The sequence below is a fragment of the Lathyrus oleraceus genome, chromosome 7 (genome assembly GCF_024323335.1).
Source record: "Lathyrus oleraceus cultivar Zhongwan6 chromosome 7, CAAS_Psat_ZW6_1.0, whole genome shotgun sequence".
NCBI lineage: Eukaryota > Viridiplantae > Streptophyta > Magnoliopsida > Fabales > Fabaceae > Lathyrus > Lathyrus oleraceus.
In genome coordinates, this window is record NC_066585.1 from 525663588 (window position 1) to 525735676 (window position 72089).

General features: G+C 36.0%; 2 protein-coding genes across 3 annotated transcripts; both read left to right on the forward strand.

The window, feature by feature from the left end:
• The first annotated feature begins 4498 nt into the window (after positions 1–4498).
• On the forward strand, positions 4499–8587 carry LOC127108485 (RHOMBOID-like protein 1). Its single transcript, XM_051045959.1, has 6 exons — positions 4499–4981; positions 6452–6615; positions 7091–7254; positions 7341–7600; positions 7827–7953; positions 8150–8587. The coding sequence occupies exons 1-6, from the start codon at positions 4686–4688 to the stop codon at positions 8270–8272; spliced, it is 1134 nt and encodes a 377-aa protein (XP_050901916.1). The 5' UTR covers positions 4499–4685; the 3' UTR covers positions 8273–8587.
• An 11558-nt stretch (positions 8588–20145) lies between these two features.
• LOC127108486 (ribonuclease II, chloroplastic/mitochondrial) lies at positions 20146–52282 on the forward strand. Of its 2 annotated transcripts, XR_007796050.1 has the most exons (15): positions 20146–20508; positions 28019–28175; positions 28309–28422; positions 28510–28587; positions 28658–28789; positions 30191–30412; positions 31043–31225; positions 31620–31682; positions 31788–31894; positions 31975–32124; positions 35100–35259; positions 42885–43280; positions 43905–44129; positions 51359–51664; positions 51734–52282. XR_007796050.1 is itself a non-coding variant. In XM_051045961.1 (14 exons), the coding sequence occupies exons 1-14, from the start codon at positions 20258–20260 to the stop codon at positions 51482–51484; spliced, it is 2364 nt and encodes a 787-aa protein (XP_050901918.1). In that variant the 5' UTR covers positions 20146–20257; the 3' UTR covers positions 51485–52282. The 2 variants fall into 2 exon arrangements, 1 of the variants encoding a protein (XP_050901918.1); XM_051045961.1 differs by having other exon boundaries at positions 51359–52282.
• Positions 52283–72089: the final 19807 nt, after the last annotated feature.

The window sequence follows — 72089 nt, forward strand, 5'->3', positions numbered from 1 at the left end:
ATAGTCATCAGTTGGACCCTTATTCTTCTTTAGTTTGTTCATCTTGGAGACTGAAGTTCTCCCCACCAAAGAAGCTCCTACAGATGAACCAATTTGTGACTTTGAACCTTCAGACTTAGTGAGCTTATCATTCTTGTGTTTCCTTCCCTTAGCATTCATAACTGCCTTGCCACACTCTTTGGAAGAGCTCTCCTTGGAATTCTTAGATGACTTGCTCATATTATCAGATTATTAAAAGAGAGATGAAAATGAATGTGACTTTGCTGGTAATGGAAGATAGCTTGTATAGAGAGTTTAGGTTAAAGAAAAATCAATGTTGATTATTGTGCACCAAGAATATAGGAGAGAGATGTGACTTTGGTCTTCAAACATATCTTCCCATCTTTGACTGCTTTATTTCTATCAATTGCTTCGTGATAAGAAATTGTTTTGACCATCTTAGGTATTGAAGAGTTGTTTTCCAACAATTATAGCCAGTTTTCAATCACTTTCTCGAAATATTTTTTAAAATAATTTTTGAAAAGGGGGGAAATCAAATATGATTTTAAATAATTTGTATCCATATTTGATAAAATACCAAACATTTTTATATCTGTGTATTTTCTTATCAGATTTTTCTTCAGAGTCTTTTCTATTTTCTTAATCTATTTTTGTTGATGACAAAAAGGGGAGTAGATATAGAAGTATTTAAGCACCTGAAATCTGACAGTTATTATTCTTGCTTAAATTCTGAAGAATTATCATTGTGCTTTGAATTTTTAAGTTTAATTAACTTGGATAGAACGTAGGGGGAACTTACAAACCTCACCCTATAAACTATTAGACTTAGGGGGAGCTTATAAACCTCAAACCCTGAAGTCATATTGTTAATTAAATCATCAACCATTGTTCTTAAATGCGTATGTTTGTCATCATCAAAAAGGGGAGATTGTTGGAACAAAATTGGTTTGTCCGATATCCCTTATGTTTTGATGATAACAAAGTATTTAAAGAACAATTAGGTATACTAATATTTGTTCAAATCTATGGGGTCATAGACTAAAATTTCATGAATAATCCAAGTATTAGTTATAAATATGAACATCTAAAGAGAAGCTTCAAGACCAAAATCTGATGGATCAGAAGCTGAAGACCAGACTATAAAGAAGTTAACTTGTGAAGAGGTCAACGTCTGAAGGTCAGAGTCTGAAAAAGGCATCCTCTAAAGACCAGACTTTGAAGAAGCCTACTTATGATGATCAGAACTTGAGTAAGTCAAAGCGCAAAGACCAATATGACTCTGATGGGTCACTATCAACCTCTGAGTCTACTTTGTCACGTGAAAACCTAAGCTATATTTTCTTCATAGAATTAGTTGAGATGCAATAGACAATTCCTCTTGCAGCAAATAAATTTCAAACAAGCTTTCAACGTCAATAACCATTTTAAGAAAAGATGTCAACATCTTTATTCAAGCTTTTCAATGACTCTATTGTGTTTGATCTTCAATGATATATTTCCTTCTATATTTAAGGAGCTGAAGACTTGAAGAAAAATATATAAGTTGACACAAAAAGAGAAGTTACTCTGTCAAAAACAAAAGCACAAGCTAAACTTAGGATTTATTATCCTTGTATATCTTAGAAATTCCTAAGTCTTAAAAGAGTTTATTTGCATTGCATTCTTTCTATACCTCTGATTGTATATCAAGTGTATTACCCCAACTACCATTTATCTGTTAGGTAGATTGTTAGAAGTCTCCTGCTAAGTGTTTGAGCATTTGGAGTCTCTTACTTGTGTGCTTGAGCATTGTAAGTCTCTTGCTTGGTGCTTGAGCATAAAAGTCGCTTACTTTAGTGTTTGAGCATTGAAAGTCTCTTGCTTGTGGGCTTGAGCAAATTGTAATCTTGTGTGATTATAGTGAAAATCTCTTGTAAGTACAAGGAGTCTAGATTACTTTCATGTTGTGAGAGGAACTAAGATAACTTTGTGTGTTGTTATTCTTTCTTGCAATTCATATTTGATGTCTACCTCTGATTGATTCAGATACTATACTTTGTGTTTAGAATCTGACCAAGAGTTTAAAAAGAAAGAAATAGTCAACACAGTTTAACTCATCCCCCTTCCTGTATTTTTTCTCACCTTCAAAGAATACTATCATTACCATTTTGAGCTCAAGTATCATTTTATCATATTGCCGACACTTTTTTTAAAAAAGTTGTTGAGAGGGAGAGAAAATGTTTTATATTTTCATTTTATAAGTATAATATTAGATTTTATCAATAATACCTCTAATTTTTCTGTATATTTATTTTTCTTCCATTTAATAGATATGCAAAGTAGTTTTATATTATCATTCAACATATTTCCTTGTATTACTTTGTAATTTGGAATAATAAATTATTTAATAAATATATTATTTATTACCGAGTATAATAGATTATAGATATCATCCATTAAATTAAATGTTTGTAATAAATTATTCTAATTAGTTTATAAAAATGTATGTTGTTAATTTTTATAATAAATTATGTTTAGAAAGTCGATATATGTGTTGTTTATTAGCTAAAATAATGCGTTTAAACATTCTATATGTGTATAAGTATCAAGTCTTATGACTAAGAGTTACCTTAAAAAAGAATGTGTTAAGATTTTATTTTTTTATTAAACTTTAACAGTTTGATAGTATAGGTTTAATATTTACATAGGAGAGACTAAGGGTCTTTTTGTTTTAGCTTTTGAAAATGAATTTTATAATTTTTTTTATAAATATTATAATTTATTTTTTAAAATTGAAAATTAAATTTTTACATTTTATAACATAAGATTCTTCCTCTCCTTCCACTTTCTTTCATTTTCCCTCAATCTCCTTCAATTTTGTGTTCTTTATCCATGTTTGAATACATTCACAAGAGAAATGTTGATTTAATTTTTTTCCAGCAGTGCAGCCTCCGACAAAGATTCGACTTTGGAATATAGAATCGTTCGAACGTCTTAATCGGACGTTGAACTGTTAGTTAGATGGAGAAATTGCAGAGGATGAAAGGATTAGAAAAATTCAATGATTTGAGTCCGCGTTCAATCAAAATGGAGAAGTGTGTGTATGGATGGATATTAAGACTGACAAAGACGTTCACATGATGATGTATAATATGTTCAAAATTGTTTTGATGGTTGTAGTCGCTTAGTTATAGTAATGATATTTTATTTGTTGTAGTCTATTGTTTATGTGTTGAATATGTTGTATTTGTTTGTGATGATATTTCCTCACAAAGTTATCATATGAAATAAATGTTGTTTTTAATATAAAGCAAAAGAGGTACAATTAAAATATTCTTGTTGTGCTTGTTCCAACACTGGGACAATTAGTACCATTGTGACGGGGTTGACGACATGAACTACATAATCGAACCATTTTGTTCGTCGTATCCATTTTGCTTCGAATACGGGTGCTGCTTGGACGACCATTTTTCTTTCTTTGCATTACTTCATTGTGTCAGAGAATGTCCCCTTGATATTCAGGCCAGTAATCCTCTTTTGCTACCACTAAAAAGCTAATTTTGTAAACATTGGAAAAACTTATGATTTTGTAAACGTTGGATAGTAAGTAGGACGGATCCCTTCGAACCTTTGAACATGCCGCAATGACATAGGAGCAGGCATACGAAAGACTGGAACTTTTCGCAATCGCACCAACCTCTATCTAGTTTCACTCTATATTGTCTCATCGACATGTCTTCATTGTGATCCATGGACTCAACAACACTGTACCAAACACGTCAGAAAATCGTGGGAGACTTCAAAGACAGACTAACGCACCTGAATGTGGAACAGGGAGGCGTTTCAATCAGACATGTCATTGAATTTCTTGTCAATTTTATGTAATTTTTTATTATAATATAATTTTTATCTTCAGTATTTTATTTAATTAATTATAAATTTAACATTTAAAATTAAAAAAAAAAGTGAATGGAGCATGCAGTACATGCATTGACGCATACACTATGTAATATATGCATGCGTCACATGCATTGATGCATACACTATATAATGTATGCATGCGTCAATGCATGTGGCACCAAGGCATGCATGCGTCAATGCATGTGGCGCCTACATGCATTAGTTTTGCATGCATTCGTCATGGTTCTGGGCGTCTCTTATGCACCTTAGTTGGATGCACCAGTAGAAAAAAGTAGTTATTTTGATATATTTTTTTAAAATTTAATTATTTTAGAATTTTATTTAAAAATATTAATTATTTAAAAAAAATCTTTTATATTTATCTTTTAAAATAAAATAAAAAACTCAAACCTCAATTCAAATCAATAAAAAAGAGTATTTTTATCAAATAAAAAAAATTCAAATCAATAAAAAAATATTATTTTCTATCAAGGCGATTTAGACATGTATTCACGTATACGAAATTCTCTAAAATAAAAACTAATTCATTAAAAAGATTTAATAAAATAAATATTAGTGTAATAATAATAAAAAAGGGTTAAAAAATTGTAATAAAAAAATGAGTGTCCCAATGGTGCAAGTAAAGTTGGTAATCTAAAAAACCAAACTTCTTTTGACTCCTTCATCTTCTTCTTCTTCTTCTGACTTCATCTCCCAATTTTCAATTTCCAAACCCATTCATCAAATCAAATTCAACCCACAAGAAAAAACCACAATTTCCTCTTCCTCTACACCCCCTCTTCTCCATGGCACCTCCATTACAGATCCTTTCAAGGAACAACAGCAACAACAACGTGGTTCACCCAATTTCAATACCAGTTCAAAACCAACACTACAATGGTGTTAGGGAGGTTAAGCATTATAAGAAATGGTTTCCTTGGTTGATACCGTTCTTTGTGGTTGCTAACGTCGTCGTTTTTGTTGTCACTATGTATGTTAATAATTGTCCTAGTAATTCGGTTTCTTGTATTGCTCGGTTCCTCCGTCGGTTCTCGTTTCAGCCTCTTAAAGAAAATCCCCTACTTGGTCCTTCTTCGTTGACGTTAGTTTTCTTTTTTGTTTGATTTTTATGTTTTATGTTTTATGTTTTTATCATATTGGAATTCATGAAAATTTACCTTTTCTTTTGTTAGGATTAATAGTGAATTGGGTAATTGTAAAATGGATTATTCTCATAGGAAGATTAGCAACCGTTAAGCGGTAGTAGAAACTTCATATATGTAACATGGTACCAGAAATACGACAGTGACACGTCGACACCATCAATAGTTTGAAAAAACGAAAGATAACCACAAAGGGTCAATGTCGTTTTCGGACACGGACACACCTTAATAAGAGGTGATGGTGCTACATAGAGCTCGACAATAAAGAGAGGGGGTTAGTTTCTGTAAGCATGGTAGACTATTGTTTGATTTCTCAGCATGGTTTTGAGTTGTTGTATAGTAGTTTGGTTGAATATTTATGCCTTGATATGTGGTAACCGTCTTGTGTGTTGAGAATCTTTAGGTGTAGCATAGATTGCGGGTGACTGTTGATTAGTTTAACACGTATGTGGCTCCTCAATTGAGCTGCACTCAAGGGTTGGGGCACAGCATAGACTGCGGGTGACTGTTGATCAGGTTAACACGTATGTGGCTCCTCGATTTAGATACACTCAAGGGTTGGGTCTCTAGGTCCAAACGTATAGTAGTTTGGTTGAATACTTATGCCTGGAAATGTGGTAACCGTCTCGTGTGTTGAGAATCTTTAGGTGCAGCGTAGATTGCGTGTGACTGTTGATCAGGTTAACACGTATGTGGCTACTCGATTGAGCTGCACAGAAAGGTTGGGTCTCTAGGTCCAGTCCAGAATAGGTTTTAATTCCCATTTGCAAGGGCAAGAAAGACCCAACCCAACCCTGTGTGAGTCATTTGGGTTCAAGTTTGACCATGAACCACGGTAAAATAGGGACAAAGTGACTCATTTTGGAGCATGATATCGAGAAAGGGAGATGTTAGAGTTAACCTTTTAGTTCTGTGATATTTGTTATTTAGTATGAAGTGTTGCTAAATAAAGGCTATAGCCGCATATAGCACTATAGCGTAGCGGAATGTTAACAAACCACTATATGTAATATACTGCTGGTCCGTGTTAGAATTACTTCCTATGTAGTTCTTATTCCATAAACTAAAATATTAGACGGACTAGTTGGAGCGTAGGTCAACGTTATTGAGACGAAAAAGCAAAACAATGTTGAACAGAAAATTAAGGATTAAGTCTGGCATAGACCAATATTATGGAGACTAAACCAAAACAGCTTGTGATGGAAGCTAACTTTCCTATATTTTAAGGATTAAGAGCGGTGAGGTTATTTTTTCAAGGATTATAGTGGAGGTGTATATGTGGAAGAAAAAGTTATTCAAACCTTATGGATATTTTTCTTAAGAATGGATTTTAATATCTGATAGAAATTTTGAATTTTGAATTGATTTTTATTGTGATTAAACACCTGAAGATTGGTTATGTTTCTTAGGCTACAGAAGATGGGGGCTCTTGATGTGAACAAAGTGGTTCACATGCACCAGGGTTGGCGTCTCATCACTTGTATGTGGCTACATGGTGGAGTTTTCCATCTATTGGCAAATATGTTGGGTATTCTATTCATTGGAATTCGGCTTGAGCAAGAATTTGGGTTTGGTATGTGTGACATATTCTGCATTACTCTTTTGTAGGACTGTTAAATATATTTTTTGATTCTAAGTAAGCTTTTAGTCCCTATTAGTACACCAAACTTTGGTCTTAGTCTATATATAAATTTGACCTTTTCTTTTTGTTCCTTATGTGCGAAAAATGAGCAATTCTGATTCCTGCTATTATCATGGATCCGTTAAATGCCGACCTTTCAATTGGATTTCTAACTCATAGTTGAGACATGTCAGGATTTAACAAATCTATGGATGATAACGCGACCAAAATTGCTTGGAATCTTCATAGGAATTAGAAAAATTTTAACACTAAAAGAGATCCGATTTGAAGTATAATATGAGCTTTACTGTTAATTATTGGTAAAAAGATCAAAATGACACCAAAGTTTACTCCTTTAACTTTATCTTTGGAGATGTATGATTTTCTTAAGATTCTCATTACTAACTTATTTATGAATTTGCTACAGTGCTTATTGGACTGCTATTTGTCATATCTGGATTTGGAGGCAGTTTGCTTAGTGCTCTTTTCATTCAGTTAAACATTTCTGTCGGTGCTTCTGGTGCGCTCTTTGGGTTGCTAGGAGGAATGCTATCAGAGCTCATCACTAATTGGTCTATGTATGATAATAAGGTGCATATTAAAGTTTCTTAATTTGCTCTGTGATTGTGCACTTAAAAGAAAACTACTGATAATCAAAATTTTGTTTTCATGTTCAGTTTGCAGCATTTTTCACACTTGTGATCATCATTGTTATCAATCTTGCAATCGGAATTCTCCCGCACGTGGACAACTTTGCTCATATTGGAGGCTTTCTTACAGGATTTCTTCTCGGCTTTGTGTTTCTGATACGTCCTCAGTTTGGATGGGTTAACCAACGATATGCTCGTGTAGACTATTCTCCAACACGTGCTAAGCCTAAATTCAAGAAATATCAGTGCATATTATGGGTCATCTCCTTGATCATTTTAATTGTTGGGTAAGATCTGAACCTCGAGGTATCATTTTCTTGATATCAAGTTGCTCTCGCTTAAGTATATATGTAAGGGGATACTTGAGCACGATAAACCCTGTTCACAAACTAACATGAGTCTTGATCTTCCCAATCTCCTTGAGAATGAAAAATCTTGATCTAACGCATGAAATTCTGTTCTCTGCATGAGTAAATTAGAACTTCTGTCTGTTAATTTGTCTCGATATCACAGGCTTTCTGTTGGACTGGTTGCACTGCTCCGAGGCGTTGATGCAAATGATCACTGCTCCTGGTGCCATTATTTGTCCTGTGTTCCAACTTCAAAATGGAGCTGTCATACAGAGGCAGCTTATTGTTTGGTAAGCATTTTACCTGAAAGTGTCCTCATCTTTTGTTATAGAAATAGCTTATACACAAGCATTCATATGATAAACACTTATGCTATAACTTATAAGTGCTTAATTAATCTTCTTATCCAAACATAACCTATACAATGTGGCTGTAGTTTTTTTTTTGGTCTGTATATTCATTTTGTTGAAATACCATAAAATGCAGTCAAACCAGCTTGGCAACCAGCTGAATGTAACATGCTCGAGCAATGGTAAATCCAGTACGTACCTGATACCAGATCCAACCAGTTCGCAGATCCAACAATTGTGTACTCAAATTTGTAATTGAGTTTTGACCAAAAGGGATTATGACAATTATAAGGAGATTATCAGATGTTGATATTAGGGTTTCTGGCTCACATGAAGCACTATAGTGCTATGATGTTGTTTATACCTTTTGCTTTATTCATAATGCTGGATTAAAAAAAGATTAATTTTACCTTAGCAGATTTGTTTATTTTGTGTAAATAATACTTTGGCTGATACCTATTTTGTGACAGGATCAGAACTACACTCACAGATTGTTTGTATCATAAAAGAGATTTTAAGAAACTGTGTTCTAATTGTTTTGATATGAATACAGATGACTAGGTTTTGATTCCAATGTGAAGTTATCCGACTTGAATATGTAGAACACTGAATGACAATGTCGAGATTGTTTGATTGAACATTTTTTTTATGGTTATTTGAGTTTGAATGTAAGTTTTTAGGTGGTATTTGTCATTCCAGCTAAAAACAATACTACTATTTTTTGGTGAAGATTTTCTTTCATTTTAATCTTGTTTACACCGGCCAACGTAATTCTCTACTGTGTCATCGACACTAGTTTAGTAAGTGCTAGAAGATATTATACCATTGTCCAAAAATAAAATGGGTACATCTTTTGTTTTAAAAACCCGACCGACCGAATTTGTTGGTTAAATTGGAGGGGTTATCAGTTTGGAGGGGTTATCAACCATGGTGAAAAGTGGTTTAAAAATAAATAAAAAATAAAAACGTAGGTGCTAGGATTCAAACGTATGATCAGGTGCCACTTTTCACCACTGTTGTGAAATGTTTTTTCGTAAATACCGAAAAAAAATTATTATCGCAATTAACATGAAGACCGTTGTAAAATGAGTGTTACGAAATGTCTATTTTGTAGTAGTGTTAGTTGCATTTCATGTTCTCGTGGTCAGCTCTCTATGAAGGGTCTCTATTGTGTACACTCATTTGCTTGTGCTGACCCAAAATCTATATGATCTTTCCCAATTTGGTATCAGTTCATCCTCTTTAGCACTCTGTCAATCAATGTTAACTTTACGAAGGACAAGATACCAGAGGTTCAAATCATTGGGCTTAACTTTTTGTTGTATATGGTTATTGTGGCTTGTTGGACGGTGGCATCGACGAGGGCAACAAAACATCTCTTTGCATCTAGGAACCAACTCTTTCGGGATCGCTTATGAGTTTTCCTCTCCATGAAGGGGATGCATCATTCTTTAGAAAGTTGTCCAACTTCTACAAAGATAACGACTTCATTGTCATATGTTAGCCTGGAAATGAGTTTCTCGATTGTATAATCTGTTTTGGTCTGACATGTTTATAGGATATGTTATAGTTCTTCTGCCCAGATTCTCTTTGAACCTTCAAGTCTTTTTCGCACTCCTCTTAGTAGGACCATATTGGCAGCAGTCGCTTCACCTGTAATTTGAGGGTGCCCCACTGACCTGAAGTGATGCTTGACTCCCAAGTCATGAAAGAGCTTTTACAAAAAAAAAAATTGTGAACTTGGTTCCATTGTTTATGATCATAAATTATGGAATTATGTACCAGGATAGTATACTCTTTTTGAAGAACTTTTGAATATTGGCGGTTGTGATTTTTGCTAAGGATTCAACCTCAATCCACAACAACTATAAGGAACTTAAATTGAATTGGAAAAAGTAGGAAAGGTCCCAATATATCCATGTCCCATTGGGAAAACGACCATGTAGCAGTTAGACTGTTGAGTTAAGCGGGAGGTGTTATGTGAATGTCTATGTGTTTCTGGAACCTTTCAATCTTCATCATATATTATTTGGTGTCATGGACCATGGAAGACTAATAATATCATATACTCTAAGAATTTTCTTAGCCAATGCATGTCTTCCAAAATGTTAGCTGAATATACCCTTATGGACTTTGGCGATGGTGTATGTGGCTTATTCATGCTCTAAACATTTTAGAAGGGAGGGGGAGACCTATCACATATATAATTTCCCTGTATAATAGAGTATAAACATGCTTTTCTTTTAACAAGACCGACCTCTATGGGGTATGATGCTAGGATGGAGTGCTTAATGTAAATCATGATCGAAGTGATCCATGATAGTTCAGATGTTCATGTTAGCACGTCAGTTACAAAGACTGGTATGGAGAGGCTTGGCCTTTTGAGTGTCTCCATGATGTAATAGTGACTGATATAAGCAAATATTGTGTTTGTTAACTTTAATAACATGTGTACCCTTGTGTTCTACTATCTTGGTACATGTGTGATATCGTATGCATTGAATGAAATGCGCTTTTGCTCTACCATAAACATATAATTTTGTAACGATGGATCTCTGGCTTGTGGATCTCCTTGACCTATGGGACCACTAGTTGAGAAATTAGCTTGTGAATCTCTTTGCCTTGTGGATCTCCTTCCCCCATTTCTGGTACCACTCTAGCCATACAAGCCTCATACTCAACTTAGTTGTTGGTGGTGGAGAAATCACAACGTAGAAAGAATTTTTCTACAAGCCCTTTATCGCTCTTGAGGATGAGGTTAACCCTGCTTGTTTTGTTGTTTGATGAATCATCGATTAAAATGGTCCATTTCGTGTAAGGTTTGACTGTGCCCAGGTCGCCCGATGATTATGTTGTATGAGGATGGAGCATCTATGATGAGATATCCAACTTTTACCATTTTGGCATTCTCATTCAATCTAAACATTTTCTTGAGAGTAATATAACGTTTCATTTGTACTTGTTCATGAGAAAAATCGACTAAGGAACCTCTGAATGACTAGAGATTATCTTTATCTAATTTCAATCGCTTAAAGGCATCCTTATACATAATGTTAGTTGAACTTCCCAAATATATTATTACCCATTTGATTTCCTAGTTTAAAAGTTGCACCTTTATCATCATTAGGTCATTTTCATGAGAGAGGACCCCACAACTCTTTATCTTTTGTGGGCTCGGGGATTCTAGTTTGCCTCACCCTGAGACCTATACTAGCCTCCTACTTATTGGGAGCTTCCTGTAACACACTTTTTCAAGTGGATTTCTTAAATAAGCCACTCAGTATCCCTTTTGAGATGGTGGTAGTCGTCATTATGATGACAATTCACCTTGTGGTGTTTTCACCACCTATTGTGCTCGGGTCCCATGATCTTCGACTTGGAATCCCATAAAGTCATGATGTCGTGGGTGTGGAGAACTTCATGCCATATATACTCTCGATGAGTGTTAATAAATGTGAGGTTATCCACGGGTCTCCCATTGTGTTTAAGAGTCACCTTGTCCACAACGGACGAAGTGTAGTGGCTCCTACGTTGTGTTTGCGACGAATCTGACCCGCCAACGACACACTTTTTGACACCCATGGCTTAATTTTATGCATTGCTCTCCCTCATTAAAAATAACAGTTAACTTGAATCATAATTTCACCCATGGAGATGTCAGCTTTTGTGCGAGAAACTCGTTGAAGTGTTCGACCTTCAAACCATTATAGGAAGCTCATAGGAGCACCTCATGATTTGGATATATATTACCTTTACAGTTGTAACACCCTAATCTCGAAACTTAAATAACAAGCATTACACGCTGATTAAAGTGTTACCAACTTCAAAACATCTTAACTTTTTTCAAGTAGCATCGAAAAATCAAATTAAAAAACTCAACCAAATTATGTTTGTTCTCAACTTCAAAATAACGTCATAAAAACTCCTAAAAACATTAATTCAAATTCAAAAATTAAAACAAACGTCACAACCCTGAAGTTACATGATCAGAGCATAACCACTAACTAAAAAACGAAACTAAATGGAAATAACTTCAAAGTCTATCTTCCACTGACATCAGTAACTTCTAATCTTGATTATCTGTAAGATGTTCATGATGGACAATATCAAAGCAAAGAGGGTGAGAATTCACATCAATAAATTAAAGACATCTGCAAGGTAAAATTCAAACATCAACAAGTTTAACAACCATCACACAACATTATTCTCACACCCAATTCATTAACATACACAACAATTACATATTCATCATTTGATTATGTAACGAGACTCTCAATTTCAACTAGACTCATATGCATGTGGTACCATACTATCATCAATTGGTTCACTCAAGAACCGGGTTCAGCATGCTCGAACCCCGAATCCATCCTGCCCGGGTTCAGGACGAGTCACCAATCCACCTGCTCGGATTGTAACTTTTCTCTTTCATCAACAACAATGACATAATGAATGTATGTCACAACATGTCAATGCAGCAACAACATAATGTTTAAAGTCCCCTCTTGACAATAAACAAAATATGAATTGACCCGACGATAATAGTTCCCCTTTCGGACTATCATCCCATAACAACATAATCACAATCCAACAACATAAATCATGCGCATACAACGTGATATCATCATCAATTCACAACAAGTAATACAACATCATCACCGATTATGCACATATCCTGTAACACCCAGAATATTGTTAGATTAATTTAAATATTATTTTAATATGATTATTTGAAGGTAAAATGAATTATTAAATAATATTGGGAATTATTATTATTATTATAGATGTTATTTATTTTAATAATAATTAAATAAATAAAATAAATGGAATATGAAGAGTGGAAGGGTAAAAGTGGAAATGGATAAAAGAGGCCAAGGTGAGAACTCAGAGTGTTTTCACGTATTTTTGCCTCAGAGTCAGAGAAAGGGAGAAACGCTGAAGAGAAAGAGAAGGAAGAGGAAAAGGCCAAAGATTGCTCAGAACTTCCTTCAATCCAAAGAGGTAAGGGGTCTGAACCTTATTAAACGATAATATGCGAGCAAATTCATGATATATGTTGGATTGTTGATGGATTTTGGGGATTTTAGGGAGATTGGGAAAGTTTGGGGTTTTGATGGAAATTCTCCGATCTGTGAGTTTTGTTGAGTTATATGCTTAGAAGCCCGCGCGTCCACTGTTTCCGCACTTAAAATCTTATTTATGCACATAACAGCCAAATGACGTTCGCCATTAGCCTAATGGCGTTCGCCATTTGGGCTTTTTTTCCAGAATAAGAGCGTTTAACGCTAATGGCGTTCGCCATTAGCCTAATGGCGTTCGCCATATCAGTTTGACGGACAGTTTTCCAGAATAAGAGCGTTTAACGCTAATGGCGTTCGCCATTAGCCTAATGGCGTTCGCCATATCAGTTTGACGGACAGCTTTCGCGTTTTAAACTCCCAGATGTGATATCGTTGTAATGTTGTTGTTGTTTTGTTGAGTTGTATGTCATGCTATTAATGATGATGATAACATGACTATATGATGCTGTTGTTGCTATGTTGATTATGATGTATGTTTGGTGTGCATGCATTCATGAAAGGCCGATGCCTAGTGATGAACGGACTGAGTTCCAATGATGTTGTTGACTCCGGGCTTGTGGAGAGGCTTGGTTCCTTGCGGGGAACTCGGATTCTATGGTGATGAATCTGGGAGTGGTGATCCTGTAGTTGGTCACAAAATGGGTATACCGAGTCGTGTTGAGTCATGCATGGGTGTGTGCATTGCATTTGATATGTTGTTTTGTTGATGTTCATGAGTATGTTGATTATGATGATTATGATGAGCTGTGTTGGCATATGTGAAATATATTTATGTTTATATTTCTGTCGTTATATTATTATTTAATAATGTAATTCTCACCCCTTCTGCATGTGTTTATGTTCATCTATGATGAGCAATGTGCAGATAAAGAGGAGTAGCTATTGTTGAGGTTTGAAGAATAAGTGTAGAGTTATTCTACGGAGTCGAGTCAAATGCTCTGGTCATGTGACACCGGGGTTATGGGATTCGATAGATAATTGGTTATTATTTACGTTGTTTATGATGACTAATATGTTGAGATGCTTTGTTGAGATAATGTTGAAACATTATTATGAATTGTTATATGATGAATGATAATATTTGTGTTGTTGTCCGCTGCGAAGTTTTAATAAAATAAATAATATGTTTTATGTTGTGATGCGATAAGTGTTATGTTGTAAGAAATGTAAACTCTTCTACATGTTGTACTCTGATAATTTATTTAAATATGTCGTTTGGGTAGAAGGGTGTTACATATCCAACATTCATCACATACTTCATAAATTCGATTAAAATCATGCTTAGCCATTAAATCATACCAACATCATTTAAACAGTACTTAACAGTGTATTAATAGTACTCAAAACATCCATGAAACTTGAAAATTTGAAATATGCCATTTATCATCATCAAAATAAGTATTTACGCCTACTTAAGGCTCATGGCGGGTTACCTGTCACGGGCATGGCGCCTGCCATAGACATCACAAAATAAACACGTCACCTGCACAACGACCGACTCCAAAATTGAGTTTGGGCTTCATGACGATGTCATGGCGATGACGCCCGCCATCGACCTGCAAAATGCAGAATTACATTTTCTACTACGGAGTTCACACAAGAACTCCAATTTTCCGTTCCAGGTACTCAAATCGATCAGAAAACAATAGAGAATCAACATATTAATATCAAACAACCTATATCTATCAATTAGCAAGCATAATCTTCCACTATTTACCACTTTTATCATGATTCCAAAACTTTAAAACTAACCAATGGTGAAGACATATTAACATATCAAAACAAAAATTACTCCACACATTTGTACACGAATTTCATCATGAAAAACAAATTATAACACCAATTGATTGTCAAATTTTAGATTCACATATAAACACAACAAAACATGCATAATCATACAAAACATATTAAAGGTTAATGACTCCTCAATTCTACCATTGAGCATATGCCAATTATTGAATCCATTCTCCCCTTACCTCAATTTTTAGGAAGCAATCTAAACCTAAATTGGTTTGAATGTTCTCCTCTCACTTAAAATTCAAAGTTTTCCCTTTGCTTCTAGCCTCTTTTCCAAAGTTTCTACGTACTGATAAAAAAATTCCTAAACTTAGGTTATGTTCCTAATTTATATCATAAGGGTTAATCTAGTTGAAATTACCAACTCACCTCTCACATACTAACATCATCTCTCCTTCCTCCCTTTTATTTCTCATAATTCATTATTTGACCCCAAACCTTCTACTTTCCCATTTTAATTAAATAACTCAATTAAAATACTATTATATAATTATTAAAATAGACTCTAATAATTCTACCCCACATTTACCAATCTCTAATCACTCTCCACACTCCCACTTCAAGGTCACACACCCCTAACACCAATATTAATTCAATTATCGCACATACTAATTAACTTAAAATTAAATTAAATCACGAATAAACACATAAAGTAACAACTCAAAATTTGAGGTGTTATAATAATCACCTTATTGAACTAGGCGAAATATTCTCTCAAGAACTCAGAGTACCTCTGACGAACATTGGATAAACTGGTCGTTGAAACCTTATGGCGCTTACTCGCTGAAAACTGATGGATCATTTCCTTGAGAGGTCTTGATAACTTGTCATGAACAAATGCAAGAAGGTCATGAACCACCTGGGAGTCACCTTCTTGAAGTGACAAATAAGATGTTGCGTTTCAAAGAGTAAGAAACTCCAATTATTTCCATATGAGTATTTATGGCAATGATATTTTCTTCGGGGTCATCTATTTCATCAAACTTCCCCAATGATGGCGGTTTGAAGTTTTCTGGTATGGGGCATCCTAGATCTCCTCAGAAAGAGGATGAGGATACATGACCTCCTTGTCTTTGGGCAGGTTGTCATCACAACGCCATTCTTGGAGGATCAATATGTTATTCCCCAATAGCAGCTTGCATATCTTCTAAGAAATTATTGTCACTGTTGGCTGTTATGGTGCCTTGTCGTGTCACCATGGTGAGAGAGAGGGCTAAGGAGATTGAGTGTTAAGTGAAGGTGTGACCTTATCAGTTTTACCAAAGCCTCACGGTGGCATCAATTTTACTTACAAGAAATACAATAAAGGGAACCTTGCTCACGTGAGGAGTGCAATATGATTTTAGGTAAGCTAAATTTGTAAAAAATTAATATCCTTATAACTCCAAGAGTTGATATATTTATAGGTTTAGGTCGTGGGACTATAGCATGTGAGTAGAAAGACTAATTCTTCCCATTAATTGGGATGAACAATTTCTTCCTTGGGGAATTAAAAAACACCGACCCTTTCAAGAGCATGTGGCTTGACACATATTAATGTAGTTGTCTCTTGATGGATACAAATTTGGGCTAAGTGACCATGCCCTAGGAGTGATGAGTCGGATCAGGCGACCCATGACCCGTCAGGTCTCACCTTCCTGAATCGTCATATGACCCTTTGTGATGCTTTTCAAGATAATTGAGTTGTGGAATTTCATCTTCTAGTACAATATCAAAGTAAAATGAGATTAAGATCACAATGATGTCGAATTAGTGTTCAATTATATCTTATATGAGACATATACGTCAATCTAAATCGTAAAACCCTTAATCTAATCTTAAGACATTAAAGGTTAAAATATGTTTTTGGTCCTCATAAATATTTCCGTTTTCACTTTTAGTCCCTCAAATAAATTTCCTTCAAAGAATGGTCCTCATAATATTTTCCGTCCACACTTTTGGTCCCTCTTAACTGATTCCATCTCAACTGATTGACTATAGCATGTGAGTAGAAAGACTAATTCTTCCCATTAATTGGGATGAACAATTTCTTCCTTGGGGAATTAAAAAACACCGACCCTTTCAAGAGCATGTGGCTTGACACATATTAATGTAGTTGTCTCTTGATGGATACAAATTTGGGCTAAGTGACCATGCCCTTGGAGTGATGAGTCGGATCAGGCGACCCATGACCCGTCAGGTCTCACCTTCCTGAATCGTCATATGACCCTTTGTGATGCTTTTCAAGATAATTGAGTTATGGAATTTCATATTCTAGTACAATATCAAAGTAAAATGAGATTAAGATCACAATGATGTCGAATTGGTGTTCAATTATATCTTATATGAGACATATACATCAATCTAAATCGCAAAACCCTTAATCCAATCTTAAGACATTAAATATTAAATATGTTTTTGGTCCTCATAAATATTTCCATTTTCACTTTTAGTCCCTCAAATAATTTTCCTTCAAAGAATGGTCCTCATAATATTTTTCGTCCACACTTTTGTTCCCTTTTGTCAACGTCCGTTAACAAAAGCTGATGTGACACGCCATGTAGAATTTTGTTTTGATTGGGCATACACATGACAGTGCCATCGTGACAAGATGTTAACGTGGCATGTCACATGACTAAAGTCAACATTGTTCATGGATCCAAATTTTTTTGTAGTTAATCGATAGCTAAAATCGTAGCTAATCTATAACAAATACTTTTCTCTTCACACCTTATTTTCTCTTATTTACTTTAAATCTATTGGCTAATTCTCCATCGGCTAGTTATTGTTACTATGCTCTATGTATACCCTATTATGATTTCTTTGTTTTCCTATATGGATAATCCTTTAATCTTTATATGGTCTTTAACATTGAGATTTTTCCTCTTTTTTGGTTTCAATTGATGTTAAACTTCATATTATTTCCACTTTTTCTATAAAGTGACTGACACAGAATGGTTAGCCACCGAAGAATTGGTTTAAGAATGGGATAACGAGAGATTGAATGTAGGACCTGTAAGGATTGTTTCATCGGTTGTATTTTTGTTGCTTGCCCTAGTTTTGTTTTGAATTTATAGCATGTACTTTGCCAGCAAAGACATAAATAGTCCATGTTTAGCGGCAATGTATTTTTTCGATTTCTGAAAGTTGTATGCTTATTATAAATTTATTATAAATACTATGCAATATAGATGATTTTGGAAAGTTGTGATTATTCTTTTCATAGACAACTCTTGTCTACATCCTTTTGAAATTTCACTTGTATTGTGATAACCTTTTGGTTGACTAGTATCTTCACTCCATGTCCTCAATTCATGTGACCAAACTTAATTATAGTTTTGATGTAACTTGTCGATAACAATAACCTGGAGAGTTTCCATAAAGTTTGCAATACTACTACAACTTACTTTTTATATGCAGCCAAAGTTTTAAACCATGGTCTGCAATTGCGGTTTGAGACCACTGCGTAAAGGTTTGGAGGTCTCTTCATACTTGGTACTCATGTTTGATACATTGCTAAATATCAACTAATCTATTGAACAAAGAAACATAAAAGACTTTATCAGTATAACTCATTTAACAAAATGAAGATTTTTGTGATCTTAAATAAGTTTAGTACATATGTTAAAATTACAATACAAATAGAAGTTGAACTTGTTATCCCTTCAATACATCACTAGGTGACAATACAGGTGAATCCAATTGATAAATGTTAAGTGCATGACCTACAAACCTAATCATGACATAGATCGAAGCATATGCAAATTTATTAAGCCAAAACATAACACCTTTCTCTCCCACATAAAACTCCATTGCATTCTCTGTCAAATTCATTTCCTCCCATTTCCTAGTAGCTAAAAATTGAGACTACTTCGACAATTATGTAATATACATCGTATCTTGCTCCTTTTTCGTAATTTTCCATTGGCGAGAAATGTATTTGTTACAGATTAACTACGATTTTAGCTACCGATTAGATACAAATTTTTCTGGGTCCATGAACAAAGTTGACTTTAGCCATGTGGCATGCCACATCAACATCTTGCCACACAGTCACTACCACGTGTATGCCCAATCACAAAAAACTTCCACGTGACACGCCACGTCAGTTTCTGTTAACGGACGTTAACAGGAGGGACCAAAAGTGTGGACGAAAAATATTAGGAGAACTATTCTTTAAATAAAACTTTTTGAGGGACTAAAAATAAAAATGACAATATTTATGAATATCAAAAACTTATTTAACCAAGACATTAAATGACCACCATCCATCGAAGTTTTAAATAAATTTGCTTAAAAAAATCCAAATCCACGTAATTACATAAGGGTATCATATCAGAAAACTCATCTCCATGTATAATTAGAAAATAATATTGATATGGTGATTAAATTATTCTAAATTAAAAGTGGCTTTGCCAAACATATAATTAGAAAGTAAAATAAAATAATATTGCCACATTCTATAGATCATCCGAATCACAAGAGAAAAAGATATGAGATTTAGTTTGGTTGACTTTTAGAAATAAAACCGAACCAAATCAAATTAAACAAATACGGTTTTGTATGATTCAGTTGGTTCAATTTTTTATAATTTTTTATTGAGTCATTCATATACATATAATGAACAAAGTAATTTTAATTTTTTTGTCATTTATACATTATTAAATAACAATAAAATTCATCATATTTAGATAACAACTTTTTATTTAATATATAAAAATCGGATTAGAGAAAAGTGAAATAATAAACATAAAAAATAGCATAAAACAATTTAAAAAAATTAGAATGAAACAAAAAAATAAATAGAGGAGATCAGAGTTTAGTGTAGATAAAAAAGAAAGAACATAAAAAAAAAGGAGACATTAGAGAAAAAATGTGCAACAAAAATGAAATTGGAAAAGAGAAGAGTACCCTAAAAATGAGAAAATGAAAAAAATATGTAAGAGAATATAAATTATAGAAGTAGAGACAAGATATATCAGATAAAGTTGCGATACTTATAGAAGAGATTTGAAAAATATAAAATAAAAACCTTAAGTATAAGGTTAAAACATAATAGATTTGAATTTGTGTTGGATGTGAGGTAAATGAAATTTAAATTGTAAATAATACAATTTAAAACCGTTTAATTCAATTTGCAAAATATAAATATTAAAAAAAATTAATTGTATAATTTTATAAAGAAAATTAACTCAAATACAATTTATTATAATTTTTAATTTAATTTAATTCAATTCGATTTGTGATATTTTATTGACCGGTATGATTTTTAGCCTCCTAATCTATCACACACAAGGAGACAAACCCGCCCAAATTATCATCAACTTCTTTATCTTACCCTCACTCACCGCCACCGCTCCAATGATCATCTAAAACCTTCGTTCTTACCAATGTCCATTCGAGCAGTTAACACCCGCTCCTTCTTCCTCCCTTCTCCTCCTTCTCTCTCCTCCGTTCCCCGCTTTTTCTCCGCCTACCGCCGTCTCCCCGCCGTCCGCTTCCATCCTCCCACCTCCCCTTGTTATGGCTGCCGTACTCAAAGACGCTCCATCCAAAGCCTCTTCGAAAGCGTCATGGAAGAACTCAAAGCCATACGCAAAAGCCGCAAAAAAATCGTATCCGTTAATGCTTCATCTTCCAAGTACGTTTTTCTTTCCTTTTCATTTGTAAAAACACCTTAGATATTCAATTTCAATTTGCTACAAGAAACGCGTGTTGTAGGATTCGGGAGTTGAAATCATTTGCTCAGTTGTAATTTAGAGTTCCTAAGTTTTGACTGTGCAATTTAGTTTTTAGACTATGCTTTGTCGAATTGTGGTTAAATTAGATCAATTAATCACTTCATTGAGAGTCCTACATCGGATAGTGATATATGGCCTGAAATTAGATAGTGATTATGTCCATGTTAGAGTAAAAAACTTCGTTAAGCACTTATTATACAAGCACTCGTCATATCAGATAATTGCTTATAATGAGCTGTATTTATAACACAGTTAAATAAAGTAATTTTGTTTTCATTTAAGCTGTAACTTGTTCATAAGCTATATCCTGGAGAGCTTGTGAAACTGAAAACAATTTGCTGACATTATCAAAAGTTGTTTTCAATAAACTCTCCCAAATTGTCTCCCAAATGCTTATGCCAGTGGATATGCTCAAATAAGCCAATCAAAGTAGGCTGTTTTAATGGTTAGCTTATTTGACATCTATTCATCATATAAGAGTTTGTTTATAAAGAGAGAATGAGGGTAAGCAATATAGTCAAATATAGTCAAGCACGAGATCTTAAGTAGGACCGGTTGGCTTGTGAAAAATCGTAAAATTCGGATGGTTAGCACAACACGTAAGATCCCACCGAAGGGAAAAATAATAATTTTCATATATTTATATACACACACGGACACAAAATAACCTATAAATCACAACATTCAACCAATTTAGATAATAACTCATAACCATCATTGCATAACTTAATAACTTAATAAGTTAAAAACACATAATCATTATATTCAAAAGACTAACTTCAAAATAAGTAGCTCAAAATAATTGAAATAATAAGAATCGGGTTTTCATTTAAAAAACACGATCCTGTTTCACAGTCCAAAAAAAAGGCCAAGCTATTTTTTTACGATCTTATTTAAAAAAGTTAAATCTTGACCACGCCAGTGACGAAAAAAGATCTTTCTCCGATTGTAGCACTATTAGACAACCTCAACACGTAAAATCTTAAGATCCAACACTCAAGCTTTACTACACTGGGTAAGTTTTATATATGTTCCGTTTAAGCACTCACTGCATTTATAAGCTACGGAGCACTCACACTATCACACATAGACGGACAATAGACACAAAACTTATAGTCGCCCATGTAAATTTAAGAAAATAGAAGTGATTAAATGTATCTACATGTGTTAGGATTGTATTGGATATCAGACACACCTTCAACCATTAGGTTTTGTTTGCGAGTTAGGTTTTAGATTGGACATAAAAGCTATTTTTATAAGTAGTTCAAAGCACTGCTTATGTTATTGTTTTAATTTGCAGCAAAGGTTTTGGAGGTCTTTGTAACATCACCGTGACAGCAATTGCGGCCATATTTGTTAGTAATTTCGCATTATAGCAAGGATTGCAAACCAACCACAATTGCAATTCAAAATTTTGGCTTATTGCATAGAGAATAATATAAGAAGCTTTTATAAAGCCCTATAATAAAATTTTATAAGGGCTGTTTTTTTTATTTGAATTTTTTGTTGGAACTCTAACTATGTAATCTTAAAAATAACATACAAATACTTATACAGCGTCAACACGAGTTATTTGGAGGAAAAAGTAATGATATAAACAATTTGAAATTGACTATTTATTTTATTTTTTCCTCCATCTTTTGATTTTGCTATGAAAAGAAAGACAAGTAAAATTTTCATACAAGCCTAGATTTGGTAGCTTTCCCATTGCTTTAGTTACCGTTAAGAAATGCGATTGAGCCTAACTTAACTCTACAAAATCGGTTGATAGAGTGAGTATTGTCCCCACTTTTAAACACATGTCCAAGTCATATATTGTTCGATGTGGGATTCTTAACACCCCCTCACACTCAGGACTGGACATCTGGAACGTGGAAATAAATGGTAGGTGGTCCGTTAACGGAAACCATAGTAAGTGACCCACCGGATCTTAAACGAGACTCTGATACCATGTTAAGAAATGTGGTTGAGCCTAATTCAATCCTACAAAACCGGTTTGTAGAGTGAAGATTGCTCCCACTTATAAACACATCTTCATGCCATATATTATTCGATGTTGAAATACAAGAGACTAAGAGACATTTGAATAAACCGTGTGTTTTGAAAAACACTATGGAGACTTTATTATATATAAAGAGATTACATGATATAGTCGATGTGAGACTATTAGATTTATAAATATTCTTAACACTATATTTACAAATATCAACACTCCCCCTCAAGCTTGAGCATATAAGTCAAATGCACCAAACTTGTTACATATATAATTAGTTCTAGGGCTTCGCAGGGATTTTGTAAACACGTTTAATAATTGATCATTAGAGTTGACAAAGTTTGTAACAATGTCACCTGACTCGATTTTCTCTGACGAAGTGACAATCTATCTCAATATGTTTTGTCCTCTCATGGAAGATTGAATTTGAAGTAATGTGCAATGCAACTTGATTATCACAAATAAGTGTCATTGGTCTTGCTTCTTCGATTTGAAGTTCCTTGAGCAACTGTTTTAACCAAATAAGTTCACATGTTGCCATTGCCATGACCCTATACTCTGCCTCGGCGCTTGATCTTGCAACTACGTTTTGTTTCTTACTTTTCTAGGATATAAGGTTTCCTCTAACAAGTACACAATACCCAGAGGTGGATCGTCTATTGATCGGAAAAATAGCAAGTGTACTATTTTTACCGATGTAGTAATAAGGAGTTTTATTTCCAAGTATCCATCTCAGGGATTGCGTAGGAAATACTTATTTAACTTTGATTCTATCAGAACAAAAATATAATGGTTTGGTTGTTTTAGGAATTTCAGCAATAAAACAAAAGACAGTAAAAATGTAATTGATTAAGTTAAAGCATGCTAGGGGAAGTGGTTGATTTACCCAATTATGAATTCAGTTACGATTTCCTTAATACATATGAAACATTCAATTACCTAACCTCAGAATGTTCTTCCTTAAGTCCGTAAGGAAGAAACTATTAAACTACCAATTCTTACTCAAATGTCCATTCAATTAATCATTGGTTTTAATCATAAACAATATCAAGGTTTGCGGTGGTTTACAAAAGTTACTAGTCTTAGATGATGCAATCATAAACCTAATTGTGTGAAAACCCTAACAATCACAATCCTGTTATTGATAGTCATAGATCAATTTGTATTTGTCCGATACAAAAGCATAATAACATCACACAATTGAATTGAAATAAGTAACATAGTAATAAGGAAATTATTTGTTCAAATTCATAACATACGATCAAATCAGGACCACCCCCCTAACATAGGGGGTTTAGCCTCTCATAGTAGTAAACGAAATCATAGTATGAAAATTAGACATTACAAAGAACTAGGAGAATTGGATCTTCAATGGTCGGAACCCTTGAATCTCGCCGTCTTCAAATCCTCCGTTTTCGCTATCTTCTCAATGCCGTGTTTTCTTTCGTACGTCAAAAAGTGTTCTCTCCTTTCTCTTCCAAGCCTTCTTATAGCTTCAGATGAATCTCTTCCCAGCAAAAGGTCCAAACTACCCTTAATGAGCAGAATAGGTTCACAAAGCAAAAGTTGGGGTTTCCAAGCCGCACCCAACAACACGGGCCGTGTGTGTACACACGGGTGCCCATGTTGCTCTCCATAATAATTATCTTCAAAACAAGCTACAGAGGCAACAACACGGGCCGTGTTCCTCCACACGGGTGCCCGTGTTAATGCACTGTTTTAAACAACACGGCCGTGTGTCACCACATGGGTGCCCGTGTTGATCTCTGTTTTTCTTCTCCCATTTTGCTCTGCCTGACCAACAACACGGGCAGTGTTGTAGCACACGGGTGCCCGTGTTGACCTGCTGTCTCTTCATATTTTTGCCTTTCTGAGTATCCATAACTTCACTATTAATGCTTTTAAACCTGTGCAATGGCCTGTAACAATAACACTACCAAACGAAGCGTAAAAGAGATCTTTTTTTTGACATAAACTTGTAATCAAATGCAATGCGATACCAAACCAACAAAACATGATAAATGCCTCTGAAGCAACTATAAACAAACATAAATCTTACCAAAGTGATGAAAATATGTCGGATTAACGGTGGGAATTCAATGGAAATGGTGACCGATCATCTATCCATGGGTGACCCTGCCCAATTAGCATCAGAGTATCCAACTATCTGAGTATGTCCTTTATTTTCATACACTAGACCTTTTTCTGGAGCACATTTGATGTATCTCAGAATCCAGATACATCATCCATGTGTTCCTGACAAGGGGAATTTAAGAACCGACTTACCACACTAGATGGAAAAGAAATATAATTCAACTTTCCAACCAATCTCTTATACCTTCCTGAGTTAGATAGAGAGAGACTCCCCTGATTGGATAGTAGTTTGACACTTGGATCCATAGGAGTATTAGCTGATTTAACATTCAACAAACCTGTTTCTTCCAAAATATCCATAGCATATTTCCGCTGAGAAATCACTAAACCATCTTTAGATTGAGCTACCTCAATACCCAAGAAATAGCGAAGTTTACCAAGATCTTTTGTCTGAAATTGATTCAAGAGACGTTGTTTTAACTGGAGTACACCCTGCTGATCATTATCAGTTATGACAATATCATTTACATATACAATAAGATAAATACACCCTTGGACTGAGTGGCGATAAAAAACAGAATGGTTAGCTTCACTACGGACCATACCAAACAGTTGTACTACAATGCTGAATCTGTTGAACCAAGCTCTCGGAGATTACTTAAGACCATAAAGAAACCTGTGTAACCTACACACCATATTCGATGACTCCCCCTGAGCAACAAACCCAGGTGGTTGCTCCATATATACTTCCTCTTCAAGATCACCATGTAACAAAGTATTTTTGATGTCAAGTTGATGAAGAGGTCAATGTTGAATGGCTGCGATGGCTAGAAGAAGTCTAACAGATGCCATCTTGGCTACAGGTGAGAAGGTATCACTATAATCTAATCCAAAAATCTGAGTGTATCCTTTGACTACCAAATGAGCTTTAAATCGTTCAATTTTACCATCTGGACCAACCTTTACTATAAAAAGCTAACGACAACCTACTAAAGATTTTCCATGGGGTAGAGGAACCAGTTCCCAGGTACCACTGCTTTGAAGAACACACATTTCATCAATCATTGCTTGCCTCAACTCAGAGTGAGATAATACTTCACCTGGAGTTTTAGGAATAGAAATAGATGACAAAGAAGACAAATAAGTATACTGCAAAGGGGAAAGACGATGATAACATAAATCAATATAATGTGGAGAAGGATTTCGTGTTTGACGTATATATTTTCGAAGGGCAATCGAAAGATCAGACTCAGGTTGCAGGATCAAATCCAGTGATGGTGGAGGTGTCGAAGGAGAGTCTGCAATGGTCTCAGGGACAAGTATGACCTTGCGGACAGGGACGACAGACGTTGGGTGACGACGTTGATATGTTTGAAGTGGTCGAGAAGTGAGGGGGTTAGGAGACCTAGACTGATGGGGTATAATGGTAGGCGGGACATTAATAACTGCCGAAAAAGGTGTGAGAGTACTTTCTTGAATGAGTTTTGGAGTTACGTGACTGAACTCGAAATATGGAACGAACTCGAAGAAGGTAACATCGGCCAATACGAGGTATCATTGTAGAGTATGTGAACAACAACGATAACCTTTTTGGGATCGATGATAACCAAGAAAGACATACTTTAGTGATCGAGCTGATAGTTTATCAAGACCAGGAGAGAGATTGTGTACAAAACATGTGGACCCGAAGGCTCGGGGAGGAATTGAGAAAAAAGATTGAATGAGGGATTTTATTGTTAAGGACAGATGAGGGCATGCGATTTATAAGGTAATATGCCGTTAGCACAGCATCCCCCCAAAACCGAAGTGGAACATTATCATGGAGAAGTAGTGTATGAGTGGTTTCTACGAGATGCCGATTTTTGCGTTCGGCTATCCCGTTTTGTTGAGGTGTGTGAGGGCAAGATGTTTGATGAAGAATACCATTGCGTGACATAAAATTTTGAAATTGTTGGGACAAATATTCACGGGCATTGTCACTTCTTAAGGTACGGATAGACACACCGAATTGAGTTTTTATTTCTTGATAGAATTGTTCAAAAATAGAAAATAATTCAGATCTATTATTCATTAAAAATAACCACGTGCAACGTGAAAAATCATCAATAAAGATGACAAAATACCTAGACTCAAGAGTAGAGACAGTACGCGAGGGATCCTAAACATCGGTCTGAACTAAAGCAAAAAGGGACGAAGCTCGTTTATTGACTCGATTGGAAAACTGACCACGAGTGTGTTTCCCTAGCTGCCACGACTCACACTGTAAATTAGACACCTTCAATAAATTTGACACCAACTTATGTAGTTTGGAAAGACTGTGATGACCAAACTGAGCATGGATAGTGTGTGGAGAGTCTTTGGTTAAGTATGTCTGAGATGACACTGAGAGATAATAAAGGTCTTGAGACTCACATCCGACGTCAATCGTCTGTCCCGAACTCCGATCCTGCAGGGTAACATTATTGTTAGTGAATGTGACACTACAATCAAGAAAGCGAGTTAAACGACTGGCTGAAAATAAATTAAATGGACAATTAGGTACATAGAGGACAGAAGTAACATAGAGAGAATGTAGAATTTAAACCGTACCAATCCCTTCGGGTCGGGTTTGAGAGCCATTGCCAGAAGTTATAGTAGGTAAGAAACCAGATGTAGAGAGGGAAGAGAAAAGATTTTTATTATCGGTAACATGATCAGGCGCACCAGAATCAAGGATCCAAGGTCCAGGAGAAGATGATTGAGAAAGACAAGTAGATAAATTACAAGTGTGTGCTACCGAAGTAGTAGAATCTAAGTTCTGATAATTCTGATACCACCTGAGGAGATCATCGTACTTTGGCGTAAAGTTATGAGGAGTAGCCATGAGTATCTGAAGAGAGAAAATATCATGCGAACCAGGTGAAAAAGGCTCTAGTTGAACTGGATCATAATCGGCAACAGCAGTGCGGTGGTGACTGGAGAATTTTAAAAATTGATGACAGAATGAGTCACGACAATGTATGGAATGCGCAAATCGGAATCATGACACGGTTTGTTTTAAAAAATTTCACCGGAAGACAGCGGGTCAACCGGGTGAAGCACGGTGAAGGGTTGTCTCTCAGTAGGCTCTGAATACCATGTTGAAATACAAGAGATTAAGAGATATTTGAATAAATCGTGTGTTTTGAAAAACACTACGGAGACTTTATTATATACAAAAAGATTACAACTGATTATATGATATAGTCGATGTGGGCTATTCGATATATAAATATTCTTAATACTATATTTGCAAATATCAACTGTTACTATCTTAATTTGTTTTTTTGTTTTTGTTTTGACAGGGCAGAACTGTTGAATGAAGAGCTTATTGAAGATAGACTTGTGAACCGTTCATTGGAAAAAGGTTTGCTTTTGGAATTCAAGAAAGATTCTGATAGAATATTGTTAGCAGTTGCTCAGAGACCTGATGGCAAGAAGAACTGGATGGTTTTAGATCAGGTTCTTGTTGAAACAGCATAATGCGGCATGTTTAATAGGTTGCTAGGTGTTTGGACCTATTGCATTGTTATTAAATGCTAGAAAGTTTTAGATTTTATGCAGTCTGACTGTATCTTGACTTTTTGTACTGAAGAATGGTGTCACTAGTTCCATCAAGCGGCAACAAGTGACATATATTGTTCCTGGTATATCCAATTTTGACCAAGCAGAGATCGCAGCCTTTGTTCAGAAAGCTCAGGACAACATGGTAAGTTTTACAATTGAATGGTAACAGATATCCCAAATTATAACTTTCTCTCCTGTCTGTATGTAAGTACTGGATTATATGATGCAGGACCCATCACTACTTGAATTTGCTTGGTCTGAGCTACTGGAAAAGAATAAGTCTGTGACAGTTGAAGAGATGGCTGAGGTAATCACGCCTTCTGGACTAGATGTCAAAGCATGTTTTTATATTCTTACATGAAATGCTTGTTTTGCAGATAATTTTTGGCAGTGTTGAGCCTCTTGAGAGATATTCTGCTCATCTCTTGCTATCAAAAGACGAAGTATACTTTACCGTAGTCGAGACTACAGGATTGCGTTGCGTTTATGGACCTCGACCAAATGAGCAGGTAGATGTATTACTTGCAAGTGTAGAGTATCTTAAAAAAATCAATGTTTCATTATGCATCTAAGTTAACTAATATATGCTCTCTGAGGACCGACGGTAATAAGTTAACAAAAGTTTATAAAAATACATACATACTTTACATACATGCATAATATTTGTTAAATGGCATTGATATATTTTTTTTATTAACATATAACATAACTATATGTGCATGTGAAAATAAATCCTTGCCAAAAGATACGTTTGATCATAACCAAAAGGCATAAACCCATATCTTTCTCTTATCCATATAAAAAATTGTTTTCTTTGTAAATGTATGTTAAACATGTATTTTTTTCCCTAACCAATATCAAGAAGTCACAAAATAACAATAGTCCTATTTAAAACAAGTCTTAAATTCTGTTTAATTGCTATCTATTTACTGTGCACCACCATCATCAAATGGATCTTGTACATCTCCCCTACTATCCCACAACCATGTTTCTCTTAGTTTGACATCCTCAAAACGAATGAAGGAGTAGTATGTACTATAATTTTGCTCGCAACCTGAAGAACAAAATTGTACAAGAACATTTTAAGACAAGTTTTTTGGAGTTTCTCCGGAAGTACCGGAGAAGTGTCCCAAACATATATGTTAATATTTTGTTCTAAAATTTTAAAATGTTGGAAGATATTGTGTTGATAAGTATTGAGGAGTATCATACACATACGAGTGTTGGATACGGCCTACAGGTGTGACATGCTATTTTAACAATTTTGGAGTATCTGGCCTTCATAGATAGACTTGCATTATTTTGGTTATTTTCACCTGTTTTGGGCTTTTTTTTTTTTGTAAATTGGGATACCAAAGCAGTATTTTGAAGCCAATTCTTATGACTGGTTGTTCATCAATCTGTCATCTATCAGCTGAACTTTAACTCAAGGTTTGAGGACCTACTCATTATGTAAACAAAAAGAATATAAACATTGTTATTGTGGTATCTTTGTCATATGAATCATTAGTTTCTTTGACACATCAGCTAATTTGGGGTTAAATTAGGCTTTGGCTTCTCTTTGTTGCAAAACATGTGGTCCTTTAAGGTGGTTTTCCTATAAATATGTTGAGGGAATGGGCAGTCTAGGTACAATGTTGTTTTGTCAAGGAGGCCTTGTTATTCTCCAAAATTTACTTGCAATCTCTCTGTTATTGTCATAGAAGTTAGAAATAGGGAAAATAGCTTTCAATAGTTAACAAGATGCATTGAGAGGCGTGTGCCAGAGGAAATTATATTCAATGCCACTGCTCTGGTCATTAGTTAAAATTTGTGTTCATGAAACTTTGTCTTTTGTTTTGTCTTGCTATTAATTTTACAAAGTCTAAGCAGAACAAAATTCCCCTTTTATTTTGTTTATAAAAAGGCAGGTTGAGGAGCGTATTCGTAGGAAGGTTGCAAAGGAGGCTGCTGAGAAAGAATTTCAGGAGTTTATTAAACTGTTGGGCTCTGCAAAATCAATGCCTTCGCAAGATAAACCTTCCAAATCTTCTTGGAAGGATGATGAGATAATTTGGAGCAGAATTAAGTCACTCGAAGCATACGCTATTGATGCTTGTAAAACTGATGAACAAATAAAAACAGCTGGGATGGTAACTTTTTCCCTCATAGTTTGTTTTGATTTATTGTTACATTTAGCAATTGGCGTGTCTTTGTGTGTGTAAATAATAAGAAACAATAGGACATGCCAACAACCACCACCATGTCTTATTCCATTAGGAGAGGTCACTTACACAGATCTGTTAATGCCACAAAGTCCTTATAAATAGTATGGAGGCATAAGAATGTAAGGAGGAGAATCCACAAATTAGATTCAGTAGTTTTTCTAATTGGAGTCATTGTACTGTATTTATGCTTAGGAAATTTGATCAAGTCCAAGCGTAGATTAAAACTTACCCCAATAGTTCCCTTTTCTTACAAAAAATAAAACTGCTTTCTACGATGAGAAAAACTGATCTTGATGGATTCAGTTGTCTTTTTACTTGGAGGATTAGTAGAAAAATCATGAAAGTTTAGTTGGAAGGGGTTGAAGGGTCATGTGGGTAGAACATCTAGAGGGTACGAGGGTCTTATGATGTTGGTTGATCCATGTAGTTGATCTCATCTAGTTAAAGCTTGGTTCTTATTGTAATAATACATCTCTAGATTGTAGGCTCTTATACATGTCACCAAAGTTGACTTTCTTGTTCTTCTAATAAGTTCACCCTCCACGCGTCTTTCAGATACTAAAGAAAATGGGTCTGGCAAAAACAACATCTTCAGCTGTAAATCTCTTGATAAATATTGGGTATTTTCCTGTACATGTCAATCTTGATTTGTTGAAGATGAGTATTCCCACTGATCACTTGGAAAAGATCACATCAGCTGCTCAAAGTCTGCTATCAGACTCATCTGATCCAGACGAGGTAATTTTTATTTGTTTGATTGCCTCATAATATTGGTCAAAATCATCTAACAGTTCCTAGGTCTGGGTTCTTCATTATGAATATGAGTGCCAATCTCCAACATTTCTAACAGTTAATCTCCAACATTTGTCTTTTTAAAAAAAATTCTGATATCCTACCCCTTTTTTAGTGTATGTGTGCCAATCTTATAGAAACCTGGATTAAGCAGATTCTTCCACTAAACACATGAACCATACGAGTTTTTGTTGTTTTATTTGCTATATAGCTGAACTCAAACTTTTCATACATCTTGATATTTTCCTTTTCTTCTGTAATTGCTTTGATTCCTCCAATGATTGCCTAGAGACATCTCAATATTTTTGCAGTTATATAATTAGTGTTTCACTATGTTTAGATTAACAGGAAGGACCTTACTAACCTGAAGGTTTACGCCATTGATGTTGATGAAGCTGATGAGGTGATCAATCAATCATTTTCTATTGGTTTTAATGAGATTCTTGCAAGTAGTGCTCCATTTATTTTAAGGCCCCTGGCATTTTATTAACTAACCAATAATATGTAGCTTGATGATGCTCTGAGTGCAACAAAGTTACAAGATGGTCGAATTAAAATTTGGATACATGTTGCAGACGCAACGAGATATGTTCAACCTGGAAGTATTGTGGATAGGTATGTTGTTGATGTTCACAGAGACATTTTATTAAATGTTTGGTGTCATGTTCTTTCTTAATGTACTTAATGGCACACAGGGAGGCTATGAGAAGAGGAACTTCTGTTTTTTTGCCCACCGCTACATATTCTATGTTTCCAGAAAATCTTGCCATGGGAGGTATGAGTTTGAGACAAGGGGAGCTTTGTAATGCTGTTACTGTATCAGTTGTGCTACATGACGATGGCAGGTAAACTTAAATTTGTCGATTGCATGTTGCGGGAAAAATTCACCCAATAACACATTTAGCACTATAACATGAAAATCCACTCAACCTTGCTATGTTGCTTATATTAATATTAATTTAATATTAAATTGAAGGAGAGAAAATATGGATAACCTAAATATTGTTTTTTATGATCCAAAAATGTATAGACATGAGTTACACTTTTATTGACTAATGTAAAAATATCCTATTAATAGCTATTCTAGAATTAAGGGAAATCTGAAAAACATGGAAATAAATCCTATTGTAAAAACTAAGTATAGTACAAATAAGCTGACATCAGGAGACATGCAGAATTGATAAGATGGGGGGAATAATATCTGTATAATAGTCAAGAAAAATGCATTTGCTTGCACTGGCTGACAATTTATATAGTCCTGGAGTAAGATCTTGTATAGACTAATGGAGCCAGAGACACAAGGTGAAATAGCTTAAAGAGGCTCTCCTTGAAACAACAGGGGATGGGGTACTTCACTCTTTAGAGAACATGATGACATTCTTTTTATTGGATAATCAGAAGTGAGCAAAACAACACCTTAGAATTTTACTGGTGTATTGACACCTATCAAAAGGGTACAAATAGTTTAATGGTATATGACACTGTTTTCTCTTTGAAATACCAATTTGTTGAGTAGCATACGGGAAACCAGTCATTCCATGAGATGTTATAAAAAACATAAAAAAAAATCTTTTGCATTGACTACTTGGAATGTGAATAGGATGCTCAAACTGAATTCAGATTTCATTACAGAAATTATGAAATATAGACTAACGAGAGATGTTTTTTTATTTGGAATGTCCACATTTGTCTTGAAACTCGTCAATGAGAGTAAAAAACACAAACACTACTACTCTCTCCGTCCCACAATGAGTGACCCATTTGGAATAAAAAAGTATCCCAAAATGAATGATCCATTTCAATTTTTCAATGTACTTTGCAATTTTACCCTTTAATTAATATTATTTTTATCATTCACAATACTTGGTAAGAGATACTTTAGTAAAAATATCATTCTCTCTTTTTCATTTATTCATTTTTCATAATCTGTATGAAATGGTCAACTTGATCACTCATTGTGGGACGGAGGGAGTAACACACAACTACACATCAGAATGAACAAAAGAGTGTTTGCTTGACGATCAGCTTTGCTTAGAAAGGTATCCCTAACAAGTTTATCAGGTTGATATGATTCACACACCAAAGTTTCTAAAGACTCTAAATGAGCAAGATTGCGAACTGTTTTCTTCAATTTATTTAGATTGGGATAACCTATGCACTTGGAGATCTGCAATAGGGCAAACAACAAAAGGATGTAGGCTTAAATATTAGAGACCATGTGATTCATATTCCACAACATACCAATCGTCTATCTTGTGTACAGGAAGAGTTGGTAGTAAAAGTGTAGAAAAATCAAAAGTACAAATGAGTTATTGGCTGGAACTAAATTAAAGGATCAATCAGGCACAAAAGATCAAAATTTAAAGATAATGAAGGAAAGGGGATGGCTTGATCAATGCCCACAACTTTTTCTTTAGAACCATCAACAAGGGTGATGTGGTGTGAGTGCTTGAGTTGTAATATCGAGAAAAGTTAGGAATTTTTAGCTATGCAGAAGCACTAGAATCCAAAATCCAAGACCAAAAGGAATCACAAGTAAGAGACAAACCATAAAACTACCTCACCTGTGAATACTACACCAGTTGAAGTTAGCTGAGCTGTCTTGGATTAGAGATACATTTCATGTTCAACGTTGGACAAATTATTATGGCTTACGGTGCTTGCTAGAATTGGTTTTTTAGAAGTAGATGAATAAGAGGAAGGAACATATACAGACTTGTTAGGGAGTTCAATCAACTGGTAAGTGGTAACGGTTTGTCTTGGGTGTGTTTCATATGATTTTGTATATGCTATAAGCTGTTTCTATAATATATCTTGAAAAAATTGTGAAAATTCGTTGCAAAAAGTTTATGGAAAATGTCATAAACTATACTTATAAATTCTCCCAAACAGTTCCAAAAACTTATGCCAGTAGATAAGCTCAGAAAAGCTAATGCAAGCAGGCCCTAAGTCTACAACCTCTTCTGCCATTACTTTGATCACAACTTCAACCTCCATGGCATCTTTAGATAGACAGAGGATCTTGAACCTGGTTGAGAGATATCCAACTTCTAGCACAGAAACTGGATAATGGGCATACATTAAACAACCAATGAAATCTTTCGCTGTGTATACATTGAGATTTATCAAACTTTGGTTTTGGATAGATTAAAATTCTTTAAGGTCATTAAGGATAAACATCATACATACACTTCACATTACTAAGCTTGTCTTGTTCTCCATCTTGGTGAGATCACCACGATTAAAAATTAACTCGCCTCATAATTGGTCGAGTGTGCTCTATTCAAATACTTTTGGAAATCATGACCAGTCATATGAAGTGTAAACTGCACCGCAAAACGTAGACTACACACCATGAGTTTTCTTCCACATATCATAGAATTGGATAGGGTAGGATGTCTTCTAAGTACGAAATTGAAGCAATAATTAGATTTTACCAAGTCCACAAGATGTGAGCTCTGATACTAGCTTACCAGAAGGAGTGGAATTTCTACCTCATGCGTGAGAGAGTCATTCCCAGCTCTGTAAATTTGTAATCATGTTACAATTTGAATCCCTTAACTATAGGGAATTTAAATCATCTAATACAGCCTAGAATGTTCCCTAATTTACTAATTACAAAGAGAAAAGGTATACAAAGAAAGAGGGAAGAGGAGAATTATTGTGTACAGAAAATATATACAAGGAAAAGGAATATTTACACAGGATACGAAGAAAGTAGGAAATGATAAAACTTTGAAAGTCTCAACAATAATAACATCTATGATTATTAATTTTAGAGATGGCCTTCTATTAATAATATTCCTTGTGCATTTAACAGCATTGCAGAATGTTCAGTGTTCAACTCCGTGATTAAACCAACATACATGCTAACATATGAGAGTGCATCAGAGTTACTCCATTTGAACCTTGAAGAGGAGGTTGAACTTAGAATTTTGTCTGAGGCTGCAAATCTTCGGTTAAAATGGCGTCGCCAGCAGGTAGATTGTTTCTTTTTAAATTTTTGATCATAAATTTTATGTTTTTAATGTACTTGTGGTTTTTCTTCAGCTCTTTTTATAAGAGGAGGTGCTTCTTAGGTCTGCTTTTTTTTTTGTTTTTGTTATTGAAGAGGCCAAAAGGCCAAAATTACATTAGAACTGTTCTTTTCCTATACACACTGATAGGAATGAATCGGACCCCACAAGTGATGATGGGGATGTGTTAGTTAACAAAGATAATTTTGGGCCTAAACAGTGGAGGGTATATGTGAGAAAGAATAAGAAAGGCCCAGTTAATTAGTATTCTCCAAATAAATAGGAGTCTTAGTTAGTTTGTTAGTATTTCCAAATAAATAGGAGTTAGTTATTATTCCCCATATAAATAGGAGTGTATGGGGCAGTAGCTAAGCATGCAATTATTTTTCTGTTTTTCATATTAGGGTTTGGGCAGTGAGAGAATTGTTTTCTCTAACTGAGGAGCAGTAGCTCTGGAACTTCCTTGTTATTTTCATATTCATTAATAAAATAATTTCCTCCATTCTATTCTACCTTTCCTCTGTTCTATCAATTGGTCCGACCTGCTGTGTTCATGCAAACCAGAATGGCAGAGAGAATTACTGCAGTTGAGGAACGTTTGGGACGTGTCGAAACTAGTATTGAGGATTTGCGTACTTTCATTGCGGCGGAGATTCAACGGGCGATGGTGAACCGTGAATCACCTCAGTCAAGCGGTACAACGGTTACCTCACCGTTGGATGAGTTTCGTTTGTCCGCAAAGAAGGTGGAGTTGCCAGCATTTACCGGCGACGATCCGGTGGCGTGGATCACTCGTGCTGAGACATACTTTGAAGTCCAAAGAATCTCTCAGGATGTTCGTATTCAGTTGACAAAGTTAAGCATGGAAGGCCCTACTATCCATTGGTTTAACCTATGGCGTGATTCAACAGAGGAATTGTCATGGGAGAACCTCTGTGAAGCAATGATGGCAAGATTTGGAGGAGGGCGTTTGGAGAACCCCTTCGAAGAACTCAAGGATTTGAAGCAATCGGAGACGGTGGAGGATTACATCGCCGAATTTGAATTGTGTTCATCTCAGTGTGGAAGGTTACCAGAACAACAATTTCTGGGCTATTTTATTGGTGGTTTACGTCACGACATCCGTTCTCGGGTAAGAACATTCAAGCCGCACAACCGGTATGTGGCGATGCAATTGGCACGTGATGTGGAACGTGAATTTGCTGAAAATTCAGGTCATGGATCTGGTTCACGTTACAAACCGGGTCATGGCTCTTGGACTAAATCTCAAAAATCTAATTGGGCTTTTCGCGAAGGGGAAGGAAAGGGATCTGCAATTCAGACCCAGACAAATAACTATTTGGGCAAAACGCGGACTGGTTCGGGTTCAGGATCTCAAACCGGGTCAACGCGCCCTACTAATTCTACAACATCTTCTCGCCCAAATTTAGGTGACAATTTGCGCCGTCATTCTCGTGGTGTCCGCCATCTACCAAGTGCAGAGGTTAATGAGCGTCGTGCGAAAGGACTCTGTTTTCGTTGCAACGAACGATGGGATCCTCTCCATCAATGTGCAACAAAACAGTTACGATTGATTATCTTGGGGGATGGTGAAATTGTCAACGATGAAGGAGAGATTGTCGTGTTAGAGGCTGAGTCGGAAGAAGAGCTCACACAAGAGGAAGTAGAATGTAAAACTATGGGACTGTTTGGTGTATCCACTAATCTAAACCAGGTCCGGACGATGAAATTGGAGGGATGTTTACAAGGTGCATCTATTCTGGTTCTTATTGACAGTGGAGCCACACATAATTTCATATCTCCTAAAGTGGTGGAAACCCTCGGATTGCCTATGGTGCCTTCTAATCCCTTGGGTGTTAAGTTAGGAGATGGTCACCGTGTCCTAACTAAGGGTAGATGCAATGGAATTCAGCTGAACGTGGGAGCGGTGCAGATTTGTTTTGATGCTTATGTACTGGAGTTAGGAGGTGTGGATTTGATTTTGGGAGTTGTGTGGCTGGAAACTTTGGGGAAGGTGACCATGGATTGGAAAGAAATGTCTATGGTGTTCAACCATAAGGGCAGTAAGGTGAAATTACTTGGTCAAGCTGTAGATGATACGATGGCTACATTCCAAAGCATCATCACTCCTTCTCGAATGATAGCAGGCTGTGAATGGCCTACCTTGATGGAGGTGTTAGGATCACCGCTGTCACGTGTCTCTGATCATCAGACTAAGGAGTTGGGAGGACTGTTGGATCGTTTTGTTATTGTGTTTAAAGAAATTCAAGGTCTTCCTCCGGCAAGAAACACTAGCCATTCAATTGAACTTTTACATGGTGCTGGTCCGGTAAGTGTGCGGCCTTATAGATATCCTCATTTACACAAGGATGAAATTGAAAAACAAATTCAGAGCCTAATGCAACAAGGGGTGGTGAGAAACAGCACCAGCGCTTTCTCTAGTCCCGTCATTTTGGTCAAGAAGAAGGATCAATCTTGGCGGATGTGTGTAGATTATCGGGCACTCAACAAGGTAACAATTCAAGACAAGTACCCTATTCCTGTTGTAGATGAATTGTTAGATGAGTTACATGGTTGTAGTTATTTCTCTAAGCTCGATCTTAAATCTGGTTATCATCAAATCCGTATGAAGGAAGAGGATATTCATAAAACGGCTTTTCGGACTCATGAGGGTCACTATGAGTTTTTGGTAATGCCGTTTGGCCTCACCAATGCTCCCGCAACCTTTCAATCGGTGATGAATGCAATTTTCAAGCCCTTCCTAAGGAAGTTTGTCCTGGTTTTTTTTGATGATATCCTTGTATACAGTAGGAGTTGGGCTGATCATTTGCAACACTTGGAGGTGGTTCTTAATATTCTGAAGCAGCATCAGTTTGTGGCAAACCGGAAGAAATGTACCTTCGGTCAGCACCAAGTGGAATATTTCGGCCATGTCATTTCCAAAGCAGGGGTTGCTGTTGATCCTGCCAAGGTTAGCAGTGTGTTACAATGGCCGATTCCTAAGAATGTTAAAGGAGTGCGAGGGTTTTTGGGGTTAACTGGTTATTACAGAAAGTTTATAGCCAACTATGGAAAAATTGCTAAACCCTTGACAGAATTGACAAAGAAGGATGGTTTTAGCTGGAATGCGGCAGCGGCTGAAGCTTTTGAGAAATTAAAAGTAGCTGTTACAACTGCCCCAGTTTTAGCCCTGCCTAATTTCAAGGTTCCATTTGAAATTGAATGTGATGCCTCAGGAAAAGGAGTTGGTGCAGTGCTGTTGCAATCAAAACATCCCATTGCATATTTTAGCAAGGCTTTTGCATCATCGAGGTTATCCAAATCTGCCTATGATAAGGAGTTAATGGCTTTAGTGTTAGCTATTCAACACTGGAGACATTATTTGTTAGGAAGGAGGTTTGTGGTTTATTCTGATCAAAAGAGCCTAAAACACTTGTTGCAACAACGGATTACTACGACAAATCAGCAAGAATGGATGGCTAAGTTGTTGGGTTTTGACTTCGAGGTGGTGTATAAGGTGGGAGTGGAAAATAAGGTGGCTGATGCTTTATCTAGACAACACGAGGACGCAGAGTTGCAAACTATTAAATCCTACCCTATTTGGCAGCAGAGCAGCCAACTGCAACAAGAAGTATCAAATGATCCTTTGCTTAAAAATATTGTGGAGGCTATTCAAAAGGATCCTAATGCTAAACCTGGTTTTGCTTTAAAAGGCGGCATATTATTCTATAAAAATAGGTTAGTAATACCTGCTAGCTCACCACTTATTGAGGAGTTACTCAAAGATTTTCATTCGTCTCCGAGTGGGGGTCACTCCGGCTACCTACGCACTTATAGGAGAATGGCAGGAACTTTATATTGGCAAGGGATGATGCGGAGGGTGCAAGATTTTGTGAAAGCTTGTGATACTTGTCAACGACAAAAATATGCGGCAACTACTCCTAATGGATTACTACAACCTCTTCCTATTCCGGTTTTGGTATGGAGTGAGATATCTATGGATTTCATTACTTGTTTGCCAAAACGTAATGGATTTGAAGCTATATTGGTTGTTGTGGACCGTCTCTCCAAATACAGCCATTTCATTCCTCTTAAACATCCATTTACTGCTCGCTCAATAGCTGCTATTTTTGTGAAGGAAGTGGTTAGATTACATGGAATTCCGGAGTCTATTCTTAGTGATCGTGACCCCTTGTTTGTGAGTATCTTTTGGAAAGAGTTGTTCAAGTTAGTTGGCACGGTGCTTAAAATGTCCTCGGCATACCACCCACAAACGGATGGCCAAACAGAAGTGATTAATCGTTGCTTAGAGGCCTATCTACGTTGTTTTATTGCAGATCAACCTAAGACATGGGCTCACTGGATTCCGTGGGCAGAACTGTGGTACAATACCACATTTCATGTGTCAACAGGGTTCTCTCCTTTCGAGGTGGTGTATGGCAGAAAGTCTCCAGTGTTGGTGCATTTTTTAGAGGGCGAAACCAGAGTAGAAGCTGTAGCGCAGGAGTTAAGGGACAGAGATGAGGCGTTGCGTCAATTGAAAACTAATTTACTCAAAGCCCAGGAGCACATGAAATACCAAGCTGACAAGAGACGCAAGGATGTGCAATTTGAGGTTGGTGATTGGGTTTTCCTCAAATTACGTCCTCATCGACAAAACTCGGTTGTGCAAAGAATCCATCAAAAACTGGCCCCTAGATTTTTCGGACCTTATCAAATCATGAAGAAGATAGGACAAGTAGCTTATAAGTTAAAGTTACCACCAACATCTAAAATACATCCTACCTTTCACGTGTCGCAATTGAAGAAAGCGGAGGGAAACTATACTACTACGACTACTACTCAGCTACCTATCAATTTAGAGTCAGAAAAAGGGGACATTACTCCGGCCAAGGTTTTGTCATGGAGGGATAAGTTCGATGGTGGACAGCACAAGAGAGAATGGTTGATTCAATGGGAAGGGATGGATGTTGGAGATGCTACCTGGGAAGAGGAACTGTTATTGAAGAGTCAATTCCCTGATTTGCGCCTTGAGGACAAGGCTAATGTTGTAGGTGGGGGTGATGATAGGAATGAATCGGACCCCACAAGTGATGATGGGGATGTGTTAGTTAACAAAGATAATTTTGGACCTAAACAGTGGAGGGTATATGTGAGAAAGAATAAGAAAGGCCCAGTTAATTAGTATTCTCCAAATAAATAGGAGTCTTAGTTAGTTTGTTAGTATTTCCAAATAAATAGGAGTTAGTTATTATTCCCCATATAAATAGGAGTGTATGGGGCAGTAGCTAAGCATGCAATTATTTTTCTGTTTTTCATATTAGGGTTTGGGCAGTGAGAGAATTGTTTTCTCTAACTGAGGAGCAGTAGCTCTGGAACTTCCTTGTTATTTTCATATTCATTAATAAAATAATTTCCTCCATTCTATTCTACCTTTCCTCTGTTCTATCACACACCTTCCATGTCTGCTTTATACTCCTTCTCTACTTCTCTAGGACAAGTTATATATAATCTTAAATTCACATTTTGGTTAACTCCTATCTTAGCTAGCCCATCTGCACAACTGTTGGATTCCCTCCATATATGCTTCATCTTCGTTTCCTTGAAAACACTCAACTCTGTTGGATCTCTCTCACCAAGCTTCTTTCTGACCCTATAATGGCTTTATCTTCCACATATTTAATCACATTTGAGAAGACCTTCTAGTTAACATCATTACTGTTTCATAATTCATAGCTTTGCAGGTTTCATAATGTTAGACTCTTGAGTTATGTAATGGATATTAAACTATTAGGAGAGTTAGTGGGTAATTATTAGAATTATTATATTATTGGTTTAGAATAAATAGGGGAAGACATTGAGGGAGTTGATCATCTTGGATTTGGATAGGAAAAGGGGCCATTTTGGCATTGGGAGGTGCAGACCTTCGAAGTTCTGCGGTACTATTGTGTAATTCAAAGGGATTTTCCTTATATTCTTTTATATATCAGTTGGTTTCTGTCAGGTGGTATCAGAGCAGTTCTGATCCAAGAAGTTTCTACCGTTGTGCTGGAAATTTTGGCATGAATATGTCTGCAGATTTGATTCCAAGATTTGATGGAAGGGAGGCCTATTGGTGGCTGATCCAGGCTGAGCAATATTTTGTGTCAAGAAGAATGAGTGAAGAGATGAAGCTTGAGTGGGCTGTTGCATTTGCATTGAGATGAGATGCTCTTGATTGGTGGATTTCTTGGAAGGAGAATCATCAAAATACTTGTTGGTGGAATTTTGTAAAGGCCATTCTCAAGAAATTTCAACCAGAAGTTTGGGGTTGTCTACTGGAATCTGAAAACGAAATACAGGAAGTCCAAGGCAGCGATGAAATTCAAGAATCAATAGCATCTCCAACTGAAGAAAAGATTGGTGGTAAAGTTGAAGACCCACAAATCCAACAATACAGTGAAAAAGAAGTTTATAAAGTGGATATCAAATCTGATTGCGTGGGCGACGAAGTGAAAAATACAGATTCATTGATGGCTGCCAGTGAAGCAGAGGTCCAGAGAAGTGACAGAGAGTTGGCTATTTCATCACAGGAAAAAGACTCACTATTGTCGTGTTTGCTACTATTCCTAAGATAAAGTCTAGGAACAAGAAATTTCCACCACCGGTGCCACAACAACTAGTCACGAAAGGACTGCCATTAGCAAGAAAATTTCCTATTTCATGTACAACTCAACCTTCATTTTACAAATTATGGGATCCAGGAGGATAGATTTTTCCTATAGTGTATTTCTTTCACCTTGAGGACAAGATGAATCTTTAGGGGGGAGTATTGTTAGACTCTTGAGCTTTGTAACTGATATTAAATTATTAGGAGAGTTAGTGGGTAATTATTAGAATTACTATATTATTAATTAAGAGTGTTTAGGTATAGAGGAAATAGGGGAAAACATTGAGGGAGTTGATCATCTTGGAATTGGATAGGAAAAGGGGCCATTTTGACATTGGGAGGTGCAAATGCTCGAAGTTCTGCGGTACTATTGTGTAATTCAAAGGGATTTTCCTTAGATTCTTTTATATATCAGTTGGTTTCTATCACATAACCGCCTAAATAAAGCATCACCTGAAACCTGGTTCTTAAATCATCCAACAAGATTATTACTCTCGGATAAGAAATGAAAAATTGCATTTGTATTTTATATTTCTTTATGTTATTAAACAAAGCAATCACGATACTGTAAACTGATAGCATGCTTTAATGTACACATATTTACCTCTTTGTTTGCATTTATACAAATCACTTTAGAAGCTCCATAGTTAAAGTATGAAAGTGTTCAGAGGTCGGGATTTTTTTTTTGAATTTAGAAATTTGTACCCAATTTATGGAGTTAAATATTGCGACAATTTATGGGGCTGTCTTTTGAGTAATAGTTTTAGCTGAATGCTTGAGTATAAATATTGCTTAGTAATTGAAATCCACACTCGTGAGTCCTTAATGACATCATGACTTGTGGAATTAGCTATTTATTAAAAAAACATTTGAGTTAAGCTGAAGCTATTGAGATTTATCAGCCTCTGACATTTTAGGATATCTTTCTGTCTTTGTTAAGGGTGCAGTTGAGACAACAACAATAGAAACTCGCATCAAAGTGTCTAAGCCAGAGGATCCAGAGCCATCAATAAACCTGTATGTGGAAAACCAGGCAGACCCTGCAATGCGACTAGTCTCTGAGATGATGATACTTTGTGGCGAAGCTATTGCTATATTTGGATCTCGGAATAGCATTCCTTTACCCTACCGAGGACAACCCCAATCACATTTAAATATTTCTGAATTTTCCCACCTTCCAGAAGGGCCTGTTAGGAGCTTTGCCCTAATCAAGATAATGCGTGCAGCTGAATTTGATTTCAGGAAGCCAGCACGCCACGGGATTTTGGGAGTCCCTGGTTATGTTCAGTTCACCTCTCCCATCCGTAGATATCTGGACCTTCTTTCTCATTATCAGGTATGTTGCTTTTGATTTTATAATTGCAAAGAACAATAGATTACATGCCTTGATGCTTCTAGATGCCTGCTCTGAAATTGTTTGGCAAATCAGTAAGAATCATCTAGTAGTTTCAAGATTGTATACATTTATGATATTCAGAGACTGGGAAACTCTGTCGCATTTCTTGTTATCTTTTTTTTGTTCTTTCCATTTATCTTCCTTTTCTTTTGCTTTTTAGGATTTACATTTCATCACCATATTGTATTGTTTCTTTGCTCTCCACCATTAAATCAGTATGTGAGTTCCTTATTCTACATATTCATCACCGCTCTTCAAATGATCCCATTTACTTTTCCTTTTAAATTAAATGACTCACAGTCACCAATAATCTGAGAGGTATATGCCCCATGTTATTTATGTTGTGTAGAAGCATTATTTGAGTTTATATTTATGCAGTGATTAGAATCTATAAGACATGATTTTATAGCTCCAAGTATACCATATTTTCGTCTTTTTTTGAATATATTGATCATCATACTTATACCAACACGTCTTATGCAATGTGATTAATTTCATCTTGGTATTTTCTTCTAAGATGTTTTTGTTTGTTTTGGTTGTGTCTGGAATGAATTTTTTCCATAGTTAAAGGCATTTCTTAGAGGTGAGACACCGCCTTTTACCTCTGATGAACTTGAAGGGATAGCAGCTGATGTAAATGAGAAAGTTAGAGCAGCGAGGAAGCTCTGCAACAGCAGTCTCCGCTACTGGATACTAGAATATTTACGAAAACAACCAAAAGAGAGAAGATACCGTGCTTTGGTCCTTAAATATTTGAAAGATCGGATTGCAGCTCTGTTATTGGTTGAGGTAAGCCGCGAATGGTTCCTTATTATATAATGTTTTTCATAGGGCATGCCATTCGTTAATTGTCCTTCTAAGGTATGATAGAAGCACACAAAACATCTAGACGTGCTAGTGATAGACGCTGGTTCAGAATCTTTACATAATATAATTTACTGATGAATATAATCTTTACTCAATAGTATTACCAGTGGGGTACTGAGCTAGTGAATACTAAAAAACAAAATACAAACAAGTACATAAACCCGTATCTGTGTAATCTAGAGATCTAGAACATCCGTTCCTTAGTTTCCTTTGCAGTTATACTCAAGACTGCTCACTAATCTTCTATTATCATTATTTATAACCTATCATCTTCCATTGAAAAACGCCTTAACTAACTAACTATTGGCGAATAGGGTTGTATAATAGGTAGCTGCTTAAAACTAGCTGCGTCGATGACTTATTGACCAGGAATTTAGTCATACAAGTAGCATTATTGAGTAGAGTATTGTTTTCATGAGGATTGATATTTCAACTAACAATTAAAAAATAAATGTTCTAGTTGAATAGGATCGAGAATTAATTGTTATAGAAAATGGGAGAATTGATGGAAAATAAATTTATGACAACACAACAGTAGTAAAAATAACAATAACAGAATAAGTGTAACTGATGACTACACAATAACAGGAAATTTGGTTATGGTTTGATTTACCTTTTATTCAGACCTTATGTATATATTTGTCACAATGTAATAATTTTCGAATAATTGGTGGTCAGATTCTCAGTTATAGCTAAAACCTTAATACCTTGACGCTTTAGTTCTGGCTTCCCTAATTCCTTAGGTGAATTAAATGCAGACCTTTAAGAATTCTTATTCGCAGGAATCACAAGATCACACACTTGAATCTGAATTTCTTATTTTATATATATATATATATATATATATATATATATATATATATATATATATATATATATATATATATATATATATAGAGCATTTGGTGAAAACAGAGTGATCTGATTCACAACGGTTCATCTCAAATTGTTGCAACATTTTACTAAATCTTCCAAACCATGCTCAAGGTGATTGTCTCAATCCATACAAAGACTTGCGCAATTTACATATCCGATTACACTCCCCCTGAGCAACAACCCTAGGAGGTTGCTCCATGTAAATCTCTTCTTCCAAGTCACCGTTCAAGAATGCATTCTTGACATCTAATTGAAATAGAGGCCATTGTTTCATGGCAACCATGGCCAGAAAGAGAACATATGCCATCTTTGCAACTTGAGAAAAAATATCACTAATCTTGACCAGGAACTTGAGTATATCCCTTTGTCACTAGGCGAGCTTAAAATCGATGTACCTATCCATCAAGACCCACCTTAACATTAAATATCCACCTACAACTGACATCACATTTTCCAGAAGGGAGAGGAACAAGCTCCCAAGTATGATTAGATTTTAGAGTTGACATTTTATCAAGTATTGCATGTCTCCACCCTGGATGGGATAATGCTTTCTGAATAGTTTTAGGAATTGGAACAGATGCAAGTGAAGTAACAAAAGCACAGTGGGTAGGTGATAACCGATGGTAAGACACACAATTATAAATAGGATATGGCTTACGAGTTGAACAATTACCTTCATGGATGGCAATGGGAAAATCAGGAGATGGAGCAGGAGAGTGGTGGAGGCGCTTGGAATAGGAGCTGAATCACGCGGTCCAAGCCTTCTCTCATAGGTAATGCCCTACCGGTTCAACGGTGGAGACTCATCTATCACAACGGGTGGATTAGACGATAAAGGAGTGGACTCAATCGACTCAAAATATGGAATAAGCAAGACTTGATCTAAATCAGTTTCATAAACATCTGAGTTGGAAAAGTATGGTATGTCCTCAAAGAATGTAACATCTGCTGACGTGTAGAAGCGATGTGTATAAGGAGAGTAACATCAATATCCTTTTTGAACACGTTAGTAGCCTAAAAGAACACATTTGATAGCACAGACAAACATCTTATCACAACCTAGGGAAAAATCATGAGCAAATCAAGTACACCCAAAGACAATCAACATATAAGAAATCTGTAGGGTACGACAGAGAATGAGGAACCTGATCATCATTCAACACAGAGGATGACGTCCGATTAATTAAATACCCGACAGTAAGTGTAAGATAATGGAAATCGTGTCCTTCTCATTGATCTGAATAGGATATATATACATCAATGTGTAACATTTGGTCAACTATCTAATTATGATACAACATAATTATAGAAAATTAATTATGACTAATTATAACAAAATATTCTATTCTATCACACCCCCGCAGTCGAAGCGGGAGGTTCACGGACGCTTAGACTGGTCCGAAAATCATCAAAGAGAATGCGAGGAAGTCCTTTGGTGAAGATGTCTGCGATCTGATGCCTTGAGGGAACATGAAGGACGCGAGCCTGACCACGAGCTACCTTTTTCCGAACAAAATGAATGTCCATCTCAATATGTTTAATGCGTTGATGCTGCACAAGATTACCAGATAGATAGATGACACTAACATTGTCACAATACACCAAAGTGGCCTGAGGAATAGGAAAGTGGAGTTCCAGGAGAAGATTGCGAATCCAACACGATTCGGAGACAACATTGGCAACCCCCCTATATTCGGCTTCAGCACTGGAACGGGAGAGAGTTGACTGCCTTTTGGAAGACCAAGAAATAAGGTTGTCACATAGAAAAACACAGTACTCAGATGTAGAACGTCTGGTGTCAGGACATCCACCCCAATCAGCGTTAATGTAGGAGATAAGCTTTGTAATGGGAGATGGAGATAAGTGTAGTCCAAAATGTAAGGTGCCCTGAACATAGCGCAAAATGTGCTTAAGAGCAAGCATATGTTCCGTGCGAGGCGCATGCATGTGAAGACAAACTTGTTGAACAACATATGATATATCAGGTCGAGTGAAAGTGAGATACTGTAGGGCTCCTGCAAGACTTCGATACAAGGAGAGATCCTCGTAAGAAGTGTCGGAGGAGGTGCTGAGTTTCTGCTTGGTGTCAACAGGAGTGGCTGATGGTTTACAGGACGCCATGCCAGCACGTTCAACGATCTCTGATGCATAAGTGCTTTGACTGAGAAATATGCCATCAGGATGACGAGATACTGCAATACCCAAAAAGTAACTCAGAGGGTCCAAATCCTTCATTGCAAACTCAGATGCTAAGAGTGACATAATTGATTGGCGGAGGACCTGAGTGGAGGTGATGAGGATGATGTCGTCTACATACAGCAGAATGTAGGTCATGTCTAAACCTTGTCGATATAAGAAGAGAGAGTGGTCTAATGTGCTATGGCGAAAGTCAATGGTGACGACATAGTTAGCAAAACGTTGGTACCATGCCCTAGGCGCTTGCTTGAGACCATACAATGACTTCTTCAACCGACATACATAATCTGGATGAAGGAGATCGCGGAAGCCCAATGGCTGATGCATGTAAACAGTCTCATGAAGATCACCATGCAAAAAGGCATTCTGCACATCCAGTTGATGAATGAGCCAGGATTTGGAGAGAACAATGGTAAGCACTGTTCGAATGGTAGCGGGTTTCACCACGGGGCTAAAAGTCTCATCACAATCCACACCTGCAACCTGTGACCTGCCATCACCTACAAGACGAGCCTTATAACGCTCAAAAGAGCCATTAGAATTTTTCTTATGCCTAAAAATCCACATACATCGAATAAGATTAGCATCACAAGGACGAGGAACTAAATCCCACATCTTATTTCGAATAAGAGCATCAAATTCAGATTGCATTGCGGATTTCTAATTCGGGTCTGATAAGACTAGTTTGGGGTTTTTAGGTATGGGAGAGATGGTGTGGTCAGAGTGAGAGATTGATAAGTTAAATATCGTGCGGGGTTTGACAATGTCTTTCATGCTTCGGGTGGTGATGGTTCGTGTAGGTGGAGGTGGATGCGGTTGAATTGATGGTGGTTTTGATGGTGGTGATGGAGAGTTTATTGTAATGGGTGTATTGATCGAAGAGGTAGGAGATGATTATTGTTTGTTTATTGAGGGTAGTGGTTGGTCAATTGGGATTGTGGGTGTTGGTTGGTTATGTGCAACAGGTGGTGAATTTGATTTTGCCACTGATGTATAAGGTAGGGGTGAAGGTCATCATCTAGGAATTGATAAGAGTGAGGTGAAGGGGAATGTATCTTGGTGAAGGGAAATTGAGTTTCATCAAAGATAACATGCCTCGAAATTATTAGTTTTCTATTAGACAAATCAAAACACTTATAACCTCTATGATTCGGCGGATAACCCAAGAAGACACACGGAGTAGAGCGAGGTTGTAACTTATGAATGGTAGATGACGGGAATAATGGATAACATAGACAACCAAAGACTCTGAGATGTGTGTAAGTGGGATCACGATGATACATGAGTTATGTTGGTGACTGATTATGAAGTGTTTTACAGGGAATAATATTTAATAGGTAAGTTGCCATGTGGAGAGCATGATGACAAAACGAGGGGGGAACATAAGAATGAGCTAGCATAGTGCGTATCATATTATTAATGGTTCTTATTTTGCGTTCCGCTTTCTCATTTTGTGAGGATGTGTGGGGACAAGAGAAACGAAAAACTAGACCATGATCAGTGCAATATTTTTGAAAAAGCTCATTATTATATTCACTGCCATTGTCACATTGAAATGTTTTGACTTTTTGCAAAAAATGAGTTTGAATGAGTTGAGTAAGTGACTTGAACGTTTCAAACACATGAGGTTTTCTGTTAATAGGAAAAGTCCACAAGAAGTTTGTAAAATCATCTAAAAATAAGACATAATATTTATGATCAGCAGAACTTAAAATTGGAGACGTCCATAAATCACTATGTAAAATGTCAAAAGACATCAAAGTCGTAGTTTGAGAATCAAAAAATGACAATTTAACCTGTTTGTCTAAAACACAATAGTCACAAACGACAGAAGAATTAAAAGGTTCACAACATATGAACTTATTTTTGCGAAGGGAATTCAAAAGAGACACGCCAGGATGACCAAGACGACTATGCCAAAGACTGGATGTGAGACCGGCAAAACTGGGAGGAGTGGCAACTGGATAAAGATCTCCACGACTGTCACATCTGAGAAGGGTGATCCCCGTCTGAAAATCAGAGACAGTAAAACCAAAAGGATCAAAGGAAACAAAAACATTGTTGTCAGTGGTGAGTCGTCTCACAGAAATTAAATTTTTAATAATTTTCGGGGCATGCAGGACATGGTTAAGGTGAAGGGGTTGGTGAGATGTGGTTATTTGTGTGTGTTCGGTGCCGTGAATTGGAATTCCATGGCCACTGCCTATAATGACTTTTTGGTTTGAATTACTTACTGGACAATAAGACGAGAGATTACCTTGTGATGCGGCTGTGTGAGATGTTGGCCCGTGTCCATGTACCACTGATTGTCAGGAGTGTGGAGTGACATGGTGTGCATTGCGGTCTCAATGTCTGTCGGTATCTGAGATGAGGTAGAGGTTGCATACACTTGAGGACGCTGTCCTAGAATGCCTGGTTGCTTAGAAGGACCGGCAGGGCGTGTCCACTGAGAGGTGGGATACAGACACGGTGGTATAATCCATGGTGGTGGAGTCCAACCCCATGGTTGCCAGGTTGGGTATTGTTATTGTTGTTGCCAAGGAGGAGCGGACCAAGGTGAGGGAGCGTTGGGAGCTCCAGACTGAGGTGCACTGCGGTTACCACGGCCCCCTCCGCGACCCTGGTTGCCACGGGAGCGAGAACGGTTGCTGGGGCGGCGGTTGCCACGTTGAGAGGTGTCTTCAGTAGGTTTCGGCTGAATGGTGTGCATAGCAGCATGAGAGCCTGTGTTTGCCATCTTAGCCATACCAGCTTCTTCCAAAGTGAGCATAGAACGAGTCTGATAGAATGCCGGAAGAGGGTTGCTCTGGCGAATCAAAGTAGCAACACTGCGGTAAGCTTCTGGGAGACCAGAGATCAACTGAAGGACCAGACGATGATTGTTGACAGGGGAGCCGACATTTCTCAACTGATCAGAAAGTATCTTAAGACGCTGACAATAAGCTGAGACATTGGGAAAATCCTCCATACGAGTGTTAGAAAACTCTTGCTCAAGAGTGTCAGCTCGAGCATTTTGGTTGTCCTGAAAAATATCTTCCAAGCGATTCCATGCTTCCATTGCAATGGAGTTGGGTTCTAGAATAGTGGTCAGCAAATCGGTAGAAATAGTGGAATAAATCCACTGAAGAACGGTGACATCAAGAGTGGACCATTGTTCATGGTTGGCGTCGGTAATGGCTGGTGGCTCTTTCCGATAGATGGAACGATGTGATGCAGGACTCGATGTGAGCGAGCATGGATGCGGAAAAGCTCGGTCCAGGTACCATATTGATCTTTTTTCGTCTCAAGAATAATAGGAATGTGGTTCCTAATATTGGAGACGGCAAGTGCGGGATGAAACTCCGATTTGGAACCTCGAAACGTGGTGTTCTTGGGCTGACCGGAATCACCAGTATCGGCGGATTTGTGGGTATCGGCGGCAGATTTGTGGGTATCAGCGTCACTGTGTTCTGAATGGTCTGATTCAGACATGGCTGTAGGCGCGACGACTGTGGCGCGAACAAAGGCGGAAGGCGAGAGAATAGGTGGTTTTCGTGTTCGGCGGCGGCGGTACAGAGTACGGTAGTCCTGTTGCGGCGGTGACAGACTTCAAGGAGGCAGAAGAAGCATGCAGCGGCGGACTGAATGAGGGAGAAGCAGAAACACGTTTCTGCTTTTTTTTTTTTTTTTAGAGAGAGAGATCGGTTAGGATTGATACCATGTAAGATAATGAAAAACCGTGTCTTTCTCATTGATCTGAATAAGATATATATACATTAATGTGTAAAATTTGGTCAACTATCTAATTATGATACAACATAATTATAGGAAACTAATTATGACTAATTATAACAAAATATTCTATTCTATCCGTAAGTACTAATCCCACTAATTAGAGAAAAGATAATACTAAGAATTAAAAAACAAAAAAACAATAAATACTACTAATAAAAACAATATCATATCTCGAACACACACCTTTTAACAATTTTTTTAACAATTTTTATTCCTAAGGAGTTTCTTAATTATGCTTTTTACTTGAGATCTAGAACACAATACATGACTGTGTTTAGATAACCTAAGGTAATGCTCATTTGCAGGTTGGATTTCAAGCTACTGCTTGGGTCTCAGTTGGAACACAGATAGGGGATGAAGTAATGGTTAAGGTTGATGAATCACATCCACGTGATGATATTATTCATGTAAAGGAGGTTGTAAGAGGTTAACTTAAGAGATATGTTCTTCAAAGTTCCCTTTCCAACGTTCCGAAAGTTTCTTCAAAAGACTACGCTCAGTTTTATATTTATATCAACTGACACTTGACCACACTCTTTCCATTTGAGAGGATAGCCTTGCCGAATCCCACTCGGCTTGGCATTTGGTTCAACCCCGTCTTTTGCATGAAAGTAAGATCAAGCCGAGTTTCAACATTTTAAAATTTAAGTTGTTCAAATCTTGAAGAGTATATCTTGCAGGGAAGTTATCATGAATGTTTAGGCCTTTCATGCTGCCGGAGTTCATCATTTTCTGAAAGTATGTAGTGGCAGGAAGTTGGCTGGTTTTCCCCCCCTCTGAAAATAGCGTTTTTTCTCATCTTTTGCTGAAAATTCATGGCTGATGGATTTTGTTTTTGTTTTTGAGAATAATGGTGTAGTTATATGTTAAATTCGTAAGATGTTAGTAGATACCGGGTTTCGAACCTTATCCTCTTACGACTCAGAACTTCTATATTTCACACCTAAAATCATGAAGCTATCCTTCTGATCTCTGGATTATATGTTCATAATTTACGTTCGTCCTTCTAACCTTTGGCCTTTCATGTTCTCTTTACAATTTGATATAAATATGTAATTCAGTGATATGGGGAAGAGCCCTGATATATGCATCATTCAGTTTTTTGTTTTTTGTTGTAATCTCATCCATACTATTGGAGAAGTTTCAATGACCTCATGAAGAAGATACTCAAGTCAAACTTGTATGAGAATTCAAACAATGTAATGCAATAGAACTTGCTTTTTTTTTAATTTTTTTTTATAAATTTTAAATTTATATTTTTGATCTCTTTCAAAATCTTTTATTTTTATAATATTTTTAGAAGGGAAATACTAACGTCTTTAATACATTGGAAATTGAAATATTAATTTTTTTTATAAAATATTTTCTTTATTTGCTTCCGCTTAACTTGCAAACTAAATGTTTGATGCTGAGTGCCATTTGGACTCATTGTTCTTACCTAGGCAGAACCTAAATATTTGCTTTAAACCCCTACAAAGTGGGGTTCCAAGTCCAACTTTCATGCCATTAACTTCCAACGAGAGAGTGAGACGTGAGGAAGGTGACCGGAAATATGCTACATCTAGGAGGCATAACAAGCATGAAAAACATATTATTGAGGGTAAAGGCGATATGGTTAAGGTCTTCCAACAATAATTTTAGTTGGTTGTTATTTTTCTAGTTATCTATTTCTATAATAATTTTATTATTTTAGTAAAATTTGTTATTATTTTCCCTATTTCAATACTATATTCTCTCTATTGTATCGGATTCTATTCTATATCATTAGAGTCCTTACTCTCGGTCGTCTCTAGAATTCATTTTCTATCTCAATTGGTATAAAGAGCGTTTGATTTTGGACCTATTATGGCTGCCAAATACAATAATTGGATATTTAGGAAAACTTCCTAGAACTTTTGCAAGAATTATAATAAAAAACATGATCCAATCCTTAAATTGAGAGACACAAATATTTTTTATTTTCAGGAAAAATTCAAGGAAGACATCATTAAGCAACTCAACGAACTGTTTCAACTATTAAAAAATGAAGAAATGCCTTCAAGAATTTGAGAAGATCATTCAATGACTTCAAAGAGCTCTTTTGAAGAAGAAGAAGAATAGTCAACTTCAACAATCTCTTTTGAAAAAACATGTTTGGTGGACGAACGATCCTCGGAAGATTTATTTATTGTCTGATAATGAAGAAACTTCATCAAGAAGAATGCATGTTTCAATAAATGAAGAAGGTTCATTCAATGCAACTTTTGAAAGAATAAATGAGAAAGAAGTCTTAACTAGCAATATCTTTAGAGACTCAACATCAAGGAGAAATCTTGAAAAATCAACATATGATAGACTTTTCAAAGATACTCCACCCGATGAAGAAGATGAACGTGTTTGCTTAAAGGTCTCAGAAGAATAAGATAGTTGTGAGGTAACAACTTTATCGTACAATCAATTGTTTAAATAAAATGCTAAGTTAATTGAGGAACATGATAAAATAGAAAATAGTAACTTAGATCTTAAATGTTATATTAAGTTTCTAGAAAATCACAATAAAACATTAAGATATGACATGACTAATAATAAAAATTAAACTAATAAATGTGAGATTTGTGTCTCAATGAAAAAGGAAGTGAAAGAGTTGTATGAAATCCTAATTAAATTTACTAAGGGGAAAGAAAACCTATATTTGATTATGTCAAACCAAAAAACTTCCTTGAATAAAATTGGATTAGAATTTAAATCAAGTATATCACATAATAATGACTTTAATAGGAAGAAAATAAACTGACTTATCTAAAATGCTCTTTCTGGAATAAGTTTGACCATTTAAAGTCAATTTGCTATGATAACTAAGAAGATCTAAAGGTGATAGCCCTAGACCTCTTAAAGCTACTAACACATCAAGATCCAAAAAGATTTGAGTGTCAAAGGTGAAAACCTGATATGTTTTGTAGGAATCTTTGCAGCCTTAACGAAGCCTTATTGTATATTAAATAAAATTGTGCAAAAAATTGTATACATTAAGTATACAAGAAGAAGTCTTGCTTGTAGACATATGATCCTGATATCTGTGATCCAATTATGTTGGTCAATGATATATTTCAATGGATGAGATCAAGGTGTTCTCGTTGAGGGTGTATTTCGACGAACATGATCAAAGTATTCTTGTTGACGATGGTTTCAACATTTGTGAACTCTTAGTAGGTTAATGTGATAATTCTATAATAAATTTATCAATCCTTGATTTGAATCAACTCTCAGATCAAACGATTCGTAGAGAAGGACTCACAACATGATTTGTCGTTCCCTCGAAAGGGGGAGTTTTCTCAAACTTACTTGATGTTTAAGGTGATACACTTTTTAGAGGTTAAAAAATTGGAAAACTCGATTAACCTTTTAAATAAGTGGTTTACTATGTGTTTAATTGATTAAGATTATTTTACCAATAAATGATTTGAGTTTCAAGCATTTTTGGCGAAAAAGGGTGCAAGAAATAAAAGGGGTGCTAAAATAAAAGTATTAAATCTCAATATGAATCCAAGGCCCAAAAGACCAAGGAGGCCGAGAAATCATAAAATAGTCGATTAGGATAATTCAAATTTTAAAATTTGCACGCTATAATAAATTATACATAATGGTATAATCGATTATAACATTGGGAATCAGCATAACGTCCACTTCTCAATTGCGAACCAATCACATTTTATGAATAATCGATTAGGAAGACTTTCTAATTGATTATTTAGTGGATATCTAAAGGCACTCTTATTCCTCTCTTCTAGTCTCATTCTACTTTCTTCGCTTGTGTGCTTATATGAGTCTTAGAGCAAAAATATTTTTCTTCTCATTCTCTTCATCATCATCAATGAAATTAAAGAGATTCTGCACATCATGAGGCACCACCTCATAATACTCATATTTCTTTTCTTCACAAGATTAAGAAATTAATTTCAATATGTACTATGAATCAAGGGATCTCGTTGATTCACACTACTTAGAAGAAGGAATTTTCAAAGATTGCACCTTTCTACAAGTTCTTGATGATGCTCAATTGAAAAACTTCATCGGCAAAGCACTTAATGAGAGTTTTCCTACGTTGGTGAGGATGTTTTACTCAAACCTCAACTACGTATGTGGTTTTTACTTCTGAAGTGAAGAAACACCAGATTCGATTGACTCTTGAAGAGTTCGTCGACATATGCAACCTTTCGTGAAGCGACTCCAACTATGATGACAATAAAGAAGGTTACAACTTTAACTTTTTGGATAATTCTATCTCATTCCTAGAAGATCCAAACACTATCACTCCTTCTCTCTTCATCGTTGACATATTGCGTCTAACCATTCATCTGATTCAATATGTGGTAATCCATATTCTTTTCCCAAGGAAAAGCAACTCTAGCCATTTAATCAAATCGACATTGCTACGGTATGATTTTTGAAAAATAGAGTTGAAAAGAATTGGGCTAGCACAATGATCCGCCGTATGGTGGGGAGCAAAAATAAGAACATGCATTTACCTAATATAAGAATAATCTTGAAAATCCGGTAGCATGTTGGCTTCGATTTAGAGGAAGAATACAATAATAAACATCGAGGAATAGGAAAAATCATCTTAAGTTTGACGAGGATAAAAATAAACAATGAAGTACTAATTAAGTTATCGCCAAAAGCAACAAGAAGAGTTCCTACTAAACAAGCTTAACAAGTAGAGAAGTAAAATCTGGAGGTTTTCAACTATGACACCCCTCTAACTTCTTCCTCTGATGCTCTCTTCAACATCATTCTCAAGAATCAACAAGAAACAATGATAATTCAAAAGAAGAGTAATTTAAGAATTCATCATCTTACTCACAAGATCTCCATTATCAGAATTGTATCTCTGAGCAGATTCAACAACGATGATGATGAGATGGATTAGTTTTTGCCTGTTTGCTTTTTGCTTGTTTTAGTTGATTCTCTTCTTGTTTTTTGTTATTTTTACTCCATGTTTTTTCCTTCCTTTGTACCCTTAGTGCTTAATTGATGAAATCTTTTCCTTTTCTGTTAAGACTTGTCTGATCTATGTAATTCATTTGAATTCATTTGTATTCATTCGCTTCGGCCATGTTTAACATTGTACCTTTGAGATTTCCCTCATTCAATAAATTAGTAGTTAAATCTATGATAATGATTCTTATTTTTGAGCCTAGAAATTTTATTCAAGTCAATGTATTGAGTGTAGCTTGAGTCACATGTTAGAATACTTAAATCAAGGCTGTTGTGAAGCTTGATTCAAATCATATGTGTTTAGACTCGAATCACACCGTTTCTTGAAAGTTAGAATTTGCCACTGCCTCATTTGATTCGAATCATGAGAGTGTATGATTCAAATCATAACACACTTTGACTCGAATCATAAGAAGTAGGTGATTCGAATTATGGAAGCGATTTCCTACTTTCCAACCTTTGATTCAGGTAATTGTTTCTTTGATTTAAATCATAACCTCATAATTTGACTAAGAATCTTGTTGTCTCTTGTTTTCCTTTTCTGTGCCTGTAGCGGGTATTCGTTACCTTTAGATTTATTGATTAAATCAAAAGTAAATCATACAATTTGAGTCGCCACCGCACTTCTATTTATCCAAAGGAAAGGTTAGAAAGCAAACAAAAATCGAGAAGTTTTATCGAATCAAAAACTAATAAAAATGTCAGAGATCTGGGTAAGGGGGTTGGTTATGCAATGGGAAGGTTTTAAGCACCCAAAACATCCTTAGTACTCTAAGGGAGCCCTTTTCACCATTGTTGTAAGGTAGGTTGGTATTTGTGAAAAATATTTATGCAAACATGATTGAGGAGATGAGAAAAGAATGTACAAATTATTTACAATTTTTGTTGTTTGAATGGATAAACCCATTGCCTACGTACCATCACAAAGGTAGGATCAAAACCTCGTAGTTCGGGGTAAATATCTCAAAATAAGTTGGTGAATTGATTGGTCAAAAGCCTTTAGGTCTTTTGTTATCAAAGGGAGAAAACTCAACCTAAAACCACAAATCCACCATGTGAGGAAAGCTTCAACATGCTAGTGAGAGGTTAACCCTATAATAAGCATGGAAGTCTTATAGTCCATCACTAAGGATATAGGTGATATATCAACCTCTAGGGTAACTCAAACCTAATAGCTAATGTTTATGAAAAGTTTTGGCAAAAGTGGCCATTGAAACCACAAAACAATTGAGTGAGTTGTATTTACAAATGAAAAGTATTCACAAAATAAGGTCAAAGTTGACTTAAGGATTCAATTCAAAATAAGTGTTATGAAAGGAGTTTGAAAAATCAAAAGCATAGTGCTTAGGTTTCTAATTTTTGAAAACAATGTTAATGTTTGCACAAAAGTTTGGCTTGGGTTAGAGTAAGGAGAAGAAGAGAAGGGCTAGGTCCTAAACATGCAAAGATGAAGGAAGAGAAATAAAACCACATTGGAGTTCCCTTCTTGAGATCATAAAGATGATCCAAGTTGCTCCCATCCTTTGGAATTAGCAAGCAATAAGCAAATAACTCAAGCAATCAAGCAAATGACAATCAAGCTCTTAGGAATCTTCCAATTGGCTTTTGTATCTCTCACTTTGGATGCTCATGACAATGGTTCTTCTACTTGGCAAGTTTGGGATCCCTAGCACAAGAACACACAAATAAAAAAGTTCCACAATGCAATAGAAAGAATGGACAAGAGTGAGTTTAGAATTAGGTCCTTTTGATTCATCTTCAACATTAAGCATTCTAAAGGCATGATGCCTAGTTGCTCTTTGACATTTTATAGCATTCTAAAGGCATGAGGCCTAGTTGCTCTTCAAACTCCATTAGCATAGGTAAGGTCCTAAAATCTAAGTCCTTTGTCCATTTGCATTGGGTTCACACAAACACAACAAAACAAGCACAATAGTACATACACAATAATATGCTCAAGTGAGCAAAAGGCAAATTGCATTGACATAAACATGAGCTCAAGTGAGCAAAGGGCAAAAGCAAATGAAATAATGTGCAAGAAATTAAATTGCATAAAAGTAAATTGCAAGAATTAAAGGCTTGAATTAAAGGTTAGTCATTAGTAGTTAGTGTTAGTGTGCCATAAGGCAATTTAGCGCTATGTTAAGCAATCGTAAGTGGACTAATGTAGTAGTCACACCTATCTGAGGTCAGTCAATAAAACTATAGGCAACAAACACAAGTTAGAGATCATGACTAGTAAGCCAAGCTCTTACAACTTGCCATGCCAAAAGAAAAGAAGAATGATCTTGTATGGATTTAGGTTTTTTGCTTGACCAAGAAGCAACCTATCTCTAATGCAAAGCCATTCACTTGATCTTTGATCAAGATGAATTAGATTTGAATCAAAGAAGGTTAAGCCCCTCATATGTCAAGGCTAACCACCAATCATTAACTCATTGATCAAAAAGAAAAAGAAGAAGAAGAAGAAGAAGAATAAGAATGTACACAAATTGAAATTCAAATGAAATATCCAACACACATTGATCAAACATGAATGGAATCAAAGTCGATCAATGGTAAACAAAAGCAAGATGAAGCTTAGAAATCAAGAAACAAATAAAATATTTTTGGTATTTTTAAGAATTAAAATAATACTTGAATTAAAATAAACAAACAAATGTCAAACTTCAAATCCATTTCAAATCAACTTGGAAAAGTCCAAATGGATCATCCTAAGTTCAACAAGGTCAAACAAAGTTTGACAAATTTTTTCATCATTTTTGGAAACCAGAAACTAATTTTAAACAATTAAAAATGAAGAAAATATAACATAATTGAACTAAAATCTCAAATAAATCTCAAATCAATTAAGAAGTTGATGAGAATATTTTTCATAGATTCATCATCATTCAAAGATGTTAAGAAAATATTTTTGCATTTTTTGAATATTGGAAACTATTTAAAATGAATTAAAAATAACCAGAAAAGAGAAAATTCACAAAAAATATCAAATGGCAAAATAAAAAATATTAAAAATCATTTTCAGAAACTAGAATTAAAAAGAGAAATAATGCAATTGGTCCCATATTTTTTGAATTTAAAATGAAAGAGTTATGAATTTTTGTAATAAACTGAAATAAAGAAAATAAAATGAAATAAATCAGAAATTGCAAAAAGCCTGGCGCGTTGGATCAAGCTCATTAAATGAGGTGGCACATTCAGAGGCTTTAAGGCGCGCACTCATGGTGATCCAGAGTCAAAGGTAAAACACAATGTATTTAAAAGGGTCATAACAATGGATGCTATAAATTAGATATGGAAATATCAACCAACGACCTAGATGTGATCTGGCGTGATGGACGGTGGTATACACCACCGTCTTCTCCGGCGAGCATGCCAGCTCCGGTGACATTTGTAGGTTATGAAAACTTAATGAAAATGCACGATCCTCATATCATTGGAAAGCTGGGGTGATGTACATCACCCCTGTGTCATTGGCTTCCACTCAAGATCACTACATGAAGAGAAATCTGAGATGAAAGTTTATGGTGTTCAATCTGAACTTGATGAATTTATGAAATTAAGTACACCAATCAATTGCCTCTTATGAGAGGACTTCAGAGGAACCAACAAACATAAGAAATGAGCAAGATCCAGGGAGATTCGAATTTCAATAGGAATGTCCCCTGAGACATGATTGCTTTTGTATGTGTTGGACTTGTGACTTCGCATACAAGAGGGGGTAAATTGTGTGGGTCAGAAAAATATGGTTTTAAAAAACTTTTGGAATTAAAATCAAAGTTTAAAATCATTTTGAAAAATGTTTTTTAATATTAAACAACAGAAAATTAAAATTTAAGAATATAAATTATAGAAAGTAAAGAGTTTAGGAAAAACAGAGAACACAAAGAATTATAGAGGTTCGGTCAAACAAAGAAAAAACCTACTCCCTTCCTCAAGAATTGATCTTAAGAGTATCCAATAAACTTGAGAGCTTTCAGTACGTTATACTTATGAACCCCCTTATACAAGGAAAAAGGAAGTTTAAAGTTGACTTCCAAACAATCAACAAACTATGGAGTGAAGCGACGAGTCTTCCTTCCAAACAACGGATTGAAGCAGTTAGTCTCCTTTCCAAGCAGCAGATCGAAACAGTTAGTATCTTCCAATAGAATCTTGAAGTGCTTAATCTTCAAGATTTCAAACAAACTTTGCAAGCTTTTAACACGAACTGAGTTCACAAACATTAACCCTTGGTTTTATACCAGGCTAACGAATAACCTGTGAGATTTTAATACCGGAATAATCTCGAACCTACTCGAGCTTTTATTACCAAGATAAGTTTTAACCTAACATTGGTTTTACCACAGGCTAACCAAGAACCTATGAAAGATCTCGTAATAGGCTGAACTTTAGAACCTAAACAAGGGTTTGATCACACAATCTTCAAACCAAAGCTTTTTACAAGTTTAGCTTCTAACCCAAAATTTTCAATCAAGGTGTAAAATAAACTTTCTTGGTGAACTTACAAATCTACCCTTTCAGAATTATAACTTTTTACTTGCAAAAAGGACTTTCTCGAAAAACACTTCGGGTAAAAACTAAGTGAGAGAAAGTAAAATAAAAATTTAGAGAGAGAAGGTGAAATATGTGAATACGAGTTTTTCCAACATTATGTTTTGATGAAGATAACTTCGAATCTCTCAAGGCCATGTGCATATATTAAAGGATGTGCAAAAGCATCATAAATCAAAGTTATGGAATTAAAACTTGTATCTCAAGCAATTTTATCAAGATGAACTTGGATCTCTTTTGAGCTTGATCATCATATTTAGGTACAAGTTACAATTCAATTATATGCTATACTGATAGTGCTCAGAAAAATCATGGCAAATTCATTCACATGCATAACCTATGTTTAACACTTAATAAAATTTGCATACAAACTGACTTTTAAGGCATTTTCAATTTTATAACAGGTGTAATTGGTTACACCATTTATGGTAACCAGTTACACAAACGTAACAATTATTTTTTAGAAGATTGCTTTAAACATTATGTTTTTGGTAAATTGTAGCTATTGAAACTGTCGTAACAACATTTTAAAACTGCCATAATTCACACCTGGTTACTCAGAATGTAAAAATACCTTAATATTTGAAAATGTATCAATTGTAATGGGTTATACATGCAAAAAAAACCAGCTTTTAGACTTTGCTTCAGTTGTAACCAGTTACAATAATGTGTTAACCAGTTACCACTAAAGCACTGACACTTTTTTATGAAATAAATATGATTCAAATGTATTTTGTTGTTATACCATCAAACATTGCATTGATTGATCATTATACACTCTTTTAAAATGGTGTGATAGACATATAAATATTGCATGTTTCAGATTTCAAAATTTCACCTCTTTCATTATAATTCAAACTCATTACTCTCTCATTTTCAAAACAAGTGTCTTATGATACAAACTTTGTGCGAAACTTACTGCATACATTTTCATTGCATTTATGAAATTTTCAATACTATAATATTTGAGCACTTGTATAATATATTGTGAATTACTTTCTTGATAGAGAAAATAAATTCTAGTAATTGATACATTGTTATCCAACTTCAAACTCTTGTAAAAATTCCGATTATTGTGAATACCTTGCTGTCCAGGATTGTTGGAAGCAAGAGAGTGAAAAGCAAATGATTGTTCTCTTGTTTCACTTTGTAAAGATTATAAGAAAATTGTTCTTATTGATTTAGGATATGATTATATAAAGTTCTATATAGATAGTGAAATCTCTTACTGTGCAAGGAGACTGAAGTACTCTCGGATTATGAGGGGAACCAGGAAACATCACCGTGTTCTTTACATTTCAGCACTTGACCTCTTTTCAAACATCACTAAACCAGAAAATTAGAAGAAAATTTTTGAGTAACAAAAAAATCGATCAAAGTTCCTAATTCACCCCCTCTTAGATGCAATATCTACTTACAAAGTATGAAGTGAAACCCGATTCTAGATGATTTGAAATGAGTGAAAGGACCTCTATTTATAGGCTATAAGTTAGCTCAAAAAGGAAATTGTTTTTAATGCATTTTAAGACTTGCTAGTCGATTAACACATATTGCCAATCGATTAGATACTCTAAGATAATTGATTATTAATTTTAAAAAGGAAAGAAAAGATATCTAGCCACTGCACATCATTAAGATGTTGTCCTAATCGTTTAGGATGCATTTTTGAACTCTCCCGATCAATTGGGATAAGGTTCCAATCAAATGGTTAAGACAAAAAATTGCCCTGAGATTTTGTGACAACTTCTAACTCATCTGACACGACTTCAAAGCATTTTTGAAAATATTTACATGAGAAAATCAATTAAAAAATGTTTTCGTGTGTGTGCGTGTGATATTTAGTCATGCACTTATACGATAACACCCTTGTGCTTTACAAAATGTTCACGCAAACTAATCAAGGTAGAGCTTTCTTGTACTTCAAGACTTTTTCAGATGTTTTTTTTTCTTGTAGGCATTTGCTTGAGTTCACTTGATATGAGGTTTGAGTTTGTAATATTCCATTGGATTACCATCATCGGATAGTCAAGTCATTCAAACCCTAATACTTAGATTTTTATCTTTATCCGTTTAACCGCTTATGCTTGACTTGTAATAAGACATTAGTTGTCATCATCAAAAGTTCTTGTTCTTGTTAAAAGCATATCACCTATAAAATAAGGCTCCACAATATGATCCATATTGATCTAAAATTTGTGTAAATATGACTCATATATTGTTAACAAAAACAACAAGAATGGAAAAGTATTGGTTTATCACATTTGTGTACTTCAATGACGTGCTGCCCCCTCTTCAATCTAGGGTCACAATGGACACCCTTCTTGTAGATTTGAAATCCAGAATGTAGAATATCTTGCACTACTCCGACAATCGAAGAGTGATTATGATCGAGTATTATTCACCCTCGCTATATAACACATGGAAGATGAAGTTCAGAAAGTTTAAGTTGAAAATGAATGAAGATTTAAGAGTTATGTGGAGTACATTTCACTGTTATGCAACAAAGGATCCAATCGAGGTGAATATGACACTTGCGAGATCGACCGACGATATTCTTAAGATGCTGAAATGTCCTCAACCATCTCTTAATGATGAAATGTAATGTAATGTTAGATTTAGGTTAAAAAAATCTATATAATGTTACATATTTTATGTATGTCATGACACATATTTATATTAAATTATATTGTTCATCCTCTACTTGAAATTGCTTATGGTATGTGATAATAGGGTATAATCTGGATTTCAAAATCCAGACAAACCAGTGAACATTTTTTTTTTCTGAGAATAAATTTGTGATAATAAGGAACAGGACCGGGCATGTGCATGTGCTGCAACATAGAGCCCCAAATATTAGAGGGCCCAAATTTTTGAAATTTTCAATTTTTTTCATAAATATTAATAAAAATAAGTAAAATGTTATTAAAAAAACTCTATAATCGAAAAAAGTGTTATGATAAAAACACAATACATACAAAAATCAAGATTGATCAAAATTCAAAATAATTATGATTAAATTTATTTTTATTTAATATATAATTATATTTTTATATATATATTTTTAATTATTATAATTGTGTTTTAAAAAAAATTTAGGCCCATTTTTATAATTAGATCGGGGCCTTCGATATAATTAGGCCGACTCTGATAAGGAAGGATCCAGATTTTGAGATATGGATAAACCTTTGAATGTTATGGGAGTTTGAGTTTGGTGTGACATGGTGAGGCTGTAACAACCCGTATAATATATATCTAGAATAATATCATACAAGTGTTAAATTTTGGTACTGTCACAACATAAGTGCCTAATGACATTAATATATACACATGTCCAAACTAAAAACATCAATGGAACATGTTATACAATAATGCCTAAACAATAAAAAAATCTAAGAACTATGTACAATATCTTCATTGCACACAACTCCACAGCGGAAGATCATAATGAACAGCAACCCTTGAAACATCCATAACAGCTTCTCTTAGATTCAACCTGTAAAGAATTACTTGAAAAATAACAACAATAATGGGATGAGATAATAATCTCAGTGAGTTCTCCTATCCTATGGGTCCACTCGGCTCTACTGGGTTTCTAATCAATATTCAGCTCATATCCAACTCAAGTCAACAAGGGAAAGAAGACTTGAGCGATGGGGAAACTATCTCGCAATTGTATGGCAACATGCATCTGAGTTCTCATTACTCAACCACGATCATTATTCAGATCACGAAACATCAATTCCTGATCGGACTTACGTCTAAGCGAGGCCCGGTTCATGCATGCTCGTATGATTCGACTTTCGCGGTGGATATCAGGTTCCCCTATGAGACTCTAACCCACTTTTAAGAACCATCACTCGTATGGGACTCTAACCCACTTTGAGTATCTTTCACCGTATGGGACTCTAACCCACTTAGGTGTCCACCTTTCCCCCATGTCCGCCATGGTTGGGGCTCAAACCCAATTGAGGCTCGAATCATTGGTCCTACATCCCAATGCTTACACGTTTAAGCATACCAATAGAGATGTGTACCATCACAGAAAAACACACATTCTGAATACATGATCGGTTCCACAAAACATTGGTTCCACGAACCATAACAAATTCATCAATCATAGGTGACTTCATTCACCATAATACACAAATAATAATATGGCATGTTCCATACAATGCGTCTCATTCTCAATCATGGTAACAATTCGTCCACGACCTCACATAAGCGTCGTACGAATGAATACCGTATTCTCATACATATATAACACATATTTCATAACCTAGATTATCTTACTAAGTTATTAATCATTTTATCCTCCTAGGTTTTCTCACTTGCCTTTGGTAAAGGTTTTTAATCATGTTATTTCACAATCAAACATATCAACCATGTTTAACACCCATCATAAATATAATTCATTTAGTTTGTAAGACACATAATATACTATAATATGATATCATAATAATAGCCTTTTTCATTATCTTACTAATGCATCCGTCCGCATCCAAAACGGAGCTATAATGCTCAATTAATTCATTAATCTATCTTAATCAAGATTTAGATTAATATTTATTCATTGCATAAGTATTCAACAACGACATCTCTAGCATAGTGGTAAGGCTTGTACAGTTTAAAGGAGGTCTTGGGTTCAAACCCCACTGGTGACAAATTGGTGACAAATTTCAATTTCCATTAGTTCTTAGTAACCTCTTTCCTTAAATAACTCCTCTTTTATTTTCCTTTCCATATACCATTTTTACCTACTATTTTCACATAATAGGGAGTATGCACACAACAAGTTTATCACAAATTCACACAAATCCTAACCCCACAAATATAGGATATTTCCCCAATGCTAAAACTATTTAAGAACCCACCTAGTAGAAGAAGATGATGAAGTTGGTGATGATGAAGATGAGATGATGGTGCTTCCATGACTTCCTTCTTTTCCCATGAGTCTTCTTCTTCATTCCTTCTCTTTTTTCTTTCTTTCTTTCTCCTTCTCTTCCTTTTCTCTTTCTGATACTCTCTCTCCCTGGCTTCCTTCTTTTCCCATGAGTCTTCTTCTTCCTTCCTTCTCTTTTTTCTTTCTTTCTTTCTCCTTCTCTTCTCCTCTTTCTTTCTCCTTCTCTTCCTTTTCTCTTTCTGATACTCTCTCTCCCTTCTACCTACTCTTCTTATCCTTTTCTTCTTCTTTTGACCCCCACCACACAATATATATATATATATATATATAATATCAAGTATTAATAGAAATATCTCAATCGATATTTCATCTTCCAGTACCAATTACCCAATTATAAATGTTACCAAAAATGTCCTCTCTTGTAATTATTAATATTGGTATGTATCTTTATTAATAATTAATCCCTTCAGGGTTCATTGGTTACTCTATTGGTCCCAATTGACAACATTTAGAGCACATAGGAGCTCCAATCGTTACAAATGATAATAGATAATTTACATAGGAACTCAATTGATCTCAACTGACAACTAATTGAACATTTAAGGGAATATGGGATATTACAGAGGCGCATCTCGATTTTAAAATTCAAATTTTTTCTTTTCTTTGATTTGACATAATCTTGAGAGATGTGGTAAGGTGCATCTGAATTTGTGCGAAGTTGGTGATGATGAAGATGAGATGATGGTGCTTCCATGGCTTCCTTCTTTTCCCATGAGTCTTCTTCTTCATTCCTTCTCTTTTTTCTTTCTTTCTTTCTCCTTCTCTTCTCCTCTTTCTTATCCTTTTCTTCTTCTTTTGACCCCCACCACACAATATATATATATATATATATATATAATATCAAGTATTAATAGAAATATCTCAATCGATATTTCATCTTCCAGTACCAATTGCCCAATTATAAATGTTACCAAAAATGTCCTCTCTTGTAATTATTAATATTGGTATGTATCTTTATTAATAATTAATCCCTTCAGGGTTCATTGGTTACTCTATTGGTCCCAATTGACAACATTTAGAGCACATAGGAGCTCCAATCGTTACAAATGATAATAGATAATTTACATAGGAACTCAATTGATCTCAACTGACAACTAATTGAACATTTAAGGGAATATGGGATATTACAGAGGCGCATCTCGATTTTAAAATTCAAATTTTTTCTTTTCTTTGATTTGACATAATCTTGAGAGATGTGGTAAGGTGCATCTGAATTTGTGCGAAGTTGGTGATGATGGTGCTTCCATGGCTTCCTTCTTTTCCCATGAGTCTTCTTCTTCATTCCTTCTCTTTTTTCTTTCTTTCTTTCTCCTTCTCTTCTCCTCTTTCTTTCTCCTTCTCTTCCTTTTCTCTTTCTGATACTCTCTCTCCCCGGCTTCCTTCTTTTCCCATGAGTCTTCTTCTTCCTTCCTTCTCTTTTTTCTTTCTTTCTTTCTCCTTCTCTTCTCCTCTTTCTTTCTCCTTCTCTTCCTTTTCTCTTTCTGATACTCTCTCTCCCTTCTACCTACTCTTCTTATCCTTTTCTTCTTCTTTTGACCCCCACCACACAATATATATATAATATATATATATAATATCAAGTATTAATAGAAATATCTCAATCGATATTTCATCTTCCAGTACCAATTGCCCAATTATAAATGTTACCAAAAATGTCCTCTCTTGTAATTATTAATATTGGTATGTATCTGTTAGATGCCCAAAAGTGATTATTTGAGCTATCATATGTGGGCATCTTTCACTCTTTTTCCTTGCTAAATTGTCAAAACCACCTTTGTTTTACATGAAATGCATTACATTGATAAACGATCTTGGTACCTTTGATTTGTGTGTTATTGTGCAGGAAGAAGGCATGAAATAATTGAAAATGAAGACACAAGAAAGTTGGCAAAGGAACCAAAGAAAACAAGCATTCATCAGCCTGCTCGCTAGGCGAGCTGCTAGCGAAAAGCTCCAGTAAAATATCAATAAATTCGCTAGGCGAGCTGCTAGCGAAGGTGGTAGCGAGTTCGTTCAGTTTTGGTGAAAAGCACAGCCAACACTCACTCGCTAGGCGAGGCTCTAGCGAGTTCCCAGCGAGCATTCCAGTAGCCAAACCTCTCAACCTCGCTAGAGCGAGGGTTGAAGCGTGACCTTCGCTAGGCGAAGGTTCTGTTCGCTAGGCGAACATGACAGTCTGAGTAGGCTGTTTCTCTGGGTGCAGGGGCCTCTGGTGCCTCAATTAGACCCTCGCTAGGCGAGCCATTCTGCTCGCCTAGCGAGCATGACAGCCCAGTACAGCTCTATAAGTAGCAAGTGCCACTTTTGAGAGCCATACCTTAGTTTTACCTAATTTTTCCACTTTTGTACTTTCTTAGAGATATTTTACAGCATTGTTCTTGGGAGATTTTATGCCCTAGATTTCATTTCTCTTCATCTTGTAACCATCTTCTACAAAAAGAAGGTGGATTCCCATCCAATCTCGATTATCCGACTTGGATGTTGATCAACCTTCTTCCGAAACTTTCCGACCAAGCTACCATGAAAATGAGTAGCTAAGTCATCCATTTGTCAAGGTTAGATGTAGGTGATTACTAGCTTTGTGTGTAAATGTAAGGATCTTCATGTGTAAACTCTTTAATGGTGAATATATGATGAAAACTTTGTTTCTATTTAAAACTCTTTGTGTTGGTTTATGATCGAGAGATGTTTACCAACTCTTGACCTAGGTTTTCATCCAATCTTGTTTGTTAGCTAGAGATAGTAATGAATGATTTTGTTCACCATAAGGTTGAACCAAAAAGTTGTCATTTTGATAGATTGTGTTCGAGAGAAACAATGGATCAAAATGGGAAAACTCACAATGTGTGTTCGAGAGAAACATATTGGGAGGACTTTGTGAAATGATTTATCATCTAAAGGAGTTTATAAGATTGTTGACCGAACAAATACATGCAAAGTGATCATCGAACCCTAACTTTGGCGATATTTCTCATTTATTCAAACCAAAACTTTTACCGCAATTTATTACCTTTTTATGCAAGATAACGTGACAACCAACCAAAACCCTATTGATACATTGAGTTAGAATTAATACAACCATCGAACGACGGTGATATCTTACAATCCCTGTGGATACGATAACAAAAACCCGACACGTAAATTTACAACTAACAAAATGGCGCCGTTGCCGGGGATTGTAAATTGATATTGCGAGCATCGCAATGGTTGTTTAAGTTTTAGCTTGTGAATTTTTGACTTGTGCTTGTAATTTGTTTGGTTTAGTGTGCAGCTTACGTTTTATGCGAGGGCAAATCCCTGTGGACGAACTTCTTTTTGATCCCGAGATCGAGAGAACCGCAAGGAGGCTCAATAGCAAAACGAGACGTAGGAGGCAACAGGCTAGACAACGCCAAGAGCAAGGAGAAAGTTCTTCAACCACAAATCCACCACAATTCATACCAAACATGGAGCAGCCACCACCACCACCTATTTCTACTCCATGCATAAATAGTCCACGGAACACCGCTCAGTTTGCCAACCACACAGGAAGGCAAGCTGAGATGAAAACGGGAACTCTAAATTTATTATATGGAAGTCCATTCACCGGAATGGACCATGAAGACCCATTTGCTTTTCTCACAAAATTTTATGAGATATCATTAGCTGCCGGAGTGGATCAGGCTCAAGAGCTTCCGTTGTTCAGACGATTATTTCCCCACGCTTTGCTCGGTAAAGCAAAGGATTGGTACTTAGATCAAACACCAGCCGTAATGACAGACTGGAACGTGTTAGAAGAGAAATTCATCGAAAGATTTTTCTCCCATAACCGATTCATGGAATCCAAGACGGCCATCTCGGTGTTTTCACAAGGAACCAGTGAATCATTAAATGAAGCGTGGGAAAGATTCAAGTCCATGCTTCGGAAATGTAAAGGGCATGGATTTGATGAATTGACTCAAATCCATATCTTCAAAAATGGACTTCAACCAAACTGCAAAACGTTGTTGGATGCTACCTCGGGTGGCTCTTTATTGTCAAAAAGTGCCGAAGAAGCCACAAACATCATAAATCGAATGGCTTTAAATGATCTTCAGAGTCAAAGTCGAGGAAACTCTTTGAAGAAGCCGGGAGTGCTTGAGCTAGGGACGAACGATGCCATCCTTGCCCAAAACAAGCTCATCTCACAACAAGTGGAACTCTTAACGTAACAAATCAAAGAGTTAAGAGAACCGTCAAAAGCTAAACAAATAGCTTGTTGTGAACTTTGTAAAGGTGAACATGACACCGGATTTTGTCTACCTCCCGGTTTTGACGAAGTAAACTACATGGCCAATCAACGGGACTATCAACCGAGACCACAACAACAACAACAACCTTATCAACCGCACCCTCAAAATTAACAACAACATTACCAAGGGAACCAAGGGTTCCAACCTAGAAGCAACTATTATCATAACCAAGGTTATGGAGGTGGTTCTTCTAGCCGTCAAAACCCTCCCCAAAATCCTTATCAACCTCAACCTCAACAACCGCCGGTCGTAACTTCTAAATTGGAAGAGACATTGACGCAATTCATGCAAATGTCAATGGCTAACCAAAAGAGCAATGACGCGGCCATAAAAAATCTCGAGACTCAAGTTGGGCAACTTGCTAAGCAACTCGCGGAACAACAAACCGGTCCTTCCTTTTCGGCAAACACGCAAACAAATCCTAATGCACATTGTAAGGCGATCATGACGAGAAGTGGGAGGGAGTTGGGTAGTGAGAATAAAAAAAGAGTCGAGAGTGAACAAAGAGAGGAAGAGAAAGAAATTGAGGAGGAAATATTGGAGGAAAATGTTGATGGTGAAGTAGGAGAGTGGAGTGAGGGTGAAGAAGTTGAAAAGAGTAAAAATAATGGTGAAGTTGAAAAGAAAAAAGGTGTGGAGATTGAGAAAAATACAAGTGATGAGGTAATAAGGGAGGTAGAAAAAAAGCCTAGATGGAAGAGTGCTAAAGTTGCAAAGGGAAAGGAGGTAGTGAGCGCTACTCCAATCCAAAACCTTCATTATCCTCATGCCCCGTCCAAAAGGGAGAATGAACGGCATTACGCCCGGTTCATGGATATTTTTAAACAGTTGCAAATCAACATTCCGTTTGCCGAAGCCTTGGAGCAAATGCCCAAGTATGCCAAATTCATGAAGGACATACTAACGAAAAAGCGGAGGTATACGGAACCGGAGACCATCGTCCTTGATGCGAGCTGTAGTACCATTATTCAAAGGACGCTTCCTAAGAAAGAGGTTGATCCGGGAAGAGTTACATTGCCGGTTAAAATTGGTGACGTCTATGTCGGGAAAGGACTTATTGACTTGGGGTCAAGCATTAATCTTATACCTTTGTCAATTATCAAGAGACTTGGCAACATTGAGATTAAGTCCATCCGAATGACGTTGCAATTGGCGGATAAGTCGACGACCCATCCTCATGGCGTAGCCCAAGATGTTTTGGTGAAGGTCGACAAATTCTTTTTCCCGGTCGATTTTATTGTTATTGATATGGAGGAAGATGACGATGCTCCGCTCATCTTGGGCCGACCGTTCATGAAGACCGCGCGATTGATGATAGATGTTGACGACAGTTTAATGAAGGTGAGAGTTCAAAATGAGGAAGTTACATTCGATCTATTCGAGGCAATGAAGCATTCAAAAGATAGAAATGATAGCTTTCGCATCGATGTGATCGAAGACGCTATTCTGGAGGTTTCAAAGCATATTCATGAGATATCTCCTATGGAGTTAGCTCTTGACGACTCATTGGAGGTTTTCACTGTTGAAGAAGAGCTAGCTCTTGAGGAATGCTTAAAGGAACTTGATAGTTTAGACGACCTACAACCATGGGAAGTAGAGGAGGAAAACTTGAAAAAGGAGGTTATTGACGAAAAAGCGCCAATTGAATTGAAAGTGCTACCCTCTACTTTGAAATATGTATTCCTAGATGAGACCGAGGCAAAGCCGGTCATCATAAGCAACCTTTTGACAAATGAAGAAGAAGCCCGTCTAATCATTGTGCTAAAAACAAATCAAGAAGCCATGGGTTGGACTCTTTCCGATCTAAAAGGAATTAGTCCATCCTATTGTATGCACAAGATTTTGATGGAGGAGGATTTTAAGCCGGTGGCTCAACCACAACGCCGCTTAAATCCTACAATGAAGGAGGTTGTTCGAAAGGAAGTTGTAAAGCTATTGGATGCGGGAATGATTTACCCGATCTCGGATAGTCCGTGGGTTAGTCCTGTGCACGTTGTTCCGAAGATGGGTGGAATTACCGTAATCCGGAATGACAAGGACGAATTGATCCCCACTAAAGTTGCAACGGGGTGGAGAATGTGTATTGATTATAGGCGGTTGAATACCGCGACTCGAAAGGACCATTTTCCACTCCCATTTATGGATCAAATGCTCGAAAGACTATCGGGCCAACAATACTATTGTTTTTTGGACGGCTACTCCGGGTATAACCAAATTGCGGTTGACCCGGTTGATCATGAGAAGCCTGCTTTCACGTGTCCGTTTGGAGTGTTC

Bases quoted from the DNA above. Each gene is read 5' to 3' on its own strand.
- LOC127108485 (XM_051045959.1), top strand. From the start codon at position 4,686: ATGGCACCTCCATTACAGATCCTTTCAAGGAACAACAGCAACAACAAC. The intron at 7,255-7,340 runs GTGCATATTAAA...TTTCATGTTCAG, and splicing joins GGTCTATGTATGATAATAAG to TTTGCAGCATTTTTCACACT. The intron at 7,954-8,149 runs GTAAGCATTTTA...CATAAAATGCAG, and splicing joins CAGAGGCAGCTTATTGTTTG to TCAAACCAGCTTGGCAACCA.
- LOC127108486 (XM_051045961.1), top strand. From the start codon at position 20,258: ATGTCCATTCGAGCAGTTAACACCCGCTCCTTCTTCCTCCCTTCTCCT. The intron at 32,125-35,099 runs GTAAACTTAAAT...TGCATTTAACAG, and splicing joins GTGCTACATGACGATGGCAG to CATTGCAGAATGTTCAGTGT. The intron at 44,130-51,358 runs GTAAGCCGCGAA...GCTCATTTGCAG, and splicing joins CAGCTCTGTTATTGGTTGAG to GTTGGATTTCAAGCTACTGC.